General features: G+C 42.1%; 3 protein-coding genes across 3 annotated transcripts in view; 2 read left to right on the top strand and 1 right to left on the bottom strand.

The window, feature by feature from the left end:
* The window catches only part of LOC120030581, a 7,968-nt gene extending 7,671 nt beyond the window's left edge, over window positions 1–297 (top strand). Inside the window, exon 3 of the mRNA XM_038976004.1 lies at window positions 1–297. This exon is cut by the window's left edge and continues 805 nt beyond it. Coding sequence (XP_038831932.1) covers window positions 1–182 — 182 coding nt within the window. The 3' untranslated portion in view covers window positions 183–297.
* Window positions 298–38,635: 38,338 nt separating this feature from the next.
* On the top strand, window positions 38,636–43,988 carry LOC120030458. The gene is made up of 8 exons (XM_038975871.1): window positions 38,636–38,715; window positions 39,088–39,373; window positions 40,131–40,276; window positions 40,629–40,908; window positions 41,724–41,875; window positions 42,279–42,370; window positions 42,460–42,577; window positions 42,915–43,988. Exons 1-8 carry the CDS (start codon window positions 38,706–38,708, stop codon window positions 42,938–42,940), a joined length of 1,110 nt encoding a protein of 369 aa, XP_038831799.1. The 5' UTR covers window positions 38,636–38,705; the 3' UTR covers window positions 42,941–43,988.
* An 8,099-nt stretch (window positions 43,989–52,087) lies between these two features.
* LOC120030294 (fucolectin-like) lies at window positions 52,088–57,523 on the bottom strand. The gene is made up of 6 exons (XM_038975631.1): window positions 57,490–57,523; window positions 55,361–55,631; window positions 53,330–53,496; window positions 52,849–52,940; window positions 52,452–52,572; window positions 52,088–52,113 (listed from the first exon to the last, which is right to left on the bottom strand). The coding sequence occupies exons 1-6, from the start codon at window positions 57,521–57,523 to the stop codon at window positions 52,088–52,090; spliced, it is 711 nt and encodes a 236-aa protein (XP_038831559.1).
* Window positions 57,524–72,089: the final 14,566 nt, after the last annotated feature.

Raw genomic sequence — 72,089 nt, 5'->3', positions numbered from 1 at the left:
TTGTCTGTGTAGACGGGGAGCGTCCTAGAGAGCAGCAACCGCCAGATGTAGAACTCAATTCACCTATCCTCGATTCCTCTCATTCTGTCACCTCGCCTTCTAAAAACACATTGGAGGAGAAGGACCATGGAGAGGGACCTCCAATACGGGAGGATGCGAGGAATCAAGGAAAGGTACATTGAGATAAAGCTCAGTACTGAGGGCTAATAATCATATATATATATTTTTTTATTTAACTAAGCAAGTCAGTTAAGAACAAATTCTTATTTACAATGACGGCCTACACCGGCCAAACTCGGACGACGCTGGGCCAATTGTGCGCCGCCCTATGGGACTCCCAATCACAGCTGGTTGTGATACAGCCTGGAATCGAACCAGGGCGTCTGTAGTGATGCCTCTAGCACTGAGATGCAGTGTCTTAGACCGCTCCGGCTGTCTCGTTCTGACCTTAGTTCCTTTGTTATGTCTTGATTTTAGTTTGGTCAGGGCGTGAGTTGGGGTGGGCATTCTATGTTGTTTTTCTATGTTTTGTTCTAGTTGTTATATTTCTATGTGTTGGGCCTAGTATGGTTCTCAATCAGAGGCAGGTGTCAGTCGTTGTCTCTGATTGGGAGCCACATTTAGGTAGCCTGTTTTCCATTCTGTTTTGTGGGTGGTTGTTTCCTGTGTCTGTGTTTTCACCATACGGGACTGTTTCGATTTTTGTTTTGTAATTCACTTTGTTATTTTGTATTGTTTAGTGTTCAGTTTAAATAAATTAAATATGGATACTTACCACGCTGCGCATTGGTCCGACCTTTCATACTTCTCCTCAGACGAAGAGGACAAGAACCGTTACACCGGCACTTGGGAGCCCGAGTGAAGGAGCGGAGGCTGGTGGGAGGAGCTATAAGAGGACGGGCTCGTTGTAATGGCTGGAATGGAATGAATGGAACAGAGTCAAATAAGTGGTTTCCATAGGTTTGATGTGTTTGATACTGTTACATTAATTCCATTCCAGCCATTACAATGAGCTTGTTCTCCAGCCTCCACTGATAAGAAGTAGTAAAAACTTCTCACTCCAGTAGACAGCTAAAGAGTCATTTGTAGGGTGAATTTGGGAGGGATAAGGGGGAGAATTGGAAATGGATGGTAACTGTGTAAAATACGTAAAAAATAACCTGTTAATGCCACCAAAACATTGTTGGTGGCATTGGAGCCGTCAACATAACAATTGGTTTGTCCCAGAGCCCTGGCTGTGTAACTCATCCATTTTACCCAGATTTTTTTTTATCACCATGTCTACCTTACAACCCTGAATATCTTGATTTCGTTTCAACCCCCATCGAGATGACCCCTCCTGCCCGTTCTCGAACCTGTATCCCCAAGTGTGCTTAAACACCTGAGCCCAGGAACAATCAGCAGTAGGTCCGGAACAGAGATACAACCAGACACTGTAATCCTCAGTATTTTTATAACAGGAGCGGCCTCAACTACTAGAGAATTTAGCAATCGTTATTTTAAATCCTACATTTTGCCCTTCCCGAACTCCTATGTTGTAGGACACTTTTCGTTGACGGTCGGTGTGTTGTGTCGTTTGTCTTTTACTTCTTAACAGTGGCAGCGGCTTCGTAAAATTAGTACCGGAAGGTGGTGGATCTGGATGTATCAGAAAGATTACCAAGACTATGATGCAGCTCAGGGTCCCCAATATACCCAAAAACCGCCAACCCTCTCCCACCCTTAGTCGGTCTGCTAGGTACCACCCCATACTCACACCTTTACAAGCGCACACAGTGATGATAGGTCAGGGTAGGGAATCTTTGTTAGGGAGGTAATCCCCGGACCTTATTGGCACTCGGTTCTGCTCCCTAACTCTGTGTGTGTTCAACAGTGTTTGTATGTGGTCCTACCTTTTTGCAGTGGGTAACGTAGACCCAAGTGGCTCTCTCAGCTATTCTAACGGCAAAGGCGGTTACCAACAAAACCTGGTATGGGCCTTCCCAGCGGGACTGCTTCCAGTCTTTTCTCCTCAGGGATTGGATCCACACCCAGTCTCCTGGTTGGATTGGGTGAATCACCTTCTGTAATTCACCTGTGGGACACAAAGTTTTTGACATACGAGTGTGGTTAACAAACAATTTTGTCATGTGTTCTGCTAGCGTATGTTCTACTTCTATGTCGGCCTGCTCGGGTCCTCCCAATTCAGGCATTCTGTATGGTCTACCAAACACTTTCTCGAAGGGGACAGCCCATTTTTATGTGGAGTTACCCTAATAGTCATTAATACTATTGGTAAACATTGTACCCAATTTCTACCTGTGCTCATGTGTGTTTTCCTTAATTGTACTTTAATCGTATCACTCCTGTGTTCAAATAATCCTGCCGATTGTGGGTAATATGAACCGTATTTCTTTTCCTATTTAATGTCAATTTCTGGCCTATCCTATATTTTACCTGCTTAGCAAAACATGTAATCCATTGTCTAAAGAAATAGATTCTAGTAAACCAAATCTAGGGATAATATCTTGACCCAATGCTTTAGCTACCGTAATCGTGTCCGCCAAGTAAGTTGGGAACGCTTCTACCCATTTAATATATTTATCTATTATTGTTAAACACCACTTGTTTCCCTCACTTTGGGATAGTTCAATGAAGTCCATTTCCAATTGTTGGAATGGATATTCTACCTGGGGGGTATTCCCCCAGTGGTGCTCTTACTCTACCTTGATGATTATTCTGTGCACAGATAACACATCGTGAACAATTTTCTTTTTTAAATAGTTAGTTATTCCATAGGCCACAAAGTGTTTCCTAACCTGCTCTACCATCCCCCCTGTTGACACATGGCTCTGCCCACGTATCAATATTGCCGCATATCTAAACAGTGACTTAGGTAAAATAGGTACGTAAATTATCCTTATGCCAAACATTATTCTGTAGGACCGCCCCTTTTCTTTTCCACATGTCCAATTCCTTTTGGGTCGCCCTGTCTTGGCTATCCTGTAACAATTCTCTGTCAATTGTTCTGTCTTCTTTAAGATTTATCTGTGCTGCTGTGTATGGTTTCTGTTCCTGTTGTAATGCTAAATCTATGTTGGCCAATTCGAATACATCACAGTCTAGATCTAATAAGTCCTCACTCTCACTATCCTCCTCTTCTGAATCTAGTCATGCTTCCTCCTCTTCTTCAGTCTTCCTGTCTCCTATTCTTGTTCGGTCTTTTCTGTCTGTCTCGGTACTGTCTTTGTCTCTCATCCTTTGGAGGAGCTCTACACTCTCGGGCCAGATGTCCTGTTTTGTCACAATTAAAACACTTTCTATCATCTGATCCTGTCCATTTTTTCCCTTTAAGCCTCCTTTATGCTGGTCTACTATTTCCCCAAGAGTTACTATTAGATACTCTGCTCCTTTCTGTTCTTTCTTATTCTTCTTTTCTTTCTCATTGTGTTCATGGTGAATTGCATACCTCTTCACTCACGCCAAAGTGGCAGTTCCCCATCCTATCAGAATCTTTTTTTTATTGCCTGACAAGTTTCAGGTCTCATACCACTCAAAAATGCTATCTTCTACTGTTAATAATATTGCCCATCTTCTCCCGGTCCGGGATCTACCAATCCACTATTTGCATTAAATACCTCCCTCAATCTTACCAAATACTGACTGACTCTTTCACTGTCTCCCTGCTTACAGTCATAGATTTGAGAAAAATCAGACTATCTATCTTCGTAATCCCTAAGATTATTACATAGCGGATTCAGTTTTTCCTCGATACCCTCCTGAACCCTTCTATCCCTGTCTTTGGGAATACTATTTAAATAAAAATCTTCTAATAATTAAATAAAACTAAAACGAATGCTAAACATAGCAGATGTTTTATCTGTACAAATTAAATCTCTCCTTCGGGAGTCCACTGTATTTTATCTAACAATAACATGGGTTAATCATAAATCAGTCCCATCAATAATTTAATATATGTTGCATAGTGTGGGATCCATTATCTACAGTAATTTGCCATCCCTAAGAACTGCATCATATTTATTTTCATAATTCATTTTAACGCTTATAAAATCCCTGTTTTTCTATCTTCATCTATTTCCCTGCCCTGTTGGCTTAAGATATGTCCTAAATACTTAACCTAAGTCTACCATAATTAAAACTTATTCTTGCTAACTTTATAACCTTATTCAACTAAAAAAATATTATAATACTATAATATCAATTTCACAGCCTTGTTGTATTAAATTTCACACAAAAATATAATCTACATACAACAACATCTAACTACCTAAGGGAGAATAAAACTTGGATAGGTTACTAAACATTACTTAAGCAAAAATAGTGGGACTTTCAAAATAATCGTAACAATTTCTTATAAATCCACCTTCGCCCCAACAATATAAATCCAAACCACCCCTAACTATCTGGGTGAACAAAAATGAAGAAAAACTAATTTACCAAATCAATCACAGAGAAATATCTACTATCTAATTTTACCAAATTTAGGAGAGTACTAGAATCAGGGACGCAAGAAACTCTTAAAATAATACTTCTATTTACTCCTTAAAAGTCCAGCACCATTTTCTACCCTACTAAGGGTGGAGCCTTTCGGACTAAAAACATGGACAATTTGAATCTTCTCCTCCAATAATAACATTATTATCCATTATTTAATTAAACAGAGATATAATCCCTGTTATTACTTTTGGTTTCGATAAATACTGCCTTCAATGAGGTCAATAAGATAATGTAGGAGTAACAGTTAAAGGTAAAACTTCTTTTATAAATCCCATAACATCCCCGGTATCCCTGTGTCTAGCTTGAAACTTTCGTTCAGTCCTTCCATATCCCTCCTGAACCCTTCTACTCCAGTTTTTTGGATGGACAATTCCTTCCACTGCTAGACTTTCTGGGTTCAGGGGAAGGGGGGAGTCTAACATTTTTCTGTCTCATCTCCATATCTCTGTCTCTCTCTCTCTTTCTCTCTCTCTCTCGTTGTCTCTCTCTGTCTTGCTCTCTCTCCATCTTGCTCTCTCTCTGCTCTCGCTCTCTCTCTTGTTCTCTCTGTCTCTCTCTATCTTGCTCTCTCTCTGCTCTCGCTCTCTCTCTTGTTCTCTCTGTCTCTCTCTATCTTGCTCTCTCTCTGCTCTCGCTCTCTCTCTTGTTCTCTCTGTCTCTCTCTATCTTGCTCTCTCTCTGCTCTCGCTCTCTCTCTTGTTCTCTCTGTCTCTCTCCATCTTGCTCTCTCTCTGCTCTCGCTCTCTCTCTTGTTCTCTCTGTCTCTCTCTATCTTGCTCTCTCTCTGCTCTCGCTCTCGCTTGTTCTCTCTGTCTCTCTCCATCTTGCTCTCTCTCTGCTCTCGCTCTCTCTCTTGTTCTCTCTGTCTCTCTCCATCTTGCTCTCTCTCTGCTCTCGCTCTCTCTCTTGTTCTCTCTGTCTCTCTCCATCTTGCTCTCTCTCTGCTCTCGCTCTCTCTCTTGTTCTCTCTGTCTCTCTCTATCTTGCTCTCTCTCTGCTCTCGCTCTCTCTCTTGTTCTCTCTGTCTCTCTCCATCTTGCTCTCTCTCTGCTCTCGCTCTCTCTCTTGTTCTCTCTGTCTCTCTCTATCTTGCTCTCTCTCTGCTCTCGCTCTCGCTTGTTCTCTCTGTCTCTCTCCATCTTGCTCTCTCTCTGCTCTCGCTCTCTCTCTTGTTCTCTCTGTCTCTCTCCATCTTGCTCTCTCTCTGCTCTCGCTCTCTCTCTTGTTCTCTCTGTCTCTCTCTCTCTTTCTCTCTCTCTCTCGTTGTCTCTCTCTGTCTTGCTCTCTCTCTATCTTGCTCTCTCTCTGCTCTCGCTCTCTCTCTTGCTCTCTCTGTCTCTCTCCATCTTGCTCTCTCTCTGCTCTCGCTCTCTCTCTTGTTCTCTCTGTCTCTCTCTCTGTCTCTCTCTCTCTCGTTGTCTCTCTCTGTCTTGCTCTCTCTCTATCTTGCTCTCTCTCTGCTCTCGCTCTCTCTCTTGTTCTCTCTGTCTCTCTCCATCTTGCTCTCTCTCTGCTCTCGCTCTCTCTCTTGTTCTCTCTGTCTCTCTCTATCTTGCTCTCTCTCTGCTCTCGCTCTCTCTCTTGTTCTCTCTGTCTCTCTCCATCTTGCTCTCTCTCTGCTCTCGCTCTCTCTCTTGTTCTCTCTGTCTCTCTCCATCTTGCTCTCTCTCTGCTCTCGCTCTCTCTCTTGTTCTCTCTGTCTCTCTCCATCTTGCTCTCTCTGGTCTCGCTCTCTCTCTTGTTCTCTCTGTCTCTCTCCATCTTGCTCTCTCTCTGCTCTCGCTCTCTCTCTTGTTCTCTCTGTCTCTCTCTATCTTGCTCTCTCTCTGCTCTCTCTCTCTCTCTTGTTCTCTCTGTCTCTCTCCATCTTGCTCTCTCTCTGCTCTCGCTCTCTCTCTTGTTCTCTCTGTCTCTCTCCATCTTGCTCTCTCTCTGCTCTCGCTCTCTCTCTTGTTCTCTCTGTCTCTCCATCTTGCTCTCTCTCTGCTCTCGCTCTCTCTCTTGTTCTCTCTGTCTCTCTCCATCTTGCTCTCTCTCTGCTCTCGCTCTCTCTCTTGTTCTCTCTGTCTCTCTCCATCTTGCTCTCTCTCTGCTCTCGCTCTCTCTCTTGTTCTCTCTGTCTCTCTCCATCTTGCTCTCTCTCTGCTCTCTCTCTCTCTCTTGTTCTCTCTGTCTCTCTCTATCTTGCTTTCTCTCTGCTCTCGCTCTCTCTCTTGTTCTCTCTGTCTCTCTCCATCTTGCTCTCTCTCTGCTCTCGCTCTCTCTCTTGTTCTCTCTGTCTCTCTCCATCTTGCTCTCTCTCTGCTCTCGCTCTCTCTCTTGTTCTCTCTGTCTCTCTCCATCTTGCTCTCTCTCTGCTCTCGCTCTCTCTCTTGTTCTCTCTGTCTCTTTCCATCTTGCTCTCTCTCTGCTCTCGCTCTCTCTCTTGTTCTCTCTGTCTCTCCATCTTGCTCTCTCTCTGCTCTCGCTCTCTCTCTTGTTCTCTCTGTCTCTCTCCATCTTGCTCTCTCTCTGCTCTCGCTCTCTCTCTTGTTCTCTCTGTCTCTCTCCATCTTGCTCTCTCTCTGCTCTCGCTCTCTCTCTTGTTCTCTCTGTCTCTCTCCATCTTGATCTCTCTCTGCTCTCGCTCTCTCTCTTGTTCTCTCTGTCTCTCTCCATCTTGCTCTCTCTCTGCTCTCGCTCTCTCTCTTGTTCTCTCTGTCTCTCTCTATCTTGCTCTCTCTCTGCTCTCGCTCTCTCTCTTGTTCTCTCTGTCTCTCTCCATCTTGCTCTCTCTCTGCTCTCGCTCTCTCTCTTGTTCTCTCTGTCTCTCTCCATCTTGCTCTCTTTCTGCTCTCGCTCTCTCTCTTGTTCTCTCTGTCTCTCTCCATCTTGCTCTCTCTCTGCTCTCGCTCTCTCTCTTGTTCTCTCTGTCTCTCTCCATCTTGCTCTCTCTCTGGCCCCCCTCCTCCTCCTACTGTTCCCAAACTATCAAGGTAACCTTCGGGCTCAGCATAGGGCAGGGGAGCCCTTCTCCGTCTGACTACTACCACTTCATCGTCTGGGTTCTTGAAACTTTCTCTCTATCTGTTCCTTTATCACTTTCTTCTTCTTTCTTTACACTTGCCTTCTTTTCCGGGCTTCAGACAGCCACACCCTGGCTGTATCTAATCCTTCTGCCTGCTGTTCCCTTGATTATCTACACACGTCTTACGTATCTGCTTTATCATGGACTATGACATTGAATGCTTATAGGAATTTAATCCAGTCCATTACTAGTCAACCTTTTTGTAAGTTCAATTTTTCCCCAAACCTGCTGTTTCCCTTGATTATCTCTACAAGTTACATGTATCTGTTTTATCATAGACTCTAAATTGTCTACATCAAGACGCCCAACAAAACCATACTTCTTTCTCTATTTTGGACCATAAAATACGTTCCTCTTATCCTTAGATCCCATATACCTCTCGTCCCCGGTTAATTCCGGGACCTCCTTTGAGGATTTACTTCCCATTGCGTACTCTTGACAATCCTAGGCTCTCTCATACATTGAAGGGTGTACCTCCTATTGTGTACTCTTGAAAGTCCCAGACTATCTCATACAGTAATTTATATTGGTAATGGCCTTAACTACCACGAGTCATTACGGACCCGTCCCTTTATTTCAATGATCTGTTACCCAGTGCCGTCTAACACGAATGTAGATACTTTTGTAATTAAACTTTCTCTACATTAGATTATATAGGCGGTATACCCGATACAAATCAAACTGTTGAATAAAGACTACTGACCTTGATCCTTGCAGCTGGGAATAAATGTTGGTTGGATTTCATCACCGTTCCGGATGTTCCCAGGTTATTACTGGCCTGTATTGATCCCTTAATACAAAAAGGGCAGGTCTTTGTTATACGGATTCATAATCCGCCCGTGCACGGTTTCAGTGTTCCCTGGAACGACAGAAATGGATATTGAAATCCGGATCGAAGGACCAAGTTGTTATGAGAATTTCTATCTCAATGTTCTAACTGAACTATTTTAATATCTCTGTCTGTCTGAATCCTGAAGGTTGTAAATCTCCAGTTCAAAGAAACAGACAAAGTCTCAGCCTGCAATGGATCAGTACTTTATTCAGAGAGCGCTCTGTCTTCAAAATGAGAACACAGTCTTTTTATAACACACACACAAATTAACTCACATCAGTAGAAACTCCACCTTGCTTTAGGTGGACTGTATTTTTCCACAGTTCACATATATTGTTTATCACACTTCTGCAACATGTTTCATTATCTTCGGCAAGCCATTTCTAACAGTTGCTCTCCTCCCTAGGTTGGGGAGGCCTCTTTCCAGTTATTAGTTTCACCGTTATCACAAGTCGACAGTTCAGTTGTCCTTGAATGTCTCAACTATACCCTGCTCATATTGCGAAATAGTAACACAATGGCCTAGTCTTAAAAGGTCTAGTCACACACATTATTGGATTATGAGTCTAACACATTTCATAAAATTATATGGTTTCAGGGTGGAATACTTTAGTCATTATCTTAAACATACAAATTCTTCTATCAACTGTCATTTCTTCAAACAATCAATCTTTATTTGATATCGATGAATTATTGTAATAATGGAGCTGGTCAACGAACCACCCGTAGGTGATTCAATGAGAGCCCAATGATTCTGAGTTGGGGCTTGCCTTTATATAGCCTAACCTTGTAACATTTCCTTAATCCACCACAACTGTCTCAATGTGTCTAACCAACCGATATTTACTGGATTTATTCTGTCCTCTGTGTTCTCTTGCGAGTACTAAAAACTGTTTGTCTTAGAATAGAGGATAAGGAGAGACTTTGTTTGGAACAGAGATACCTTGTTACAAATATGCAAGTTTCAGAGTACAGAGGGTGGGGGTAAGAACATGAGTTGTGCACAGCTGTGGTGAATTAAGTACAGAGTTATGTGAAAACAGCAAATTACACAACCAGAGTAACAGGATTGTACACGCATATCATTTACATAAACCTTAAAGTAATGCTAATACACATTTTCCCTACACACTGGGCATCTGGGTTTTTACCTTTTTCTTTGTTTCTGTTCATTCCCTCCTCTTCCTTCTGGTGAACGATCTGTCCATCCAGACTCCTCCGGTGGAGTTGGAAATCAGACAACCCCTATTTCATCATCTCTTCTTGCAGCTATGAAAATAACAAGAATGGACTCTCTCTCTCTCTTTATCCATTACCTGTTCTAAGACCTGTTGATGGACGGTATGATATGTCATATCAGCACCACAGTGGATCTTCATCCTCACCATGGTTCTCTTTCTCCTGGGGGCTACAAGAAACATCAGATCAGGTTGACAAAACATTGTTCCTCTCATCACCACACAAGATAAAAAAGACTGTTCCTCTCGTCACCACACAAGATAAAACAGTCAGTGGAGCTCAGCAGACTAACTTATGATAAGCATCATGACTGTTATTGTTCTCATCTATGAGGGGTTCCCCAGGGCTCAACTCTGGGTCCACTGCAGTTGTAATATCAAATCAAATGTATTTATATTGCCCTTCTTACATCAGCTGATATCTCAAAGTGCTGTACAGAAACCCAGCCTAAAACCCCAAACAACCCCAAAAGAGTACATATTGGTTAGCCTGGTCCCAGATCTGTTTGTGTTCTTACCAACTCCATTGCTGTCACTGTCAAGCCAAATATGTTTGGGATGACCATGAGTGAAGAAGTTAACATGATGGCTCAACTCTTGGGTCTACTGCAGTTGTAATAATAACAACAGATTGGTGTGTTGTTTCTCACCACCATGGCAAACAAAAGGTTATTTCAAATGACACAATAGACCATTCCATTTCCTTGCAGAACACAGCATGGCTGCAACACAGTTTTCGTCCCTGTTGAGATTGTTGGGCTCTCCCTCTATCCAGTATCTGAATGAGGAGTCACTCTGGTCTGACCATTTCCAGGAGTCACTGAACAGGCTGATCCTCACGTTGCTTCCGTTAGCTTTTTCTGTATGCCTTGGTTCAGTTCTTCAGTCCTCACACTGGCCAGGTCTGTGTATCTGTCCCTGCAGTGGCTCTGAGCGTGTCAAGGCATGAGTTCTTATTAGGACATAACAACTGGTGTCATCTGCCTTTCCTGTAAAACATTATCGTTAAATGTAATTCATACAACTGCGGAGGACCCAGAGTTGAGTCCTGGGTACCCCACATAGATGAGAACAACAAACAGATGCTTATCATGGCCTGTTTTCAAAAAGCCTCTCAGAGTAGGAGTGCTGATCTAGAATCAGGTGCACCCTGTCCATGTAAATGTATTACTTATGAAATAAATGACACAACTGATCCTAGATAACTATTCATGAATACAGGCCCAGGAGTCGTGTTTAGAGAATTGCTAACTGTTTTCAGAGGAAGGTCTGTCATTTTAAGAAAATTAGAGAGAGAGAAAGTGAGTTAGAGAGAAAGAAAGTGAGTTAGTGAGGGAGAGAGAGATATATCACCTTCATAGCAGATGAAAGATTGTGTGACACCGCATGGGACATTATTCCATGTTCCATTCAAATCAGGATAGTTTGGTTCTCCATAGCCTCATCTCCTGAACCCAGCCTCTCCCTGTTCATAGGAATCTCTGTCTGGCAGAGACCACTGCCACACTATGGTGTATCCTCTCTCCAGCCCTATCCAGGCTGATCCATTATACCCACTGTCTACAGTGTTGATCAGTCTGTTCATATCCTCCATGTTGTCTATGGTGGCCAGGTCAGTGTACTTATTTCTGCAGTATCTCTGTGCTTCAGTCCTGGTCTTAGGATCGTTGATCAAATAAAATTGTATTTGTCACATGCACCCCGAATACAACAGGTGTAGACCTTACAGTGAAATGCTTACTTACAAGCCCTTAACCAACAATGCAGTTTCAGGGAAATACCAAAAAATAAGTAAGAGATAAGAAAAACAAATAATTAAGGGGCAGCAGTAAATAACAATAGTGGGGCTATATACAGGGGGTACCGGTTCAGAGGTAATTGAGGTAATTATGTACATGCAGGTAGGGTTATTAAAGTGGCTATGTATAGATAATAACAGAGGGTAACAGCAGCGTATTGGGGGGGGGGGGGGGGGGGGGGGGGCAAATAGTCTGGGTAGCCATTTGATTAGCTGTTCAAGAGTCTTATGGCTTGGGGGTAGAAGCTGTTTAGAAGCCTCTTGCGGTAGCAGAGAGAACAGTCTGTGACTAGGGTGGCTGGAGTCTTTGACAATTTTTAGGGCCTTCTTCTGACACCGCCTGGTATAGAGGTCCTGGATTTCAGGAAGCTTGGCCCCGGTGATGTACTGGGCCGTACGCACTGCCCTCTGTAGTGCCTTGCGGTCGGAGGCGGGTCGGAGGCAGAGCAGTTGCCATACCAGGCAGTGATGCAACCCAACAGGATGCTGTTGATGAAGTGATACTGACGAGACATACATGAGGTAGTTGTGCATTGCCCTGTGGTACGAAAACACAAAGAAAAATATATTTCAATTACACAATTCAACATCATCAAAATTATATTGTCATATTTACCCACAGGACGAACAGAGAATTGACCACTCTTTTTTGACCATTAAAGGTGGTCTTTGAAATTTGGTTTACCTTGGCTGACTTCTGTTGTTGTCACTAGAAGGAGACTGAGTCACACTCTGTAGTTCTGCAGAGAGTATATGGATAGACATTTATTAATTAATTAATATATATATATATATATACACACACACACACACATATTTCACTAATTTGATCATGACAATGCTACCATTGTGGATTAAAATATAGAATGGGTCATTTGGAATAGGTGAAAGAACTCTTGAACCAATTTTGTCGTTAAAGGTGGAGCATGAATTGTTTTCACAGTTGAAGGAGATGAAGTCACACTCTTGTACTGTGGATAGAATGTGAATAAAAATGAATTAATTACTATTATTGGTCATGTCAATACTACATTGTGGACATGTTTTTTGCATTAAAGATTGAGTCTGTAATTTAGTTTACCTTGGCTGACATCTGTTGGTGTTTTCACTGTATGAGGAGGCGGAGTCACACTGTAGTGCTGTGGAGACAATGAACCAAGATGAGGACAGACTTTAGACACAACATTTATTTTAATGGACAGTCTTTGAAGTAATGTCATCGTTTTTAACATGAAATAATTGTACATCATACAATTTAAATGACTAAAAACACATTTAGTCTGAAAATGTTTGGAGAAAAAAAATGTGGTTCTGCCAAGACGCACCCCTTTCATTTACAGACAAGTGCAAGGGAAATACTTTTGTAAGACAATTCAAGTTAGAGAATCCACCTTTTAGAGCTGGCTGAACTTTTATACTTACTGTCGCAGAGGAAGCTGAGTGTGGCTGGGAATCTCCAATCATTCCATTTCCTCTCTTGAATGTAAACACAGCGGTGATCATTATCATTAGTGGGTTGTGAAGGCCACCAGTATCTGAAGGAGGAGTGACTCCCGTCCAACCACTTCCAGGAGTCTCTGGACAGTTCAATCCACACTTTACTACCCTCAGACACCATCTTCTGTATCTCCTGGTTCTCAGTCTGGTTCCTCACACTGGCCAGGTCTGTGTGGTACTCTCTGCAGTAACTCTGAGCTTCAGACCAGTTCTCTCAATGAAAACATGGCTGTTATTCTTACCTGAAAATATAGAATGAATTTGTTAGTGGTGGCTACTGTTACTTTAAATATTTATGACCGCCTATGACTGATGTTATAATGTCTTATGTAGCTGTTATAAAGGCTTTATGAATGTATAAATAAGGGCTACAGGAAAGTCTTACCGTCATAGCAAACAAAGAACATTTAATCAGAACATGCTTCATCTCTCCATTCTCCATCATCGATGATGCAAACACAATGTTGGGTTCAAATGTTGTTGTTAGGTTGCTCTCCATAGAACTCTTCCAGAGACCACCTCCAGCTATTAACATCATCATAGAGTCCTATCCAGATAGTGTAAGATACCAAGGACCCTAACTATATGACCCTCTCCATATCCTCCATGTTGTCTATGGTGGACAGGTCAGTGTACCTCTCTTTGCAGTAGCTCTGTGCTTCAGTCCAGCTGGTTTTGTTAGTCAGAAGGATGTACTCTAAAAGACAGGAGGAGGAAGAACAGGGGCCTGCGGAGAACAAACCACATTAAATGAATACATGAATGAATACATTAATAAATGAACAAATTAATACATAAATGTAGAACAAGCAACATTAAATACAAATGAATGAATGAATAAATAAATAAATGAATGAATAAATAAACTGAATGGAGTACCTTCTGTCGAAGCCAGTGAAAGCTTAGCAGTGCCTAATCCTTCCACCTCACACAGAGTGAGAGTTTTTCCCTGTCCAGGGATGACCACAATGATGTAGCTACCCTCCATCTAATTACACTGGAAAGCGTGGGTCTCTCTTTTACATTGATTTTTTAACTAGACAATTCAGTTAAGAACCAATTCTTGTTTACAATGACGGCCTTCCGTCATTTGTCAGGATCCAGGAGATGATAGCACATCGGAAAGAGAGAGGGAGGGCAAGAGAGAAAGAGTGAAAGAGAAAGCAAAGCGAGAGAGAGAGCGTAAGATTGGGGGATAAAGAGAGATGGAGTCAGAGAGAGAGAGAGAGAGAAGGGTTGGGGATAAAGAGAGATGAGTCAGAGAGAGAAAGAGAGAAGGGTTGGAGGATAGAGAGAGATGGAGTCAGAGAGAGAAAGAGGGAAGGGTTGGGGGATAGAGAGAGATGGAGTCAGAGAGAGAAAGAGAGAAGGGTTGGGGGATAGAGAGAGATGGAGTCAGAGAGAAAGAGGGAAGGGTTGGGGGATAGAGAGCGATGGAGTCAGAGAGAAAGAGAGAAGGGTTGGGGAATAGAGAGAGATGGAGTCAGAGAGAGAAAGAGAGAAGGGTTGGGGGATAGAGAGAGATTGAGTCAGAGAGAGAAAGAGGGAAGGGTTGGGGGATAGAGAGAGATGGAGTCAGAGAGAAGGGTTGGGGGATAGAGAGAGATGGAGTCAGAGAGAGAAAGAGGGAAGGGTTGGGGGATAGAGAGAGATGGAGTCAGAGAGAGAAAGAGAGAAGGGTTGGGGGATAGAGAGAGATTGAGTCAGAGAGAGAAAGAGGGAAGGGTTGGGGGATAGAGAGAGATGGAGTCAGAGAGAAGGGTTGGGGGATAGAGAGAGATGGAGTCAGAGAGAGAAAGAGGGAAGGGTTGGGGGATAGAGAGCGATGGAGTCAGAGAGAAAGAGAGAAGGGTTGGGGAATAGAGAGAGATGGAGTCAGAGAGAGAAAGAGAGAAGGGTTGGGGGATAGAGAGAGATTGAGTCAGAGAGAGAAAGAGGGAAGGGTTGGGGGATAGAGAGAGATGGAGTCAGAGAGAAGGGTTGGGGGATAGAGAGAGATGGAGTCAGAGAGAGAAAGAGGGAAGGGTTGGGGGATAGAGAGAGATGGAGTCAGAGAGAAAGAGAGAAGGGTTGGGGGATAGAGAGAGATGGAGTCAGAGAGAGAAAGAGAGAAGGGTTGGGGGATAGAGAGAGATGGAGTCAGAGAGAAAAAGAGAAGGGTTGGGGGATAGAGAGATGGAGTCAGAGAGAGAAAGAGAGAAGGGTTGGGGGATAGAGAGAGATGGAGTCAGAGAGAGAAAGAGCGAAGGGTTGGGGGATAGAGAGATGGAGTCAGAGAGAGAAAGAGAGAAGGTTTGGGGGATAGAGAGAGATGGAGTCAGAGAGAGAAAGAGAGAAGGGTTGGGGGATAGAGAGCGATGGAGTCAGAGAGAGAAAGAGAGAAGGGTTGGGGGATAGAGAGAGATGGAGTCAGAGAGAGAAAGAGGGAAGGGTTGGGGGATAGAGAGAGATGGAGTCAGAGAGAGAAAGAGAGAAGCGTTGGGGGATAGAGAGAGATGGAGTCAGAGAGAGAAAGAGAGAAGGGTTGGGGGATAGAGAGAGATGGAGTCAGAGAGAGAAAGAGAGAAGGGTTGGGGGATAGAGAGAGATGGAGTCAGAGAGAGAAAGAGAGAAGGGTTGGGGAATAGAGAGAGATGGAGTCAGAGAGAGAAAGAGAGAAGGGTTGGGGGATAGAGAGAGATGGAGTCAGAGAGAGAAAGAGGGAAGGGTTGGGGGATAGAGAGAGATGGAGTCAGAGAGAAGGGTTGGGGGATAGAGAGAGATGGAGTCAGAGAGAGAAAGAGGGAAGTGTTGGGGGATAGAGAGAGATGGAGTCAGAGAGAAAGAGAGAATGGTTGGGGGATAGAGAGAGATGGAGTCAGAGAGAGAAAGAGAGAAGGGTTGGGGGATAGAGAGAGATGGAGTCAGAGAGAAAGAGAGAAGGGTTGGGGGATAGAGAGATGGAGTCAGAGAGAGAAAGAGAGAAGGGTTGGGGGATAGAGAGAGATGGAGTCAGAGAGAGAAAGAGCGAAGGGTTGGGGGATAGAGAGAGATGGAGTCAGAGAGAGAAAGAGCGAAGGGTTGGGGGATAGAGAGAGATGGAGTCAGAGAGAGAAAGAGAGAAGGGTTGGGGGATAGAGAGAGATGGAGTCAGAGAGAGAAAGAGGGAAGGGTTGGGGGATAGAGAGAGATGGAGTCAGAGAGAGAAAGAGAGAAGGGTTGGGGGATAGAGAGAGATGGAGTCAGAGAGAGAAAGAGAGAAGGGTTGGGGGATAGAGAGAGATGGAGTCAGAGAGAAAGAGAGAAGGGTTGGGGATAAAGTGAGATGGAGTCAGAGAGAGAAAGAGAGAAGGGTTGGGGGATAGAGAGAGATGGAGTCAGAGAGAGAAAGAGAGAAGGGTTGGGGGATAGAGAGAGATGGAGTCAGAGAGAAAGAGAGAAGGGTTGGGGATAAAGTGAGATGGAGTCAGAGAGAGAAAGTGTGTGCGCAAGATAAAGTGAGAGAGAGACATGGAAAGCAATATTATGTTACTGTTTTGGGTTGATTCCTCACAAAACCAGGACAGCACAAAAAACATGATTTGGGGGATTGTCATGACATTTAATAGGAAAAAAATGCACCTTTATTTTACCAGGTAGGCCAGTTAAGAACAAGTTCTAATTTACAATTGTGACCTGACCAAGATAAAGCAAAGCAGTGCGACAAAAACAACAACACAGAGTTACACATAAACAAACATACAGTCAATAACACAAAATAAAATAAAAATTGAAAAATCTATGTACAGTGTGTGCAAATGTAGGGAGGTACGCAATAGATAGGCCATAGAGGTGAAAATAATTCTAAATTACCATTAATACTGGAGTGATAGATGTGCAGATGATGATGTGTAATTATAATCCATAGAATGTCCCTGGGAGAAAGGATTGCTGACATACACTGAGTACATAAAACACCTGCTCTTTCCATGACATAGACTGACCAGGTGAATCCAGGTGAAAGCTATGATCCTTATTGATGTCACTTAAATCAGAGTAGATGAAGGGGAGGTGACAGGTTAAATAAGGATTTTTAAGACTTGAGACACACCATGGATTGTTGATGTGTGCCATCCAGAGATTGAATGGGCAAGACAAAACATGTAAGTGCCTTTGAACAGGGTATGGTAGTTGGTGCCAGGTGCACCGGTTTGTGTCACGCTCAACAGTTTTCTGCATGTACAAAGAATGGTCCTCCACCCAAAGGACATCCAGCCAACTTGACACAACTGTGGGAGGCATTGGAGTCAACTTGGGCCAGCATCCAAATGGACGTTTTCGACACCTTGCAGAGTCCATGCCCCAACGAATGGAGGCTCTTCTGAAGGTGTTCCTAATGTTTGGTATGCTCAGTGTATACTTGACCATTTTGAATACATTTATTACATTCACTTTGTTGGTAATACTTACAAATTGGATCATAACTCTAAAAGTAAGCGAGATCCCACTCTGGAACTTTGAGATCCCCGTAGAGTACATTATAAGACACATTAGTAGAAATCCCATGCAGCCGTGTTACAGCCGTGTTACACCCTGGCATGTGTGATGTAATCTACACCTCGATTAGGCTGATATAAATCCTAATTTCTTTGTTTAGAGAACACTTCCAGAAGAATTTGCCGCCCCTACTTCGATCATTCTAGTCCTAGAGCAGAAATGCTCGTTTAGGTTCCACCTCCGAATAATGACGCAGACTACTGATGCATATTCACAAATTGTGGGTGGGAAGGAACGTCATGGTGATTTCCTCGTGGAGTGGAGAAACATCAACAAATAGGGCACTGACAGCTGTCAGTGTAGCTAGCTAGCATGCTAACCTTATCAAGCTAGCTAGCATGCTAAACTTACCTAGCTAGCTAGCATGCTAACCTTATCTAGCTAGCTAATGTTATAAAAAAAAAAATACTACACCATATTCAAAAGATGGCTAGCTGGCTAGGCTAGTCAATCCACCATTGAAATAGTTAGAAAGAATAAGATGAAGCTCATCTTATAATATAGATAACTATCGAAAGGTATGGGATAGAGATGTGTTTTTCAAAATTTTAATGGACACAGGGCAGACTTTGGTATGTAAGCTGCTGGCAGGCTTCAGCTGCGGTACAGCAAAGCCAAGTCAGCCCGTGCTCATGGTTCTCATAGGGGAAGTGAAATGATAGGCTACAAAGACTTTGCTCATGATGCACACCGCAAATGACATGTAACAACACCCTGAGCGCATCGGACACGAAACACCAATAGATCTGTAAAAACAACATAGATAAACAAGTTCCTTGAATTTTCTTTCGCGGGTGCCTTTTCGTTCATTATAGGATAGACACTTGTCGAGCGTGTAGTGTGTGGAGTGAAGCAAAACTTTAGTGGCTGTATCATGTATGAAATACAGAGGGTAAAGTAAACATTGGACATTTGTATATTAACAGTAAAGTTGTCAGACTCCCTTATTCACCCACGCATTTACGTGGTGTCAGAAGAAGATTATGGCACAGGGATTGCGCTGCATCAACCACCTGGTTTTCAATGAAAACATTGTTGACAGCTGGAAAAAGTTTGAGAAGGAATGGCGGATATACTGGCAAAGAAATGTGACTTTGGTCCACTAACTGACAAACTGGTTAGAGACTGTATTGTGTGGTATACAAAGTGACACTGTGCTCAAGCAACCTCAACGTAAAAAAATAAATAATCAGCTGTTAATCTGTGCATGCAAAATGAGCAGTAAGAAAGGGGTACAAAGGAACTGAGGAGGGAGGCAGAGGTTTTTGTCGTTCAAGGTCAACGCTGTACAAACTGTAATGATGCACACCCCCCTGATAGAAACAAATGGTGCAATAACGGTGGCAGGATGAATCATTTTGTGCTGTAGGTCAAGGCAACAATGAGCACAACAGCAACCATCCGACAGCTATGCTAACAGTAACAGATACCAACAGCAACCATCCGACAGCTATGCTAACAGTAACAGATACCAACAGCAACCATCCGACAGCTATGCTAACAGTAACAGATACCAACAGAAACCATCCGACAGCTATGCTAACAGTAACAGATACCAACAGCAACCATCCGACAGCTATGCTAACAGTAACAGATACCAACAGCAACCATCCGACAGCTATGCTAACAGTAACAGATACCAACAGAAACCATCCGACAGCTATGCTAACAGTAACAGATACCAACAGCAACCATCCGACAGCTATGCTAACAGTAACAGATACCAACAGCAACCATCCGACAGCTATGCTAACAGTAACAGATACCAACAGCAACCATCCGACAGCTATGCTAACAGTAACAGATACCAACAGAAACCATCCGACAGCTATGCTAACAGTAACAGATACCAACAGCAACCATCCGACAGCTATGCTAACAGTAACAGATACCAACAGCAACCATCCGGCAGATATGCTAACAGTAACAGATACCAACAGCAACCATCCAACAGCTATGCTAACAGTAACAGATACCAACAGCAACCAACCGGCAGATATGCTAACAGTAACAGATACCATGCTAATGCATACCAGCCTGGGTCATATCAGCCTAGAGCACAGCACTTCAGCAGAGCGACTGGACTGTAAACCTGAATATGAAGCTGAGGATACATTCTACTGTGAAAGTGTTGATCTGATTACCAAAAAGGGGGAGATTTTCACTACTCTGACAGTAAACCACACTTCAGCCAAGCTCAAAGTGAAAGTGGATACTGGTGCAAAGTGCAATGTGTTATTTAAACAGATTCTGAAGAACATTGAATCTACTGTGTCTGTTAATACTGCTGAAAAAGTTTACCTGGTGGCCTATGGGGGGCATGTAATCCGTACATAGGGCACAGCCACCCTCCATTGCACTCAAGGGAACTTTACCTTTCATGTAGTTGACCAGGAAGTGAAACCACTACTAGGGTTGCCAGACAGCATAGCATTGGGGTTGACACAGCTAGGTCCTGATGTGCACATGTTGAACCAACAGGCCCCAGAGCTCCAGGAGTATAGTGACCTGTTTAACACTGAAGAGACAGGAAAACTACCAGTGGTATACCACATGAAACTGAACGAGTCAATAATGCCCACAGTCTGTGCACCCAGAAAGGTGCCAGTGGCAAATGATTTGGAAAGGCACACACCTGTCTATAAAAGGTCCCACAGTTGACAGTGCATGTCAGAACGAAAACCAAGCCACGAGGTCGAAGGAATTGTCCGTAGAGCTCCAAAACAGGATTGTGTCGAGGCACAGATCTGGGGAAGGGTACCAAAACATTTCTGCAGCATTGAAGGTTCCCAAGAACACAGTGGCTTCCATCATTCTTAAATAGAAGAAGTTTGGAACCACCAGGACTCTTCCTAGAGCTAGCCGCCTGGCCAAACTGAGCAATCGGGGTAGAAGGGCCTTGGTCAGGGAGGTGACCAAGAACCCGATGGTCACTCTGGCAGAGCTTCAGAGTTCCTCTGTGGAGATGAGAGAACCTTCCAGAAGGACAACCATCTCTACAGCACTCCACCAATCAGGTCTTTATGGTAGTGGCCAGACAGAAGCCACTCCTCAGTAAAAGGCAGCCCACTTGGAGTTTGAAAAAAGGCTCCCAAAGGACTCTCAGACCATGAGAAACAAGAGACTCTGGTCTGATGAAACCAAGATTGAACCCTTTGGCCTGAATGCCAAGCGTCACGTCTGGAGAAAACTTTGCACCATCCCTACGGTGAAGCACGGAGGTGGCAGCATCATTCTGTGGGGATGTTTTTCAGCAGCAGGTACAGGGAGACTAGTTAGGATTGAGGGAAAGACGAACAGAGCAAAGTACAGAGAGATCCTTGATGAAAACCTGCTCCAGAGCGCTCAGGCCCTCAGACTGGGGTGAAGGTTCACCTTCCAACAGGACAACGACCCTAAGCACACAGCCAAGAAAACGCAGGAGTGGCTTCAGGACAAGTCTCTGAGTGTCCTTGAGTGGCCCATCCATAGCCTGGACTTGAACCCGATCGAACATCTCTGGAAAGACCAGAAAATAGCTGTGCAGCTACGCTTCCCATCCAACCTGACAGAGCTTGAGAGGATCTGCATAGAATGGGGGAAATTCCCCAAATACAGCTGGGCCAAGCTTGTAGCGTCATACCCAAGAAGACTCAAGGCTGTAATCACTGCCAACGGTGCTTTAACAAAGTGCTGAGTAAAGGGTTTGAATACTTACGGAAATGTGATATTTCAGTAGTTTTTTTATTTATTGTTGAAAAGCATGTTTTAATGGATGTATATGTTGATATGACAAGCTCTCCCCCCCCCCCGTTCCCTGGGTTAAGGCAGCCCCCAGCACCGCTCTGATTCAGAGGTGTTAAGTTAAATGCTGAAGACACATTTCAATTGAATACATTCAGTTGTACAACTGACTAGGTATCCCCCTTTACGTTTTCCTTTCACTCCCCAGATAGCTTACGTGTTCATATCCTATGTCAAAAGTAAGTAAGATGGCACCGACATACATTTGCAAAAATGTATAAACATGTTTTTTCTTTGTCATTATGGGGTACTGTGTGTAGATTGAAAAGAATCAAAAAATATATAAATCCATTTTAGAATAAGGCTGTAACGTTACAAAATTTGGAACATTTGGAAGGGGTCTGAATATTTTCGAATGCACTGTATTTAAGGTGCCTTCGGGAAGTATTCAGACCCTTTGACTTTTTCCACATTTTGTTACTTTATATTTTTTCTGTATTATATATTTATTGTTGAAAAGCATGTTTTAATGGATGTATATGTTGATATGACAAGCTATATTCTTACATGACTGAAGAGAAAGAAAAAGGCAAAAAGTCCCTGCAAATAAAATGTTGTACTTTCATTTATATTAGTGATATTTTAGTTGAAGTTGCATTAGTAATGGAGGTCGTACTGGTAGTTGTGTTCAACATGGTGATAACCAGATCAATTCAAAGTCTGTTGATAATTACTATTTGTGATTCAGACGATTTACTGAATTATACATTGTGATCCAATATTCACATGCAAATCCTCATTTACACATTGTCATTCAGCAGACGCTCTTATTCAGAGCAACATGCAGGGACCAATGACAGATTTTTCAACTAGTTGGCTCTGGGATTCAAACCACCGACGCTCTTAACCACTAGGGTACTTGCCACCCTGTCATATCGTTGATAATAAAGAGATGTATAATAATGTTCACCACAGAAAAGTAGGGCTTTCCAGCTCAACTCCTTGGTTCTACAAAAAAGTGAGGTATGATGATGATTATGATGACTCATCCGTCTTTTACAGTTACACTGAAGAGACTCTTATCTTAAGTGACTCAAAGATCATTTTAGAATTCTATCTAGCCCAAGTGGGAAACTCAAACTAGATCATAAACTCTGTAAAAATGTATTTTCTAAAATTCTCCTATCTACACTGTAAGGCAACTTTAAATCAAATGTATTAGTCACATACACAGTTTACAGCAGGTAAAAAAGGTGCAGCAAAATGCCTACTATCAATAATTACAGCAAAAAATATAACCATACCTGGATGCAGGGGGATGCTCCTCCTCTCTGTCTGTGTCTCTCCCCTTTGTCTCTCCTGAGGATGTCAAGTCTTTGTGGGCGCGTTCCAGGCCGACTACATTGCAGATGTTGCACTGACTGCATCAACCAATGGCGCAGTCAGGCATCTATCCAGGCGTTGTGAGATCTGAGATCTGGTATTGTCTGCAATGTAGTCAGTCTGAAACGTGGCCAAGTCTTAGGTATCTCCTCCTCAGCATGCTAAATGTGTTCCTACACCTGTTTACCCCCAATATGAGTCCCAAATGGCACCCTATTTTGTATAGTGCACTACTTTGACCAGGGCCTTGTGGGCCGTGTGGTCCCTGGGCAAAGGTAGTGCACTAAATATGGAAAAGCGTGTAGAATAGCAGGGGATTTGCTTTAAAAAGGGAAAATTCTCTCAGCCTCATTACAAAAGGTGTAGAATCGAAGGCGATTGGCTTTAAAAAGGGAAATTCTCTCAGCCTCATTACAAAATGTGTAGAGTAGCATGAGCTTAGCTATAAAACTGCAAATGTTTATCTCTGCCCCATGGCAGTTTGTGTGGAATTTCAGGAAATGAGGTAGTGCACTAAATAGGGGGTAGGGTGCCACTTTGGTATGCAGTCCGAGGCTAGCATCAGCCAGGTGGTGTTTTTGGCTACTAATGGTCCATAACACAGGTGTGTGTGTATTTTCTCTCTCTGCGTGTGTGTGTGTGTGTATGTGTGTATGTGTGAGTGTGTATTTGGTAATGTTCCACAAAGTCCCCCCATGTATTATGAACTGGTCATTTGGTTACATGAGGTCAGACCAAACACACACACAGGCTGAAATCATCTCGATTAAACAAGTTGGAAATGCAACAAGTACTGATACTGTATCATATAATAGCACTCAGCTTTGCAAAAAAAAATATTTTAGACATTTATGGTCTGCTTACATATATTTTAAAGGTTATTTATACAGAAAATTTGTATAAAACCTGTATAAACTTTATTTATGATTATATGACAATATTTTAGGTTGACAATAATTATATTACACAATTTCTGATAAATCACATGCTTTTGTTTTATTTTCCTGTAAGTAAAATCAGGATTATGCCTCTACTGCCTCAACTGTCACCTCTCCCCCCCCCCCGTTCCCTGGGTTAAGGCAGCCCCCAGCACCGCTCTGATTCAGAGGGGTTAAGTTAAATGCTGAAGACACATTTCAGTTGAATACATTCAGTTGTACAACTGACTAGGTATCCCCCTTTACCTTTTCCTTTCACTCCCCAGATAGCTTACGTGTTCATATCCTATGTCAAAAGTAAGTAAGATGGCACCGACATAGATGCTCGCCTTGCTTCGAGTTCTTAGGAAACGATGCAGTATTTCATTTTTTTAATGTATTTTTTCTTACATTGTTACCCCAGGATATCTTAAGTCTTATTACATCCAGCCGGGAAGAACTATTGGATATAAGAGCAACGTCAACATTACTGTTACGTTCCCCAGTTTCTGTGTTGTTGTGGATGTGTGTGTATTTCAGGAAATGGCTTCCTGGATTCCTAAAGCAGCTGATTGGTCGGCCCCATCGCTGATTGGAGCTCGGACCCCTCCCTCTCGTCAGGGGATACAGCTGTGTCTTCAATTACCAACTCCTTCTCCAGCTTGATAAAAGACAGTGTTCCTTCATCAGAGGGGAGAGTTTCTTTTTATGTCCTGTGTTGGTTGTTGTGGCGGTCAGGGAATGTTAAAAAAATATATTGTTATGTAGCTGCTCCTTCAGAGGTATGTGTATGACAATAGGACTTCGTGTTTGTGGTTATTGAACATTTTCACTTAAAGTATTGGTCAATTATTCTGTTTCATAACCTGTAGTATTTAATCTGTCTCTGCACACTAGGTAAGACCTGGGCGTACCACCCCCTGTATTTTGGTTAGCGATCCAGGTGGTGCTAAAGGTTAAGTTTAGAAGTGGGAAGGCAGGTAAAGTAGGAGAGGGGATTCCTTAACTTTTACTTACTTTGTTTTGGTTCCATTCAGCCCCTTTTCCCCACATTACTGTGTTTAGGATGAATTAATTCACTGTAAATGGTGTTTTTCTATGCCTCTGTCTTCCTTCCCCTCACCTACGATCACATGCTTTTTTCACTCCACGGTGAGTTGAGATGTAGCAGGGTGTTGCGTTCCCTCCAAGAGGCGTACGTAACAATTACGACTTTCCTGAAGTGGATCCTCTGTTCGGACCACCACCCAGGGAAATGGATCTAATTCCAGTAGTCGACCCAAATCAACGGCACCGCAGAAGGGGCAGATGAAGCGGCCACCTGTTCAATCTATTCTGAAACACATCAATCAGACAATCAACCACTCAAAGCTCTGTCTTTATACAGTGCTCAGGGTATACCAGTGGTGTTTTAATTTCCTGCTACACAAAGCAATGTAAAATAAAGTGCTAACAATGATCTGTAATGATAACAACGATCTCCATGAGATGAGTCACAAATCCTCCCAGCGTCACGGTTTTCCTTGTGTAGATTGGTGGGTTTGGACGTCTCTTGTTTTTGCGAGGATTAAGTTTTGGTAAACTTTGTTCTCATCTTTCTTTTTTCCCCCAACCATTTTGTTATTTGGCGCAAGTGAGATTCATCATCGTCCTTATCAAGATAGGAAAGAAGCCCAGGGAAAGTAATGGGCATTTCCTCTTTGAGCTTCTGGAGGGGTACATCTATTGCAGACTCTGAGTGTATAGGTGTGCATGTCCCCATGTATTTGCAGTAGCAGTTCTTGACACCACTCAAAGTAATGTGGGTTACCTTTTTCTGTTTCTGTCTTTGAGTAAGTCAGTTAATGGTAAAAAACCTCCTCTACCTCATCCCTGAGGCTGAGTGACTGTTTGTCTGATTGATGAAAAAGGAGTCAAGGACCTTTTGCCAGTTTTTGTCAAGAGAGACAAATGAGTCAAAAACAATGTTGTCAACCTGTATATAACAGTTAAAGATGTGAGACTTTGGTCATACCATCTTGCATATCTACTTCCTGCTCATTTTCAGCAGCCCTTTGATCGTCTTTGAAAACCTCAAAGGCCGTTTCTGCCAGTTCTGAAATGTCTTGTGCAGAGATGGAAAGAACTTGGACCCAGCTTTTCAAATGGTTCTTGTATACTTGCCCCAGTGTATCAGCAACAAATTAACTCTATTTTTTCTATTTTTTCTCCGCTTCAACATAATCCCTCCATCTCAATGTAAAAAAAGGGGGGAAAAACGGGTTTTGCATTAACTTCTCTGACGCTAATCGTAAAACAGATACACAATTTCATTTGGATCCTTTGGATTCAATAACTTGAATCAACCTGGAAAACGTGTCTTTCCTCTCTTCTCCCGTTTCCCTTTTGGTTAACATGTCTCCTCCAAAAACTAGTTTACATTCTGCATTCTGACGATCATCCACAGTGATTTCCCTCTTAGCGTATCTTTGATGACGGACAACAAATATTGCTGCACCTCTTCTCCATAAGTTTTGTCAGGAAGGTCCTTGCAGTATCACACCTGCCATAGCCAATAACTCAACACACTGCTATGCAATCAGTGGGTGAGCAATGCTGACTGCAGCAGACATTGAGACTGCAGGAGGTGGGAGCCAGGGACGTAGGCATTCACCAGTAATAAGAAAGCAAGAAGTTAGGAATTTTTTGGTCTTCTATTTTTCCTGACATCTCCTGAAATGGTACACATTTTTTGAACATAATCTCCACTAAAATGTTCTCTCATTATGTTAAAGTCATGAAACCAGCAGTAGGAGCACAGTGTTCGGGTGGCCTTTTTCTGCCTGCAGCGAAAAGCTGAATCACCTGCTTGGTCATAGCTGTGATGTCTGAGGTAGGGCCTGTTAGAACAGCACATCTCAGTGTTTTCCTCATATCCCAGAGCACCTGCTTGACCAGAGTGATTCCCCCGCTGCCTGGCTGATGCAGCAGATTGATGGTAGAAGGCAGGTCACCCTCATCATAACCATCTCTTTTGATAAAGGGTGTTGCTTTATAAGTTGACATTGCCCTTTCAGCCCAGTAGAGGTTAAGCCTTTGAGGTGGGGCTCCTCGGTCTTCTTAGCTACTGCTGAGTCTATGTCCTCTTCTTCAAATGCATTTGAGTACAAAACATCCAGAAGTGAAATGGAATCCCTGATTTCACTTCCATCATAAATTTCACAACTGCGGGCATTGGACAGAGATGACACCTTGTTGTGTGCCATCTTTACTGTTTTCTGCCTTAAGCGTAAACCAGAAATGAACAGTTTTCTGAATATTAGTTGTACTTCAGGTGATGGTGTGGTCTCTGAAAAAGGAGACAGTAATGTTTCAGTAAGAATGTCGAAGGGCATTAACAGTTATACTGTAATCACTTTTGTTTATATCTTTGACTTTGTTGGGACTTCCATTGATCTAGCTAATTGATTGACAATGGATGCCTCTGAAAATTACAGACTGTGTGTGCTTTTCTTCTTGTTGCTACCCTCTAATCTACAGTGCAGTCGGAAAGTATTCAGACCCATTGACTTTTTCCACATTTTGTTATGATACAACCTTATTCTAAAATGTATTAAATAGTGTTTTCCCCCTCATCAATCTACACACAATACCCCATAATGACAAAGCGAAAACAGGTTTGTAGAAATGTTTACTAATTTATTAAAAAGAACAACTGAAACATCACATTTACATAAGTATTCAGACCCTTCACTCAGTACTTTGTTGAAGCACCTTTGGCAGCAATTACAGAATCGAGTCTTCTTGGGTATGACGCTACAAGCTTGAGGTAAATGATTGGCATCTTACATTCAAACAATGAATCCTGATCTAGGATAACTTTTAAAACATGAAATTATTTGGCTTGCTCTAAACGGATTTGGCTAAAAGCAAATCTACCTGCTAACTGGGCAGAAAAATAATGTTGCGGTATGATTGTTTTGTAAAGCATAAACGGAATTTCAATCTTACCTACTTCTACCTGTATTTGGGGAGTTTCCCCCATTCTTCAACACAGGAGCGTAGCTGCACAGCTATTTTCACGTCTCTCCAGAGATGTTCGATCGGGTTCAAGTCCAGGCTCTGGCTGGGCCACTCAAGGACATTCAGATACTTGTCCTGAAGCATTTTACATTTTACATTTAAGTCATTTAGCAGACGCTCTTATCCAGAGCGACTTACAAATTGGTGCATTCACCTTATGATATCCAGTGGAACAACCACTTTACAATAGTGCATCTAACTCTTTTAAGGGGGGGGGGGTTAGAAGGATTACTTTATCCTATCCTAGGTATTCCTTAAAGAGGTGGGGTTTCAGGTGTCTCCGGAAGGTGGTGATTGACTCCGCTGACCTGGCGTCGTGAGGGAGTTTGTTCCACCATTGGGGTGCCAGAGCAGCAAACAGTTTTGACTGGGCTGAGCGGGAACTGTACTTCCTCAGAGGTAGGGAGGCGAGCAGGCCAGAGGTGGATGAACGCAGTGCCCTTGTTTGGGTGTAGGGCCTGATCAGAGCCTGAAGGTACCGTTCCCCTCACAGGTCCGTAGGCAAGCACCATGGTCTTGTAGCGGATGCGAGCTTCAACTGGAAGCCAGTGGAGAGAGCGGAGGAGCGGGGTGACGTGAGAGAACTTGGGAAGGTTGAACACCAGACGGGCTGCGGCGTTCTGGATGAGTTGTAGGGGTTTAATGGCACAGGCAGGGAGCCCAGCCAACAGCGAGTTGCAGTAATCCAGACGGGAGATGACAAGTGCCTGGATTAGGACCTGCGCCGCTTCCTGTGTGAGGCAGGGTCGTACTCTGCGAATGTTGTAGAGCATGAACCTACAGGAACGGGTCACCGCCTTGATGTTGGTTGAGAACGACAGGGTGTTGTCCAGGATCACGCCAAGGTTCTTAGCACTCTGGGAGGAGGACACAATGGAGTTGTCAACCGTGATGGCGAGATCATGGAACGGGCAGTCCTTCCCCGGGAGGAAGAGCAGCTCCGTCTTGCCGAGGTTCAGCTTGAGGTGGTGATCCGTCATCCACACTGATATGTCTGCCAGACATGCAGAGATGCGATTCGCCACCTGGTTATCAGAGGGGGGAAAGGAGAAGATTAATTGTGTGTCGTCTGCATAGCAATGATAGGAGAGACCATGTGAGGATATGACAGAGCCAAGTGACTTGGTGTATAGCGAGAATAGGAGAGGGCCTAGAACAGAGCCCTGGGGGACACCAGTGGTGAGAGCACGTGGTGCGGAGACAGATTCTCGCCACGCCACCTGGTAGGAGCGACCTGTCAGGTAGGACGCAATCCAAGCGTGGGCCGCGCCGGAGATGCCCAGCTCGGAGAGGGTGGAGAGAAGGATCTGATGGTTCACAGTATCAAAGGCAGCCGATAGGTCTAGAAGGATGAGAGCAGAGGAGAGAGAGTTAGCTTTAGCAGTGCGGAGCGCCTCCGTGGCACAGAGAAGAGCAGTCTCAGTTGAATGACTAGTCTTGAAACCTGACTGATTTGGATCAAGAAGGTCATTCTGAGAGAGATAGCAGGAGAGCTGGCCAAGGACGGCACGTTCAAGAGTTTTGGAGAGAAAAGAAAGAAGGGATACTGGTCTGTAGTTGTTGACATCGGAGGGATCGAGTGTAGGTTTTTTCAGAAGGGGTGCAACTCTCGCTCTCTTGAAGACGGAAGGGACGTAGCCAGCGGTCAAGGATGAGTTGATGAGCGAGGTGAGGTAAGGGAGAAGGTCTCCGGAAATGGTCTGGAGAAGAGAGGAGGGGATAGGGTCAAGCGGGCAGGTTGTTGGGCGGCCGGACGTCACAAGACGCGAGATTTCATCTGGAGAGAGAGGGGAGAAAGAGGTCAAAGCACAGGGTAGGGCAGTGTGAACAGAACCAGCGGTGTCGTTTGACTTAGCAAACGAGGATCGGATGTCGTCGACCTTCTTTTCAAAATGGTTGACGAAGTCATCCGCAGAGAGGGAGGAGGGGGGAGGAGGGGGAGGAGGATTCAGGAGGGAGGAGAAGGTGGCAAAGAGCTTCCTAGGGTTAGAGGCAGATGCTTGGAATTTAGAGTGGTAGAAAGTGGCTTTAGCAGCAGAGACAGAAGAGGAGAATGTAGAGAGGAGGGAGTGAAAGGATGCCAGGTCCGCAGGGAGGCGAGTTTTCCTCCATTTCCGCTCGGCTGCCCGGAGCCCTGTTCTGTGAGCTCGCAATGAGTCGTCGAGCCACGGAGCAGGAGGGGAGGACCGAGCCGGCCTGGAGGATAGGGGACATAGAGAGTCAAAGGATGCAGAAAGGGAGGAGAGGAGGGTTGAGGAGGCAGAATCAGGAGATAGGTTGGAGAAGGTTTGAGCAGAGGGAAGAGATGATAGGATGGAAGAGGAGAGAGTAGCGGGGGAGAGAGAGCGAAGGTTGGGACGGCGCGATACCATCCGAGTAGGGGCAGTGTGGGAAGTGTTGGATGAGAGCGAGAGGGAAAAGGATACAAGGTAGTGGTCGGAGACTTGGAGGGGAGTTGCAATGAGATTAGTGGAAGAACAGCATCTAGTAAAGATGAGATCAAGCGTATTGCCTGCCTTGTGAGTAGGGGGGGAAGGTGAGAGGGTGAGGTCAAAAGAGGAGAGGAGTGGAAAGAAGGAGGCAGAGAGGAATGAGTCAAAGGTAGACGTGGGGAGGTTAAAGTCACCCAGAACTGTGAGAGGTGAGCCATCCTCAGGAAAGGAACTTATCAGGGCGTCAAGCTCATTGATGAACTCTCCAAGGGAACCTGGAGGGCGATAAATGATAAGGATGTTAAGCTTGAAAGGGCTGGTAACTGTGACAGCATGGAATTCAAAGGAGGCGATAGACAGATGGGTCAGGGGAGAAAGAGAGAATGTCCACTTGGGAGAGATGAGGATCCCAGTGCCACCACCCCGCTGACCAGAAGCTCTCGGGGTGTGCGAGAACACGTGGGCAGACGAGGAGAGAGCAGTAGGAGTAGCAGTGTTATCAGTGGTAATCCATGTTTCCGTCAGTGCCAAGAAGTCGAGGGACTGGAGGGAAGCATAGGCTGAGATGAACTCTGCCTTGTTGGCCGCAGATCGGCAGTTCCAGAGGCTGCCGGAGACCTGGAACTCCACGTGGGTCGTGCGCGCTGGGACCACCAAATTAGAGTAGCAGCGGCCACGCGGTGTGAAGCGTTTGTATGGTCTGTGCAGAGAGGAGAGAAGAGGGATAGACAGACACATAGTTGACAGGCTACAGAAGAGGCTACGCTAATGCAAAGGAGATTGGAATGACAAGTGGACTACACGTCTCGAATGTTCAGAAAGTTAAGCTTACGTTGCAAAAAATCTTATTGACTAAAATGATATAGTACTGCTGGCTGGTGAAATAGGCTAGCTAGCAGTGGCTGCGTTGTTGACTTTGTTTGAAAGTGTAGCTGGCTAGGTAACCTCTAACTGGCTAGGTAACCTCGACAATTACTCTAGACTACACAATTATCTTGGATACAAAGACAGCAAAGACAACTATGTAGCTAGCTAACACTACGCTAATCAAGTCGTTCCGTTGTAATGTAATAGTTTCTACAGTGCTACTATTCGGTAGGAGTTGGCTAGCTAGCAGTGTTAGCTAGCAGTGTTGACTAGGTAGGAGAACGGCAGCGCGGCGGACGAAAATAGCTGGCTAGCTAACCGATAATTACTCTAAACTACACAATTATCTTAGATACAAAGACAGCAAAGACAACTATGTAGCTAGCTAACACCACACTAATCAAGTCGTTCCGTTGTAATGTAATAGTAATAGTTTATACAGTGCTGCTATTCGGTGGCTAGCTGGCTAGCTGGCTAGCTAGCTAGCAGTGTTGACTACGTTACGTTAGAAGGACGAAAATAGCTGACTAGCGAACCTCAATAATTGCTCTAAACTACACAATTATCTTTGATACAAAGACGGCTATGTAGCTAGCTAAGATCAAACAAATCAAACCGTTGTACTGTAATGAAATGAAATGAAATGTAATACTACCTGTGGAGCGAAGCGAAGCGGAAGCCACTCCTGTGTTGTCTTGGCTGTGTGCTTAGGGTCATTGTCCTGTTGGAAGGTGAACCTTCACCCCAGTCTGAGGTCCTGAGTGCTCTGGAGCAGGTTTTCATTAAGGATCTCTCTGTACTTTTCTCCGTTCATCTTTCCCTCGATCCTGACTAGTCTCCCAGTCCCTGCTGCTGAAAAACATCCCCACAGCATGATGCTGCCACCATCATGCTCCACCGTAGGGATGGTGCAAGGTTTCCTCCAGATGTGACGTTTGGCATTCAGGCCAAAGAGTTCCATCTTGTTTCTCATGGTCTGAGAGTCTTAAGTTGCCTTTTGGCAAACTCCAAGCGGGCATATGCCTTTAACTGAGGAGTGGCTTCCGTATGGTCATTATACCATAAAGACCTGATTGGTGGAGTGCTGCAGAGATGGTTGTCCTTCTGGAAGGTTCTCCCATCTCCACAGAGGAACTCTGGAGCTCCAGGGTGACCATTGGGTTCTTGGTCACCTCCCTGACTAAGGCCCTTCTCTGCAGATAGCTCAGTTTGGCCAGGTGGCCAGCTCTAGAAAGAGTCTTGGTGGTTCCAAACTTCTTCTACTCAAGAATGATGGAGGCCACTGTGTTCTTAGGGACCTTCAATGCTACAGATATTTTTGGGTACCTTTCTCCAGATCTGTGCCTCGACACAATCTTGTCTCGGAGGTCTACGGACAATTCCTTCGATTTCATGGCTTGGTTTTGCTCTGACATGCACTGTCAACTGTGGGACGTTATACAGACAGGTGTGTGTGTGCCTTTCTAAATCATGTCCAATCAATTAAATTGACCACAGGTGGACTTCAATCAAGTTGTAGAAACATCTCAAGGATGATCAATGGAAACAGGATGCACCAGAGCTCAATTTCGAGACTTATAGCAAAGTGTCTGAATACTTATGTACTTTGACTTTCTGGGGTATTACAGTATGTATATTTTGATGAGCAATTTCTTTTATTTAATCCATTTTAGAATAAGGCTGTAACAAAATATGGAAAAAGTCAAGGGGTCTGAATACTTTCCGAATGCACTGTAACTAACCATGGGAAATACTGGGTTATTCACCATCACTTCAACCATCCACTTTATATGCATAGTTCTGCACCCATATTTACAAGGTATCCAAGTCTGAGTGCTGATCTAGGGCCACTTTTGCTTTTCAGATCATGAAAAAGAAGTCTAAGGGGGACCATATCATGCGTCTCAAAGTAGGAATTATATCGGATGCCTTTAAAAAAAAAAATAACAGTGATCTTTTACACAATGTTTTATATTTTACAGTCAGTCTAAATTCTGCATTTGAACGGATTTAGAAATTTGGATGAAATAAAGACATCCCTTTTTTAATACTAGAGAATATCTGATCCTCAATTTCACTGTTATTTTTTTCTTCATAATAAAGTTAAAAAATAATTATTGTACATTGAATATTAGATTGATTGTAGAATTACAAAGTAAGATGTATTCTGAGGAGAAGCGCTGGTATTAAATAAACTACTGTTTACTTATTTCACCTCAGGGAGGGGTTAAGGTTGTCTGGATGACTGATAATCAAATACACCCAGGAAGCAACACCACACACACACAGGGTGGTGGGCTACGGACCATTGCTAAACAAATACACCTCACCTTACCTTCCCCATGTTTGGCTAATAGAGGGTTGTGTTCACAAGGCACCAACTGGACGAAAACAGATTGAAACAGGGAGTGAGGGACTACCTGATCTTATCCAATAACAAACACTATTTTTGTTTCCCATTGAAAAAGGTTGCAACATTTTTTTCTGTTGCATGCCCTAATGAACATGACCCAGGTTTGCATGTTGTCCAGACAGAGAGAATAATAAGAGAATGAGAAGAAGTAGATCCATCAACATGATGTTTTTTTAACATGTACAATGAAGTATTTCATTTCCAGCAGATTCACACAGTTTCCAAAAGATGCACACAGTTTCCAACAGATTTGAAGTTTCCCACCGATTCACACAGTTTCCAACAGGGTCGTTCTTGAATTAATGTGGCAATTGGCCATTGGCATTTGGATTTGTTGTAAACTTTTTGTCTCCCCATTCTAAATCAACTAATATCATAGCTTAAAGACATGAAATATGTTTTACCATTATGATAACATTCTGCCATAGTAACACAAATGATGGTAACACCAATGAGACATTTTAGGTAAAAGGTAGATTTTCTGAAATGCTGGACACAAATGCTGAAATCTAAGGTCATCAATCATGAAAAAGTTGTTTATTAAAGTGATATGATTAATAATTTTACTCACAGTATTATTTCCCTTCAATTAATTTGACAAACACTAAATGACAGTTTGGATTTAGGCACACCAAATGATCAATGGTATCCACAATTAATGAAGTATGAAAGGGGTTTGATTAGCTAATAATTGTCTTGAATCTAGACCCCTCCACCGATAATATTTTGCCACTGGAGAGAAAGGTCCTTGTATATATTTGGAATCAGTGATTTTTAACCTTTCACGAGTATCAACCCCGTATCCGGGATCACCCCCCACCCCCCCCACACTGATTAGCATCGCTAGCATAGCTTCACAAGTAAATAGTAGCATCTAAATATCATTAAATCACAAGTCCAAGACACCAGATGAAAGATACAGATCTTGTGAATAAACCCATCATTTCTGTTTTTTAAAATGTTTTACAGGGAAGACACAATATGTAAATCTATTAGCTAACCACGTTAGCAAAATACACCATCTTTCTTTGTCCACCATTTTCTCTCTCCACCACTAGCTATCACCAATTCGGCTAAACTAAGATATTGATAGCAACAAACCAAGAAAAAAACTCATCAGATGACAGTCTGATAACATATTTATGGTATAGGATAGGTGTTGTTAGAAAAAAGTGCATATTTCAGGTAGAAATCACAGTTTACAATTGCACCGACCATCACAAATCGACTAGAATTACTAGATAGAGCAACGTGTATGACCAATTTACTCATCATAAAACATTTCATAAAAATAGACAAAGCATAGCAATGGAAAGACACAGTTCTTGTGATTTCAGACCATATTTCAGATTTTCTAAGCGTTTTTCAGCGAAAACACAATAAATCGATAAGTTAGCATACCACATGTACAAACGTTAGTAGAGCATGAATTCAAGGCAAAGGGAGCTATAACGTTATCATCGCCAAAATATATTAATTTTTTCACTAACCTTCTCAGAATTCTTCCGATGACACTCCTGTAACATCATTTTACAACATACATATACAGTTTGTTCGAAAAGGTGCATATTTAGCCATACAAAACCGTGGTTACACAATAAAAATACTAGGAAATCAAGCCTCAATATGTCTGACGTCATCTATCAGAGTGATCTAGTTTAATTGAAAGCTAATCATATACTTGACTAAAAAATACAGGGTTGACAGGAATCGAAAGACAAATTAGTTCTTAATGCAACCGCTGACTTACATTTTTAAAATTATCCTTACTTTTCAATACAGGGTTCGCCAAGTGACGCGATACCAAACAAAATGGCGAAATATGCGTTTAAAATATTTCGACAGAACAACGATTTATCATATTAAATATTGCTTACTTTGAGCTGTTCTTCCATCAGATTCTTGGGCAATGTATTCTTTCTTGGGTTTAATCTTCTTTTGGTCGAAAGATGTCCTTTGTCCGTCTAAATGCCCGCTAACGTTCGACCGGGACCCCGAAATGTGCCCGGTGCTTCACATAGAAATGCATCAAAATCGCACTAAACGGATATAAATTGCTATAAAACGGTTTAAATTAACTACCTTATGATGTTTCTAAGTCCTATATCGAATTAAATTACAGACGGATACATTTTACGTTGATAACCGAGCCTTTGAAAATGGCATCCGGAGGTGTCTTCCTGCGTAAAGGCGAGCGTCGAAAGGGGGGCTACCCTCACTCCTTGGTCCTTTATAACCTCTGAGAGCTACGCAGAAGGCCCATTCCACTTCTCATTGGTTACTGACATCCAGGGGAAGGCCGGTGCAGTTCGTGTCGTTCCATAGGATAGACACAGACTTTTAAAACTGATCTGAAATCAGAGCTTCGCTCTCAGACCTTTCACTGTCTGTCATGGATTTCGCTGTAGAAAGAGTTCTGGGTCACCCACAGACATCATTCCAACTTTGTATGAAACTAGAAAGTGTTTTCTATCCAATAGAATTAATAATATGCATATTGTACGAGCAAGAATTGAGTACTAGGCAGTTTAATTTGGAGACGACAAAATGCTAATTCGGAACAGCACCCCCTGTAGTCGCAAGAAGTTTTAAAGCAGTAACACCAATGAAATAAAACTGAGGTAAAAGGTATTTTAATAGCCTTCTATGTTTTTATTGATCTATACAATATAATAAGTTTGTTCACTTTCTAGCATTCAAAATAATAGATATCTCTAAATCTCAGAAACAAGTCACTACACCTCTATACATCACTAGTGGATCAAGCCGATTTGCTAGTCCCCAGTAGTTTCTAGTTCATAAAAATATATGTTTTGCAGTATAATGGACACATATGTTTTAATATTAAATAACAGTTAAATGGGAAATGTATTATTTTTCATGCTTTTGTCATTTTAAATGTTTTTTTAGTTTTTTTTTACATGGTGCCAATGTCAAGGGACAGCATTTACTGACACAATTGAATAATGACTCAACAGATTCAAACAATTTCCAAAAGGTTGACACAGTCAGTGATGATGAGACAGACAGGGACAGAAAAGGTTGAAGTTGTGTAACTATTGACACGTCAGGGAGAGGATGAGGTTCTATGGATGACTGCTAAACAAATCCCCCTGGAAAACAACACACACACACATGCAAACACAAACAAACACACATGTGGCGGAAGAATCAGAATTAGTTAGGTAACATAGATAATTAAGATGACTTATCTGCATAATATGCTTATGATATGCTTGTTATTAAAATGTATCCCTTCGGACTCTGTTGTTGGCAGTTGCACTTCTTCCCTCAGCTGGGGCTCAGTCACCTGGGGCCCAGAGAGGGGAGAGGTCAGGCTCGTCTTTCACATGTCCCTGGTGCTATGCAGAATATCAGAAAGAGAAGAGGACAGGAAGGAACATTGTCTTCATATGTGAATGTGTCTTTACCTATTCTAAACCATGTGAATGTGTCTTTACCTATTCTAAACCATGTGAATGTGTCTTTACCTATTCTAAACCATGTGTCTTTACCTATTCTAAACCATGTGTCTTTACCTATTCTAAACCATGTGAATGTGTCTTTACCTATTCTAAACCATGTGTCTTTACCTATTCTAAACCATGTGTCTTTACCTATTCTAAACCATGTGAATGGATGGTGTGATTAATGGAGAACCAATTACTTGTCTCCACAATGTCTGTGTGCTTGTCACTCCCTCCTTTGGCCTTGGGGGAGATAAGGTCTGAGAAAAAATGTGTGTGGTAGTGTCTGGAACCACTGTATGTCATCTCTGACGTGGCACCTATCCTGGAATAGTGTATGACCTAGAGTCTCACTCCCCTCTGTGAGCTTGTCCAGGCGTGTGGTCAAGAAGGGGTTTTACTTGAGATGGGAGTATCTGAAGTTGACAATTGATTTATGCCATAGAATGAATTGGTGTTTCTGTGCTATGAAGTACCAGGAACGAGATTGGAGCCACGCCTTAGGGGCCAAACTGAACAATGAGAACAGTCTTCATAGCAAATGCTATCTGGCTACGGGAGACTCCTGTCTCATATATCAAGTCTCACCTTGTGACCCATTCCACACATCTGTTGATTGTCATGTAGACTGAGGGGTGGATCTTTGCTATAAAATAGTTTTGTAGCCTTTGTGTCAGGGCTCTCAACGAATCATCTGAGGGTGGTTCGGCGACCAGCCATCGCTACTGCAGAGCTCTCACTAATAAAGATTCAGTTCAAGTATAACTCTGACTTGTGTTTCTCTTCATGTGAATAATACAGAAATTAACCACCACATATGCAAACACATATACACACACACACACACACACACACACACACACACACAAATGCAAACACACACGGGGTGGTGGGCTACAGCTCACTGCTAACCAAATACACCTCACCTAAACCTCTCCATGTTTGGCTAATAGAGGGTTGTGTTCATAAGGCACCAAACAGAAGAAAACAGATTGAAACAGGGAGTGAGGGATTATCTGATCTTATCCAATCACAAACCCACATTTTTGTTTTCCATTGCAAAAAGTTGCAATTTGTTTTGTTGTTGCTGTGTGCCCTAATGAACATGACCCAGGTTTGCATGTTTGCCAGACAGAGAGAGAGAAAAGAGAGTAAGAAGAATCCATCACGCACACTGAGACAGAGGAGAGGAGCGAGGGATTCAGCAAAGGACAAGATAGTCTTGTCAATTCCGGTTATGTTAATCTTATGTTTGAATATACTGTTTTATTGTTCAAAACCTTGGCTAATACTATAAAAAGAATGATGATATAAGTAAAGAAATGGGTTATTATCACATTAATAAATGGTTATTGTTGTTGTGGTATGTGTGGCAATGTCTAATGCTGAAAAGGACAAGAACAGTACATCCACATCCTATACATGGCAGGTGTTGATGTCCAGAAATAGATCATATTAACTGATAATTAAAAGGGGGAAATGTTTAATGTTATTAATTCATATTGACTGATGAATATGTTGCTACACCCCAGATCCATGGAGTGGAGTAGGAGAGCTGTCCCTGTCTCTGGTGAGAACTAAATCCCTACAAGGTTTAGGGTCTATTCTATTTCAGTTCCTGTCAAATCAGACAGTAAACCACATTCCAATTAACCTGTTAAACTCTAAGAGATTCTTATGACATTGCCAGGAATAAGATTTGAGTTGCATTTCCAAAAAGGCCTGTAGCTTTCAAAGAACCAATCAGAATTGAAAAGATCATTTGAATTTCAGTGTACTTCCTGAATTTACAGAAATTGAATTGACCCCAACCCTTCCATCTAAAAGTCAGAGATCTCTAATGATCAGCATTACCCTATAACACGTTACACAACTTGTCATATAATGTTATTGAAGTCTATTCACAATATTATTCACTATGACAAATTCATAATATTATTCACTCATAATATTATTGTTGTTTTACAGGGATCTTCCTACTCTTTTTGAGGATCACCATGCAGATAGGTAAATGCATTTTTAATAAAGCAGACAGACAGACAAAAACAAACAAAACAAATTAACTAATCAATGAATTAAGTATCAGTATTGGCCACTGTGACAGAAGCTAGGCCTAATAATACATTTAGTTCAGTTAACGTCCCAATTAACGGTTACTATTTACATTTGATAAAAGTTGTTGCAGGTGTGTGTGTGTGCAGGGGGTATTTCGATATATCTGAGGTGTATTCACTAGGAACCAAACGGAACAAAATGGCCAACACAGGGAGGGACTAATCTGAACTAACCTGTAAAACGTTGTCAGTTGCAAAATGTATGGTTAAGGTGTGCACTAATGAATAAACCTGTGTATTATATCTGTCTCTGTCACTCAAACAGACAACGTGGCATTGAGAGGAGTGGCTGCTCAGTCTTCCCTTTTTACTTGGGCCTATAGTCCAAGCAATGTCATCGATGGAAACCGCAACTCTAACTATAACTATGGTGGATCCTGCAGCAGCACTGAGTTTAACACCAACCCCTGGTGGAGAGTGGACCTGCTGGATGTGTACAGAGTGACAGCTGTCAGCATCACCAACAGAGGAGACTGCTGTCCTGAGAGGCTTGATGGTGCTGAGATCCGCATCGGTAACTCACTGGAGAACAACGGCATCAACAACCCCAGGTGAAACATACTGTAGACATTTGTACATATTTATTTATTCTCTTGTAGGTGTTCAGATATGGTCTTCATTCTTCTGGAGCTGTTCTGTGTCTGTATAACACCGGCATCAACAACTCCAGGTGACAAATAGACATCTTGTCACGATCGTCGTAATGAGTAGACCAAGGTGCAGCGTGCGTAGAGTTCCACATATTTCTTATAAATCGAAACTCAAACAAAAACAATAAATCACAAACGAAACGTGACGCTACTGGTGTGCACACAGGCAACTAACTGTAGACAAGATCCCACAAACACAATGGGGAAATGGCTACCTAAATATGATCCCCAATCAGAGACAACGATAAACAGCTGCCTCTGATTGGGAACCATATCAGGCCACCATAGAAATACAATTCACCTAGATGACCCACCCTGGTCACTATCACGCCCCAACCAACATAGAGAATAAACAGCTTTCCATGGTCAGGGCGTGACACATCTGTACATTTTTATGTCCTGTCTTGAAGGTGTTTGGATACATTGGTCTTCATCCATACTTCTGTAGCTATTATGTGGCTATATATTTAACACAATGACTGTATTCTCTATGGTACATTGTAGACAGTCCTCATGCCCCCTCTATCTCTCTTTTTCTCCTTCTCCCCTCTCTCTCTCTCTCTCTCCTCTCTCTCCTTCTCCCCTCTCTCTCTCTCTCTCTCTCTCTCTCTCTCTCTCTCTCTCTCTCTCTCTCTCTCTCTCCCCCTTTCCATTTCAGATGTGTTGTCATATCCCACATCCCAGCAGGAGCGACCAACAGCTTCCAGTGTAATGAGATGGAGGGTCGCTATGTTGTTGTGGTCATCCCTGGACAGAACAAGATTCTCACTCTGTGTGAGGTGGAAGTATACGGCACTCCAGCAGGTAATCATCTGTCACTGTCTTCACTCTTCACATTCATCATCAAGTCAAGCTTACATTACTTTAATATAGTAGAACATCAATGTTCTGGAAGTATAATTAGTGTGCTTGCTGACAGGAACATCACTCTAGATTTCTGTCATATTCTTATTAGTGTGACTTGCTTCTGCAGTCACACTTTTAATGTTGTATTTATGTCTTGTATAGAGATTGTAATAATAACTGTGAATTCTTGAACTCTTATTTCAGACCCATCCACCCCTTTTCCCTCCCCCTCCTACCACTACTACCCCCCCATCTTCTAAACATGTCAAATGTAATTTCTGTATTAAACCATTTTTCTCTGTCCCTGTAGTAAATGTCGCTTTGAAAGGAGTGGCCAGCCAGTCGTCACTTAATGGCTATGGCAATACTCACAATGCCATTGATGGGAACAAAGAATCAAACTATCCCCTAGGATCCTGCACCCACACTACACAGCAGACCAACCCCTGGTGGAGAGTGGACCTGCTGGATGTGTACAGAGTGACAGCTGTCAGCATCACCAACAGAGGAGATGTTAGTCCTGAGAGGCTGAATGATGCTGAGATCTGCATCGGTAACTCACTGGAGATCAACGGCATCAACAACCCCAGGTGAGTAGTGAAATAGAATAAACAACATTGTACTGTAATTCTGTACTGTAATACAATAATCATGTCTCTCGCTCTCTTCCCCACCCCCTTCTCTCTCCCCAACCCCCTCTCTCTCCATCTCTCACCCCCTCTCTTTGTCCCCCCACCCAATCTCTGTAAATAATAATGTCCTCTGCTCTCTCCACCATCCCCTTCTCTCTCTCCCCCTCACCCCCCTCTCTCTCCCCCACCCCATCTCTCTTTCTCCCCCTCTTACCCCCCGTTCTCTCTAACCCCACCCCCTTCTCTCTCTGTTCACCCATCCCCCTTGCTCTCCCCATCTATCTCCCCCTTATCTCACCCCCTTCTCTCTCTCTCTCTCTCTCTCTCTCTCTCTCTCTCTCTCTCTCTCTCTCTCTCTCTCTCTCTCTCACCCCCTTATATCCACCCATCCCCCTCAACTCTCTATGTCCCCCCACTCCCCCTCTTACTGTCCAACCACCCCCACTCTCTCTCTCAATCCCACACTCCCTCACGCTCTCTCCCGCACCCCCTCTCTCTCTGTTCCCCCACTCCCTCCCTCAATTAAATTCTCTCTCTCCCCCTCTCAATTTACATTTACATTTACATTTAAGTCATTTAGCAGACGCTCTTATCCAGAGCGACTTACAAATTGGAAAGTTCATACATATTCATCCTGGTCCCCCCGTGGGGAATGAACCCACAACACTGGCGCCATGCTCTACCAACTCACCCCTCTCTCTTTCTGTGTCTCCCATCCCCCCTTCTCTCTCTCCTCCCACCCCTCTCTCTATCCCCCTCTCTCTTTCTTTCAGTTGTGCTGCCATCCACCAAATACCAGCAGGAGCGACCAACAGCTTCCAGTGTAATGAGATGGAGGGTCGCTATGTTGTTGTGGTGATCCCTGGACAGAACAAGATTCTCACTCTGTGTGAGGTGGAAGTATTTGCCACTGTCAAACCTCCAGGTACTTCTTTACCAGTACATGTATTTATTCTGTCAGTGAAGGTATGCCGAATAATAACTTTAACGACCAGAATTTCTTTCCTGTCGGACATCATTTAGTGGAGATGATAATTGTTTTCCAATGCATGTTTTTTATATTGAATGGGTTTTTTTGTGACTCGGTGGGAGACAATGCAAATTAGTAGAAATCTGTGTAAAATATACCGTAAAACTCATTATAATCTGGCAGTGTGACTTTTTTTTTTCTTCAACAATGTGCGTTATAAAAATAACTCTGTTTATGCATCGCTCAGCTTACTAAACTCTAGTAAAACAATCACCTTTTGAGTTTTGTGGTATTTACGGTATTTTGCACAGATTTGAACTATTTTGCACCATGAAAAATATCAGCAAATGTATTTCAGCCCCCAAGTCAAAGAGAACGGTGGTGAGGATGAAGATCCAATCAGATGCTGATCTGACAGACCAGGTGGTCAGTGACCAGCTCCTACAGCAGGTGAGAGAGAGGGGGAGGAAGAGGGAAAGAGATAAATAGAATGTGTCTGTGTATATGAACATTTTCTAACCGCTGGTACTTTCATCTAGCTGCATGTAGAGTTTCTAAAGCAGGGGGTGTCTGACGTTCAGCTGCGCTGGAGGACTCAACCAGATGGACAGATTTTCCACCGTGAGGAAGAAGAGGAGGGTGGATCCACACAGACAGGTAACAACAAGGAGCATATTATATAGACTGTTGTCCTTATTGCAACAGACAGGCATTGAAGACATTGTGCTTTTATCAGAGTTGGGGTCAATTCCATTTCAGGAAATAAATTGATATTTTAATTCCAATTCCAATTTTCCTCATTGTGTTTCAATTATGACAATATTGAAGTGGAATTTCAGTTTACTTTCTGAATTGACTGAATTGAAATGGAATCAACCCTAACTCTGAGTTTTATTATCTTATTGCCAAGTTGTTATTGTAAGAATAGAACGTGTTAGCGAGTCATAACTCAATTAATACCTGAAAGAGTTTCTGTATGTCATTTCTCTTCCAGGTGTCTGTGGAACTGAAGGGGTCTAGCCTGATGAGAGACTCCAAGGAGACAAAATTGATTTAGGATTGGACTGCCTTGACGACATAATCTATCTACCATAAAACTTAAATAAAATGCAAAATCTCAAATTGCCGCCTGTCCCTTTTAATAGCCAAGGCAACGACACTCATTTCAGCAAATAATTATTATTAATAATTATGGCAATCTTCCGTTTTTATCGTCAGTAAGAAAGTACAAGCCACTGGCTGCGAACAGCTGAGAACTGCTAGATATGAACTGGCAAGCACAAAAACATCAACAACTTTGGGAGTACAGACCCCCAGAAATTGGCACCCCCAGTAAGAACTGACAAAAACACAGTAAAAGATGTGAATAATTTTTCTTAATAGAGGCATGCTGAGACAAAAGACATGTGACACAGTGTGTAAATGATAACACATTAGTGCAGGAAATTGATTAAAATGCTGGAATTAAACAATGAACTATGCAAATGTGTAAAAACCTGTGTGCATTAAGGAAATAGATGCCTGGCTGAAATAGAAGCATGTATCTGATAAGTGCCTGTTGTGTTCAGTGATTTAAGCAAATAATCTCTGGGGTGATTCATTGAAGTTTTACAGTATTTAAATGTATGTAGAAACAATATTATTCCTTTCAACATGTATCAGTTAATATGCAGTTTGTTTCCTGTTCATTTCAAGTAATGAACATGGTTTTGTCAAGTATATTATTGCAAGGCTGCATTCTATTGACTTACAAAAGCAGCACCAAAGAGTTAGCCAAACAACTTTGATAAACAACCAAAATAAAGACGCATTTTCAGGTACATTATGTTTTTGGTTTAGACCAAGACCATTTAAAGCTTATCTTTCTAAAATATACAGTTATTTTAGAATATTTAGGCAAGTTTGTGGCTGACGCATTGATTCTGCTTTGCAGTATATCCAGTCTGGTCTTTTCTAAATAGAAGCTTAGCTTTAGGTGTTTTAATTTAATTGTGCAGAAACCATACAAATGTGTGACAGAAATTCTCTACAAATTGATGTACTCACCTGTTAAAACATTGAGACAGAGTTGGGAAATAATGTAAGTTAATGTATGAACATTTTATTGAATATGAATAAATGAAATGGCCTGAGAAATATCTCGGTGTATTTATTGTCTGCTCTTGGAATGTACCTGCTGTATTACAATGGATATTCACTCATTCATTACTGTATTTCAACTGATATTCACTCATTCATAAGGGCCAGGATAGACCATAACTACTGTGATACGGCATTGTTCTTTCTCACACCATGTCCATGTCACGATCGTCGTTACGTGAGAGAGGAGGACCAAGGCGCAGCGTGATAGCAATACATCTTTACTTTAATAAAGACGAAAAAACGAAGAACACTATACAAACAAAATCAAAACAATAAACCGACGAACGTGAAGCTATACAAACAATGTGCTAACATGCAACATAGACATAGACAATCACCCACAAACTACCTAATGACTATGGTTGCCTAAATATGGCTCCCAATCAGAGACAACGATAGACAGCTGTCTCTAATTGAGAACCAATCTAGGCAACCATAGACATACATACACCTAGACTAAACACTGCCCCATAAACATACAAAAACCCCTAGACAATACAAAACGCATACTTCCCCCATGTCACACCCTGACCTAACTAAAATAATTAAAAAAACAAAGATAACTAAGGCCAGGGCGTGACAGTACCCCCCCCCCCCCCCAAAGGTGCGGACTCCGGCCGCAAAACCTGACATAGAAGGGGAGGGTCCGGGTGGGCCTTCTTACAGTGGCGGCTCGGGTGCGGGACGTGGCCCCCACTCCACCATAGTCAATACCCGTTTTGGTGGCGCCTCTGGAGCAAGGACCCTTACAGCGAGTCCCGGACTGAAGACCATCCTAGAGGGCGCCACTGGAAGGAGGGGCAGCTCCGGACTGAGGGGAAGCTCTGGACTGAGGGGCAGCTCCGGACTGAGGGGCAGCTCCGGACTGAGGGGCAGCCCCGGACTGAAGGGCAGCTCCGGACTGGAGGGCAGCTCCGGACTGAAGGGCAGCTCATGACTGGAGGGCAGCTCATGACTGGAGGGCAGCTCATGACTGAAGGGCAGCTCATGACTGGAAGGCAGCTCATGACTGTCGGGCGGCTCATGACTGGCGGGCGGCTCTGGCAGCTCCTGACTGGATGGCGACTCTGGCAGCTCCTGGCTGACTGGCGACTCTGGCAGGTCCTGGCTGACTGGCGACTCTGGCAGGTCCTGGCTGACTGGCGACTCTGGCAGGTCCTGGCTGACTGGCGACTCTGGCAGGTCCTGGCGACTCTGGCAGGTCCTGGCGACTCTGGCAGGTCCTGGCTGACTCTGGCAGGTCCTGGCTGACTGGCGACTCTGGCAGGTCCTGGCGACTCTGGCAGGTCCTGGCTGACTCTGGCAGGTCCTGGCTGACTCTGGCAGGTCCTGGCTGACTGCCGGCTCTGGCAGCTCCTGGCTGACTGGCGGCTCTGGCAGCTCCTGGCTGACTGGCGGCTCTGGCTGACTGGCGGCTCTGGCAGCCTGGCGCCTCTGGCAGCTCCTGGCTGACTGGCGGCTCTGGCAGCTCCTGGCTGACTGGCGGCTCTGGCAGGTCCCGACTGGCGGGCGGCACTGGCAACTCCTGACTGGCGGGCGGCTCTGGCGGCTCCTGACTGACGGACGGCTCTAGCGGCTCCTGACTGACGTTCGGCTCTAGTGGCTCAGGACAGACGGGCGGCTTTGATGGCTCAGGACAGACAGGCGGCGCTGGGCAGACGGACAGCTCAGATGGCGCTTGGCAGACGGGCAGCGCAGGCGGCGCTGGGCAGACGGGTAGCTCAGACGGCGCTGGGCAGGCAAACAGCGCAGACGGCGCTGGGCAGACGGCAAACTCTGGCCGGCTGATGCGCACAGTAGGCCTGGTGCGTGGTGCCGGAACTGGTGGTACCGGGCTGGGGACACGCACCTCAATGCTAGTGCGGGGAGCAGGAACAGGGCGCACAGGGCTCTGGAGACGCACAGGAGGCTTGGTGCGTGGTGCCGGAACTGGAGGACTGGTACGAGGGGCTGCCACAGGAGAGCTAGTACGTTGGGCTGCTACAGGAGGTGCAGGACTAGGGAGGCGCACAGGAGGCCTGGTTCGTGGGACTGGCACTGTCATTCCCAGACGGTTAGCACGCACCTCAGGACGAGTATGGAGAGCTGACTCAGGTAACATCACATCCCGCACACGCTCTGTCGGGTGGATGTTGTGCCTCAAGCACCAACACAGCAGCTCTCTCATTTCACTCTCCTCCAAACTCCCCATTAAATCCTTTACAGTCTCTGTATCATTCCCATTGCTCACCTCCAATATCAGCCCGACTGGCTCTGGTTCCTTCTTCGGCTCCTCACGGTAAGCACGGGAAGTTGACGCAGGTCTCCTATCTGAACTCGCCACACTCCCCATGTACCCCTCCCCAAGAAACTTTTGGCGTTTCCTCGAGGGCTTCCTACCGCGCCGTCGTGCTCCTTTCTCCAACTCCATTATCCTGTAACCCTCCTCGCACTGCTCCAGCGAATCCCAGGCGGGCTCCGGCACTTTCTCTGGATCAATCGCCCACCTGTCTATCTCTTCCCAGGTTGTTCTCCACTCATCCTTTTCCCGGGTCCATTCCTCCACAAAGCGCTGTTCCCTCCTTTCACGCTGCTTGGTCCAATTTTGGTGGGTGATTCTGTCACGATCGTCGTTACATGAAAGAGAGGAGGACCAAGGCGCAGCGTGATAGCAATACATCTTTACTTTAATAAAGACGAAAAAACGAAGAACACTATACAAACAAAATCAAAACAATAAACCGACGAACGTGAAGCTATACAAACTAAGTGCTAACATGCAACATAGACATAGACAATCACCCACAAACTACCTAATGACTGTGGTTGCCTAAATATGGCTCCCAATCAGAGACAACGATAGACAGCTGTCTCTAATTGAGAACCAATCTAGGCAACCATAGACATACATACACCTAGACTAAACACTCACCCATAAACATACACACACCCCTAGACAATACAAAACACATACTTCCCCCATGTCACACCCTGACCTAACTAAAATAATAAAGAAAACAAAGATAACTAAGGCCAGGGCGTGACAGTCTAAGAAAACTAAAATGTACATCTGCCCCCAAATAATAACTTGAACTAAATAATCTCACCCCTAGCGTGGTAACCCGACTCAATCAATTAGCCAGCTAACTTTGACAAAGCACCAGATATAACTATTAATTTTCTGGTTCATTAAGAAATCTAAAATTAGATATGTGTTTAAGGTTGTTGAGTTAATTACACCATGCCCATTTTGAGCTTTCTCTTTCAAAAAATTAATTAAGTTATTTTCAAAATATTTTAGCAAGCTATCCATTTCTTACTATTGTTGTCAACATAGTAGAGGAGTTTGTTTATTTGAATCTATTTAAGTCCCCAATAGGGCAAAATCTTCCAAGAGTCCATGAAAAACATAGAAAATATCCTATTATAAGAAAATTGATTAGAGGACCATATTTTGTCCCCTTGACATGGCTGGGGAGGAGGCATAACCTCTTCGTTATGGCTAGCCTAAATAAGTTCACGAGTAAAATTGTGCTTAATGAAGCAGAAAATCAATAGTTATTTCTGGTGTTTTATCAAAGTTAGCTGGCTAACTGATTGAGTCAGGATAAAAACACTAGGGAAGAGATTATTTAGTTACTCATTATTTAGTGGCAGATGTACATTTTAGTTTTCCAGGAAATGGTGTGACAGAAAGAACACTGCACTATTACAAAAGTTATGGCCTAACCTGGCCCTTATCAATGAGTGAATATCCATCGTAATACAGTAAGTCTCCCCTGGCCCGTATGAATGAGTGAATATCAGTTGTAATACAGTAGTTATGGTCTACCCTGGCCCTTATGAGTGAGTTAATATCCATTGTAGTAGGAGGTGCATTCAAAGAGCAGTCGAAAAACTGATGTTTCTAAGGTTATTGCGTTTATTCATATTCTATAAACGGTTAATACATTAACTTACATTATTTCCCAACTCTGTCTCAATGTTTTAACAGGTGAGTACATCAATTTGTAGAGAATTTCTGTCACACATTTGTATGGTTTCTGCTCAATTAAATTAAAACACCTAAAGCTAAGCTTCTATTTAGAAAAGACCAGATTGGGTATACTGCAAAGCAGAGTTAGCCACTGACATGCCTAAATATTCAGAAATCACTATTTATTTTTTGAAAGATAAGCTTGAAATGGGTTTTGTCTAATTGACTCATCAACCCAAAACACATATTGATGTTTAGCTTTCTTAGTGTACCTGAAAATCAATCTTTATTTAGTTTTTTTTATCAAAGTTGGCAGGCTAACTCATTGGTGATGCTTTGTAGTATACCCCTTACACCTTGCCCAAACCGGCTGCGCGCGTGCGCCATCGTGCGCTATCGTGCATAAATGTATTTTGTCCCCCCACACCAAACGCCATCACGACACGCAGGTTAAAATATCAAAACAAACTCTGAACCAATGACATTAATTTGGGGACAGGTCGAAAAGCATTAAACATGTATGGTATTTTAGCTAGTTAGCTTGCAAATGCTAGCTAACGTTAATTTGTCCTATTTAGCTAGCTTGCTGTTGCTACTCCGACAATTAATCCACATATAAAACGGCCAACCGAATCGTTTCTAGTCATCTCTCCTCCTTCCAGGCTTTTTCATCGTTTCAATTATATGGTGATCGCATCTAAACTTTCATTGTATTACCACGACTACCGGCAAAACAGTTTTCGTCTATCACCCATGTGGGTATAACCAATGAGGAGATGGCACGTGGGTACCTGCTTCTATAAACCAATGAGGAGATGGGAGAGGCAGGACTTGCAGCGCGATCTGCGTCAGAAATAGGAACGACATCTATTTTAGCCCTTGGTGTCGCAGACGCTCGTTGGCGCGCGCCAGCAGTGTGGGTGCAATAATTGAATAACATGGGTTTCTATGTGTCCGGTCTGGTCAGCATGTTAGGTGCCTTTTGATAAGTCAAAAGATTGCAGGCTTGCAATAATATACTTGACAAAACCATGTTCATTACTTGAAACAAATAGGAACCAAACTGCATATTAACTCATACATGTTGAAAGGAATAATGTTGTTTATACAGACATTTAAATTAGATGGGCGATATGGCCAAAATATTATATCACAGGACAGTATGACGGTATTTGACGGTATTTTTGGTTTTTGAATAATAAAAGTTGTACATTTGCTTTATGAGTAGTGTGATCCCAGGGTGGCAACACATACATTCCAAGTGATTTCAATTAGTCTTTCTCCATTCTGATTGTTTTATACTGTTCAATTCAACTTCAACCAAAACACATTTCAGCACTTTTATGATTTCTGCATTTCCTGCACTCAATTGCAGTGGTGGAAAAAGTACCCAATTGTCATACTTGAGTAAAAGTAAAGATAGGTTAGAAAATGACTCAAGTAAAAGTGAAAGACACCCAGTAAAATACTACTTGAGTAAAAGTCTAAAGGTATTTGGTTTTAATTATACTTTGTCAAAAGTAAATGTAATTGATCAAATGTACTTTAGCATCAAAAGTAAAAGTATAAATCATTTCAAATTCCTTATATTAAGCAAACCAGATAGCACCTTTTTTTTTTTTTTTTTTTTACAGATAGCCAGGGGCACACTCCAACACTCAGACATAATTTACAAACAAAGCATTTGTGTTTAGTGAGTCCTCCAGATCAGAGGCAGTAGATAACCAGGGATGTTAAATATAATGACTATTCTAATTCTATAGTTAGAATATAATAGTGGGCACTTTGAATACAGTGTTGTTTGAGATGACAACGAACTAAAATGCCAGGGAGGAGTTATTGTGACAGGGTAACAACTAAAGTGTTGATAAGTGTTTCCTAGGGGACCCTATAAGCTTTGGCTACATTGCATGTTTTCTCTTAGCTACTTCATGTAGCTAACATATTCTTGCTTTGCATATTCCTCTTTGATGTAGAAGATACTGTTGCACAAACAACATGTTGATTTAGGTTTACACCATCACTGGTATTATCAGGCTGTATTAGCTAGCTATGTTTGCTCTTACTCAGTACATTTATTAGCTAGCTAGCTATTATCATTAGCGGCTAACAATTAGCGTCTCACAAGATTTAGGGCAACTTGCTAATAAAAGACAAACTAGCCGTTTGCTGATGTAAGAAACACAAACTAATAGTGTCATTATAGAACGCTAGTGGATTTATATTAAGAAGCAAAGTGAAAACAGCATTGTTGCATGTGCTGCATTGACCATGCAGACTGAACGCAAGTGTCTCGTGGTTGAGGAACATCAAATGTGAGTGACAGGGGGTGTGGCTAGGTCTGTGTGGAAAGTGGCACGGAGAGAAAGTGCCGGAGAGTGATGACTCAAGTAGAGAAGTAAACTATACAAATTTACATTACACATGGCGTATCACATTTAACAAACCAAACATTCAAATATTGGTATAGAAGGTAAAGTAAAAACACAAACCGGTCCCTGCATCAATACCGGTATATAATAAAATACGGTATACAGCCCAGCCCTAATTTAAATACAGTAAAACTTAAATTAATAGCCCCAGGGTTCATGTGCTTAAATCACTGAACAGAACAGTTGCATATTAGATACAGGCTTCTATTTCTTTAATGCACACAGCTTTTACTAATTAGCATAGTTAGTTGTTTAATTCCAGCATTCACTTCCAGCATTTAACCTTTTTATCTGCACTAATGTTTTATCATTTACACATTGTGTTACGTGTCTGTCTTAGAATGCCCCCATAAAAAAAATCCTTAACAGAATAATGAAATCAAACTTTATTTCCCACATGTGCCGAATACAACAAGTGTAGACTTTACCGTGAAATGCTTACTTACAAGCCCTTAACCAACAGTGCAGTTCAAGAAGAAGAAAATATTTACCAAGTAGACTAAAATAAAAAGTAGTAATAAAAAGTAACACAATAACGAGGTTATATACAGGGGGCACTGGTACCGAGTCAGTGTGCGGGAGTACAGGCTAGTTGAGGTAATCTGTACATGTAGGTGGGGCTGCTAGGTATAAACTGGCAAGCCCAAAGTGACTATGCATAGGTAACAAACAAACAGCGAGTACATGTGTTCGTCAGTTCTTGCCCATTTCTTAGGGTTTGTACTCCCGAAGTTGTTGAGTGTTTTTGGGCTTGCCAGTTTATACCTAGCAGTTCTCAATTGTTAGCAACCAATGGCTAGCAGTTTCTTACTGGCAATAAAAACAGAAGATTAACAATATTTTAGAGTCATTACTGAATGATTTAATGTGACAAATCAAACATTAAACCTGGTAAACAATTCATGGTAACCTGGTAAACAATTCATTAATCACTAGTCACTTTATACAATGCACTCTAAATAATGCCACTTTAATAATGTTTACATATCTTACATTACTCATATTATGCAGCAGGAAGCCTAGTGGTTAGAGCGTTGGACAAGTAACCGAAAGGTTGCAAGATCGAATCCCCGAGCTGACAAGGTAAAAATCTGTCGTTCTGCCCCTGAACGAGGCAGTTAACCCACTGTTCCTAGGCCGTCATTGAAAATAAGAATTTGTTCTTAACTGACTTTCCTAGTAAAATAAAAAAACATCACATGTACATACTGTATTTTATACCATGTATTGCATCTTGTCTATGCCGCTCGGCCATCGCTCATCCATATACTTACATGTACTGTACATATTCTCATTCACCCCTTTAGATTTGTGTGTATTAGGTAGTTGTTGGGGATTGTTAGATTACTCGTTGGTTATTACTGCACTGTCGGAACTAGAAACACAAACATTTCGCTACACTCGCATTAACATCTGCTAATCATGTGTAGGTGACAAATAACATTAGATTTGATTTGATTTAGACCCTGAGTTTATTTGAAACAGGCGTTTAGTTGCTGAAATGTGCTGTTGCCTAGCTATTAAAAAGGACAGGCAGCTATTTGGGACTGGGTTTAATTAAAGTTTTACGGTTGGTAGATTGTCATCAATACAGTCCAATCTTAAGACTATTGTGTCTCATTGGAGTCTCTCACCAGGCTAGCCCCCTTCAGTTCCACAGACACCTGGAAGAGAAATGACATACAGGAAACTCTTTCATGTACTAATTTAGTTATCACTCGCTAACACGTTCTCTTCTTACAAAAACAACTTGGCAATAAGATAATAAAACTCAGAGTTAGGGTTGATTACATTTCAATTCAGTCAAATCATGAAGTAAACTGAAATTCCACTTCCACATTTTCATAATTGAAACACATTAAGGTATATTGAAATTAGAATAAATAAAATAAAGTTTATTTCCTGAAATGGAATAGACCCCAACTCTGATAAAAGCACAATGCCTTCATTGCCTGTCTGTTGCAATAAGGAAAACAGTCTGTAATATGCTCCTTGTTGTTACCTGTCTGTGAGGGTCCACACTCCTTCTCTTCTTCCTCACGGTGGAAAATCTGTCCATCTGGCTGAGTCCTCCAGCGCAGTTGAAAGTTAGACACCCCCTGCTTCACGAGCTCTACATGCAGCTAGATTAAAGCACAAGCTTTTAGGTTAAATTGTTAGATAATTTTCTCTCTCGCTCACTCTCTCTTTCTGGCTCTCTATCTCTGTCTCTCTTTCTGTCTCTCTCTCTTTTTCTCTCTCTTTCTGTCTCTCTCTCTCTGTGTGTCTGTCTCTGTGTGTCTCTGTGTCTGTCTCTCTGTGTCTCTCTGTCTCTCTTTCTGTCTCTCTGTCTCTCTCTCTCTGTCTTTCTCTCTCTGTCTTTCTCTCTCCCTCCCCCTTTCCCTCTCCCTCTATCTCACCTGCTGTAGTAGCTGGTCACCGACTGCCTGGTTTGTCAGATCAGCATCTGATTGGATCTTCATCCTCACCACCGTTCTCTTTGACTTGGGGGCTGAAATACATTTGCTGATATTTTTTATGGTGCACAATAGTTCAAATCTGTATAATATACCGGGAATACCACAACTCATTAGGACTTGACAGTATGATTTTATTTAATATATTTCTTTAACAATGCGCTGTACAAAAAGGTGATTGTTTTACTAAAGTTTAGTAAGCTGAGCAATGCGTAAATTACACTGATTTGTACTAATTAGCATTGTGAAAATGTCTCCCACATAGTCACAAAATAACATTCAATATAACAAAACATGAATTGTGGGGAAAAAAGTTTAATCTCCACTAAACCGAAGTCCGATACGAAAATAAGTATGTTCATTAAAGTTATTATTCGGAATACCTTCTCTGACAGAATAAATAAATGTACCAGGAAAGAAGTACCTTCTGTGGAAGACTCTGGAGTTTTGACAGTGGCGAATACTTCCACCTCACACAGAGTGAGCCATTCTGACCTGACAGGGATGACCACAGCAACATAGCGACCCTCCATCTTATTACACTGGAAGGTGTAGGTCTCTCTTGCTGGGATGTGGGATATGACAACACATCTGAAAGAGAGAGAGAGAGAGGAGAGGGAGAGAGAGAGAGGGTGGGGGAGAGAGAGAGAGGAGAGGGAGAGAGAGAGAGGGTGGGGAGAGAGAAAGATACAGTATATGATTATTGTACAGTGCTGTAGTTCAAATGCTTCTTCACAAAAGTATTACTGAAAATAGCAACACATTTAATGAATAACTGTTATTTTTACTGAATCCCATAAACTTTACAATCAATCAGAACTACCGGCTCTGACGTTCGTCGAATGTGGCGGTGCGTGCAAACTATTACGGAATACAAAGTGTAACCCAGCTGCGAGCTGCCCATTGACGCGAGCCTACCAGATGAGCTAAATGCCTTTCATGCTCGCTTCGAGGCAAGCAACACTGAAGCATGCATGAGAGCACCAGCTGTTCTGGAAGACTGTGTGATCACGCTCTCCATAGCCAATGTAAGCAAGAACTTTAAAAAGGTCAACATTCACAAGGACGCTGGACCAGATGGATTACCCATCACCCTGGAAATACCATCACCCTGGAAACACAAGACCCACTGCAATTCGCATACCGCCCCAACAGATCCACAGATTATGCAATCTCAATCGAAAATCATACTGCCCTTTCCCACCTGGACAAAAGGAATACCTATGTGAGAATGCTATTCATTGACAACAGGTCAGTGTTCAACACCATTGTGTCAACAAAGCTCATCACTAAGCTAAGGACCCTGGGACTAAACACCTCCCTCTACAACTAGATCCTGGACTTCCTGACAGGCCGCCCTCGGGTAGTAAGGGTAGGCAACAACACATGTGCCATGCTGATCCTCAACACCAGTTCCCCTCCGGGGTGTGTACTTAGTCTCCTGTACTCCCCGTTCACCCACGACTGCGTGGCCAAGCACAACTCCAATACCATCAGTAAGTTTGCTGATGACACAACAGTGGTAGGCCTGATCACCGACAACGATGAGACAGCCTTTAGGGAGGAGGTCAAAGACCTGTCAGTGTGGTGCCAGGCCAACAACCTCTCCCTCAATGTAAGCAAGACAAAGGAGATGATCGTGGACTACAGGAAAAGGAGGGCCAAACAGGCCTCCATTTAATTCGACGGGGCTGAATTGGAGCGGGTCAAGAGTTTCAAGTTCCTTGGTGTCCACATCACCAACAAACTATCATGGTCGAAACACGCCAAGACAGTTGTGAAGGGCTACGACAACACCTTTTCCCCTCAGGAGACTGAAACTATTTAGATTGGGCCTCCAAATCGTAAAAAAGTTATACAGCCCAATATATCACTGGAGCCAAGCTTCCTGCCATCCAAGACCTATATACCAGGTGGTGTCAGGGGAAGGAAGGCCCCAAAAAATTGTCAGACTTCAGTTACCCAAGTCATAGACTGTTCTCTCTGCTACCGTACGGCAAGCAGTACTGGAGCGCCAAGTCTAGGTTCAAAAGGCTCCTCAAAAGCTTCTACCCCAAGCTAATAGACCGCTGAACAATTAATCAAATGGACACCCCGACTATTTACATTGACCCCCTGCTGTTACTCGCTGTTTATCATCTTATCATCTATGCATAGTCACTTTACCCTTACCTACATGAATAAATTACCTCGACTAACCTGTGCCCCTTGAGTAACCTTGAGTAACCCTGTATATATAACATCGTTATTTTTATGTATTTCTACTGTGTTACTTTTTATTTTAGACTTTTTTTATTTAGTTAAACATTTTCATAACTATTTCTGGAACTGCACTGTTTGTTAAGGGCTTGTAAGTAAGCATTTCTCTGTCAGGTCTACACATGTTGTATTTGTCGCATGTGACTAAAAACAATTTGATTTGAGTACAATGTTGTTTTTCGGCTTCACTACTCACCTGGGGTTGTTGATGCCGTTGTTCTCCAGTGAGTTACCGATACGGATCTCAGCACCATCAAGCCTCTCAGGAACTTCATCTCTGTTGGTGATGGTGACAGCTGTCACTTTGTACACATCCAGCAGGTCCACTCTCCACCAGGGGTTGGTCTGCTGTGTAGTGTGGGTGCAGGATCCATAGTTTGTGTTTCTGTACCCATCGATTGCATAGTGAGCATCGCGATCGGAAAACTGTGATGACTGAGCAGCCACTCCTCTCAATGCCACGTTGTCTGTTTGAGTGACAGAGACAGATATAATACACAGGTTTATGCATTAGTGCACACCGTAGCAATACGTTTTGCAACTGAAAACGTTTTGCAGGTTAGTTCAGTTTAGTCAATCTCCATTTTGTTCATTTTGGTTCGTAGTGAATACACCTCAGATATACACATCCCCATCCCCCTGTAAACACACACCTGCACCAACTTGTATTAAATTTAAATAGTTACCTTTAATTGGACACTTTGTATTTGTATTTATTATGAATCCCCATTAGCTGCTGCCAAGGCAGCAGCTACTCTTCCTGGGGTCCAGGAAAATTAAGGCAGTTTATACAATTTTAAAACATTACAATACATTCACATATTTCACAACACACTGTGTGCCCTCAGGCCCCTACTCCACCACTACCACATATCTACAGTACTAAATCCATGTGTATGTATAGTGCGTATGTTATCGTTCATGTGTGTGTGTGTATGCATGTGTCTGTGCCAATGTTAATGTGGCTTCACAGTCCCCGCGGTTCCATAATCTGTTTTTTAAACCTAATTTTACTGCTTGTGTCAGTTACTTGATGTGGAATAGAGTTCCATATAGTCATGGCTCTATGTAGTACTGTGTGCCTCCCATAGTCTGTTCTGGACTTGCGGTATGCATGGTTGTCCATGCTGTGTGCCAGTAGTTTAGACAGACAGCTCGGTGCATTGAACATGTCAATACCGCTCATAAATAAAAGTAGTGATGAAGTCAATCTCTCCTCCACTTTGAGCCAGGAGAGATTGACATGTATATTATTAATATTAGCTCTCTGTGTACATCCAAGGACCAGCCGTGCTGCCCTGTTCTGAACCAATTGCAATTTTCCTAACTCCCTCTTTGTGGCACCTGACCAAACTACTAAACAGTTGTCTGGGTGTGACAAAACTAGAGCCTGTAGGACCTGCCTTGTTGATAGCGCGGTTAAGAAGGCTGAGCAGCGCTTTATTATTGACAGACTTCTTCGCATTTTAGCTACTTTTGTATCAATATGTTTGGACCATGACAGTTTACAATCTAGTGTTACTCCAAGCAGCGTAGTCATCTCAACTTGCTCAATTTCCACAATATTTATTACAATACTTAGTTGAGGTTTAGGGTTAAGTGACTTTAACGAATTAAAGTTATTACTAAGCCTAGCTTTTGTCACAGCGGCCAATACTTGTATTTCATGCATTGATTAGTTGATTTATGTACTTATTCATTCATGTTTTTATTATTTTTTTTTTTATGTATTGCTTCTGTCACTGTGGCCAATACTGATACTTCAATCATTGATTTATTGATTTAGATTGTTTGTTTTGTCTGTCTTTTTTGTGTGATTGTTTTTGTGTCTGTCTGTCTGTCTGCTTTATTAAAAATGCATTTACCTATTTGCACGGTGACCCTCAGAAAGAGTAGGAAAATCCCTGTAAAGCCACAATAAGCATATGAAGGATTAGTCATAATTAATCATATTCATGTGAATGCAGTATATGACAAGTTGTGTAACGTGTTATAGGGTAATGCTGATCATTAGAGATCTCTGACTTTTAGATGGAAGGGTTGGGGTCAATTCAATTTCTGTAAATTCAGGAAGTACACTGAAATTCAAATTAATTGTTAAACTCTGAGTGGTAGTTTTGGTCCCTGTACATGAAAATAGAAAGTGACACATCATTTGAAACCTACAGGCCTTGTCTTTTTGGAAATGGAACTAAAATCTTACTGCTGACAATGTCATAAGAATCTCTCAGAGTTTAACAGGTTAATTGGAATGTGGTTTACATTCTGATTTGACAGGAACTGAAATAGAATTGACCCTAAACCTTGTAGGTATTTAGTTCTCACCAGAGACAGGGACAGCTCTCCTACTCCACTCCATGGATCTGGGATGTAGCAACATATTCATCAGTCAATATGAATTAATAACATTAAACATTTCCCCCTTTTAATTATCAGTTAATATGATCTATTTCTGGACATCAACACCTGCCATGTATAGGATGTGGATATACTGTTCTTTTCCATTTCAGCATTTCCATGTCACACAACAATAACCTTTCATTAATGTGATAATATCCCATTTTCTTTACTTGTATATAATCATCATTCTTTATTGTAGTATTAGCCAAGGTTTTGAATAATAAAACAGTATATCCGAACATAAAATTAACACACCTGTATTGACAGGGCTATCCTGTCCTTTGCTGAATCCCTCGCTCCTCTCCTCTGTCTCAGTGTGCGTGATGGATTCTTCTTACTCTCTTTTCTCTCTCTCTGTCTGGCAAACATGCAAACCTGGGTCATGTTCATTAGGGAACACAACATAAAAGATGTAGCAACTTTTTGCAACTGAAAACAAAAATGTGTGTTTGTGATTGTATAAGATCAGGTAGTCCCTCACTCCCTGTTTCAATCTGTTTTCTTCCGTTTGGTGCCTTATGAACACAACCCTCTATTAGCCAAAGATGGGGAGGTTAAGGTGAGGTGTATTTGGTTAGCAGTGAGCTGTAGCCCACCACCCCGTGTGTGTGTGTGTGTGTGTGTGTGTGTGTGTGTTGTTTCCCGGGGGATTTGTTTAGCAGTCATCCAGATAACCTCATCCTCTCCCTGAGGTGTCAATAGTTACACAACTTCAGCCTTTTCCGTCCCTGATGGAAACTGCTTAAATCTGATGGAAACAGTGGATGCTCCTCAGAGGAGGAAGGGGAGGACCATCCTCCTTGGTGAATTTCATAGAAATTTAAATGGTGAAACATTTTAAAAGTTATCTTTTTTAGATACAACTAGTATATTAAATATAAATCACGTCACTAAATAATAGATTAAAACACTAGTTTGCAAAGAAGGTCTACATTAGCCTCAACAGCACTCTGGAGGGTTGCACCTTTGTGTAGCTCGAGGACAGCTAGCTTCCGTCCTCCTCTGGGTACATTGACTTCAATACAAAACCTAGGAGGCTCATGGTTCTCACCCCCTTTCCATAGACTTACACAGTAATTATGACAACATCTGGAGGACGTCCTCCAACCTATCAGAGCTCTTGTAGCATGAACGGACATGTTGTCCACCCAATCTAAGGATCAGAGAATTAATCTAGTACTGAATGCATACGATACAGCTAGCTAGCACTGCACTGCATAAAATGTGGTGAGTAGTTGACTCAAAGAGAGAGAAAGACAATAGTTGAACAGTTTTGAACAAATTCATGTATTACAAAATGAAGGAGAAGCAAGAGAGAAATAGACATTTTTTTCACATTCAGATTCTTAGCTGAAAAAGTTTAGCCTACTGAAATACTGTGCTCAAACAGAGGGATGCTATGTTAGCTAGCTGGCTATGACTATCAACACTGTTACGGAGTCTAGTTGATAGGTAATCGACTAGCCGGACTGTTCCCCGGACTCCGCGTGTCGGGATTTGTACAATGCTTCAACAAGGCTATTGAACTTGACATTGGTGTCTGTCTTTATTCCTTTATCCAACATATCATACTGAAACATGGTATCAGAGTGGCTTGAAAACCACACGTTTGTTATTTCTGTAGCTAAGTACAGTATAGGTGCAGTTACGTTCCATATGCGAACACACGCCGTTTCCTACTCACAACACTGATCAACTCGTTGTTAGCTGGCTAGCTAGCATCACTACCTACCTCCATGACTGAAGGGAAAGACATCTCCTATTCCATTGCTATGGCAGCGAACATTCTGCCACCAAATCACATGGTTCTCACAGGGGACTGGAATACTAATTGGGACAACTTCAGGGATGAATTCGAGGACTATGCGCTGGCGACCGGTCTACATGAGAAACCCAACGAGGTACAAGCGGCAACTCTGAGGAGTTTAATGGGCAGCGAATGCAGGCATATCTACCGGCACAATCTCACCCTCACAGCACGTCAACAGTGTGATGCAAAGGCAATATTGGATGCATTTGAGAATTACTTCAAACCCGCCAGAAACGTCATTTACGAGCCGTTCGTTTTCGGAAGCTGCAAACAGGAAGAGGGTGAGTCCGTACACAACTTTGTAACCCGTTTGAGAGAAAAATCCGCTACTTGTGAATACGGGGGATTGAAAGATGAATTGATTTGCTAGCTCAAGCTCCCATTTGGTGTCTCAGTGGCCCCTGAGGTATACCAACGCAAGCAGCACGAGATACTGGCTGGGCTCAAGGGCATTGAACCCATCGCCGATGATGTCCTGATCGTAGGCTGTGGTGATACAGACAAAGAAGCAGAACGCGACCACGATGTGAAGCTCCTGGCACTGATGGAGCGCTGCCGATCAGTTAACTTCTTTGATATAGGGGGCAGCATTTTCACTTTTGGATGAAATGCGTGCCCATAGTGAGCTGCCTCCTACTCTGTCCCAGATGCTAATATATGCATATTATTATTACTATTGGATAGAAAACACTCTGAAGTTTCTAAAACTGTTTGAATGATGTCTGTGAGTATAACAGAACTCATATGGCAGGCAAAAACCAGAGAAAAAATCCAAACAGGAAGTGAGAATTCTGAGACTGGTCGATGTTAAAGTCATCGCCTATTCAATTCCCTGTAATATATGGATATGTTTGCACTTCCTACGCCTTCCACTAGATGTCAGCAGTCTGTAGAATGCTGAATGAAGCCTATACTGTGATGTGGGACCGGATCGGAGGTGTTCGAGTCAGTGGTCTGGCAGATTGCCAGTTCTTGGTCATCCGCATTCCTCATGATATCGCCATGCGTTCCAAAACTTCTACAGACATGAAGGAATGCTCCGGTTGGAACGTTATTGGATATATATGATAACAACATCCTGAAGATTGATTCTCTACTAAGTTTGACCAGTTTATTCGACTTGTAATATAACTTTTAGAAGTTTTCGTCCGACGTTTGCCTGCATCTGCGCGAGCGTTTGGACACGTGTACTACACATGCTAGCAAAAGTAGCTAATTGGACATAAATAATGGACATTATCAACAAAACAACAATTTATTGTGGAACTAGGATTCCTGGCAGTGCATTCTGATGAAGATAATCAAAGGTAAGGGAATATTTATGATGTAATTTCGTATTTCTGTTGACTCCAACATGGCGGAGAAATGTTGTTAAATCTGAGCGCCGTCTCAGATTATTGCATGGTGTGCTTTTTATGTAGTTTTTTTAAAATCTGACACATCGGTTGCATTAAGAACAAGTGTATCTTTAATTCTGTGTAAAACAGGTATCTTTCATCAAAGTTTATGATGAGTATTTCTGTTATTTGACGTGGCTCTCTGCAATTACTCTGGATATTTTGGAGGCATTTCTGAACATGGCGCCAATGTAAACCGAGATTTGTGGATATAAATATGCACATTATCGAACAAAACATAAATGTATTGTGTAACATGATGTCCTATGAGTGTCATCTGATGAAGATCATCAAAGGTTAGTGATTCATTTTATCTCTATTTCTGCTTTTTGTGACTATCTTTTGCTGGGAAAATGACTGTGTTTTTCTGTGGCTATGTACTGAGCTAAGATAATTGTTTGCTGTGCTTTCCCCGTAAATCCTTTTTGAAATCAGACATGTTGGCTGGATTCACAACATGTGTAGCTTTAATTTGGTGTCTTTCATGTGTGATTTCATGAAAGATTGATTTTTATAGTAATATATTTTAATTTGGTGCGCTACATTTTTTCTGGATTTTGGCCAAGTGGGACGTTAGCGTCCCACATATCCTAGAGAGGTTAAGCTTCGTCTTGGCCTGAAGAAGCTGCAGTTCAAGGTGAAAGACATCCCCTTCCATGTCCACATTCTCTCGGCAAAAGGCCTGAAGCCGGAACCAGACAAGATCAGAGCGATCCTCGACATGTCAAACCCGTCTGATGCAAAAGGAGTACAGCGTCTCATCGGCTTTGCAAACTATCTTGCAAAGTTCATGCCACACCTATCAGCAGTCTGTGAGCCTCTGCGCCGGTTGCTGGACAAAGACACACCATGGCACTGGCTACCCAAATACGAGGCCGCAGTGCAGGAGATGAAATCTCTGGCTTCATCCATGCCAGTGTTGCGCTACTATGACGTCACAAAGCCTGTCACAATCCAGAGTGACTCCAGCCAACTGGGACTTGGATGCTGCCTTATGCAGGAAGGGAGGTCAGAAGGTCATAATTCCCAAATCACTACGTCCAGAGATGCTTACCCGCATACACTCCAGTCACGTTGGAGGTGACGCATGCTACCTCCAGGCTCGTGAAACATTATACTGGCCAAACATGCAAGCAGAAATTAAAGATTTTGTCAGCAGCTGTGCCACATGCAACGAGTACGCTCAAGAACAGCAAAAGGAAACCATGATGTCACACGAACTGCCCACAAGGGCCTGGAAAATCATCAGCATGGACTTAGTCCTTTTGTCTGTGGCTGAATATCTTCTCATTGTTGATCACTACTCTGACTTTTGGGAAATTGAACTGCTCCCTGACTTGTCTGCAGAGACGGTCATAAAGAGCTGCAAGGCGCAGTTTGCAAGGCAAGGTCAGCCTGACAAGGTAATCACAGACAATGGCCCACAATTCACTGCACAGTTCAAGCGTTTCGCCTCAGAATGGGAGTTTGACCATGTGACCTCCTCTCCAAGACACCCAAAAAGCAAATGGCAAGGCAGAGTCAGCTGTCAGAGCTGGACTCCGCGTGTAGGGGTTTGTACACAGCATGAACAAGGCTATTTAACTTGGCATTGGTGTCTGTCTTTATTCCTTTATCCAACATATCATACTGAAACAAACACTGGAACTCTTCCAAGTTTTTATTTATTTATTTTAACCTTTATTTAACTAGGCAAGTCAGTTAAGATCAAATTCTTATTTACAATACAGCTTACCGGGGAACAGTGGGTTAAATGCCTTGTTCAGGGGCAGAACGACCTTGTCAGCTCGGGGATTCAATCCAGCAACCTTTCGGTTACTGGCCCAGCGCTCTAACCACTAGGCTACCTGCCGCCCCAAGTCAAGGTAAGCTTTCGGTATTTCTAATGTATTGCCACCTGGGCCCACCGGAGAAACTGCTTACTGACTGTACACTAATGTTACTGCATGATTGTAGCGGGTTTACTAACACGGTAGTTCTGTTAGCTATGCTGACTATGACATTACTTTAGCCAATATGGTGACAACGATGTAGGCTGTGTGTAGCAGTTTGGCTTGGAAAGATGTTTTCGTCTGGTCACATACAGCTGATGTGTTGTGCGTTGTCCACAAGCGAACGGACAAGGTGAGAGGAGGAGAGCGCATTGAAGGAATAAATTGTGGCTGCTATAAAAGTGAACTGTGTTTACGCATGATCAGGGGTGTATTCATTCCACCGATTCTGTTGAAAAACGTTTCTTAAACGGAAGCAAACGGAACAAAATGGGGATAAACATACATGAATTTGTCCAATAGCAACTCTCGTTTGCAAATGTTGGACTAATGATTACACCCTATATCAGCTAGATGCAAGCAAGATTGTGCAAGACGGTATTGAATGTCACTGTCTGTCCATGTGTCACTGTCTGACGCCTCAAATTTGCCTCTCGACCTTTGTGCACCTGCGTTGTAAACTTTCATTCATAGGTTAAGTTGTAGCAACTTCGTTATGGGTATAGGGGAAATTTGAGTATTATGTAGTAGCCTAAATCTATCGTTGTTACATTGAACTGGATTAATGGAATATGAATGACAGTCATCCAATATGCTGTAATAGAAATAAGGCCATGTTCATGAGAAAAAAAATTGTCCTCCCTCATCTTACACGGCATTGACCGCAGCTAGATAGAATCAGTGTGATTCTGATGGAAACTGTTTGAATCTGATGGAAACTTTGAATCTGATGGTAACTGTATGAATCTGATTGAAACTGTGTAAATCTGATGGAAACTGTTTGAATCTGATGGAAACTGTGTGAATCTGATGGAAACTGTGTGAATCTGATGGAAACTGTGAATATGTTGGATACGGTTTGAATCTATTGGGTCATTCTTGAGTTGTGGTGTTAAAATCTGTCCCTTGACTTTGGCACCATGTAAAAAAAACGTTCAAATGACAAAAACATTTCCTGTTAAATTTTAATTTATTTAATTACATTTTTTACCTGCGTTTTGTGTCACTTGTGTAATTGGTGTAATGCATTAAAAAAAACGAATTACAAATATATACAAGGACGTTGAGCATTCTCTCCAGTGGCAAACTGTTGTCGGGGGAGGGGTCTAGATTCAAGACAATTATTAGCTAATTACGCTCTTAGTATTTCATACATTTGAGGATTCCATTGATCATTTGTTGTCTAAATCCAGTGTCATTTGTTGTTACTGTAACTAATTGAAGGGAAATAAGATTTTGAGCATAATATTAATCATGTCACTTTAGTAAATAATTGTTTTATGATTGATTTCAGAAAACCCTTCTTTACCTGAAATGTATCATTGGTGTTACTACTCTTACTGGTGGCACAATGTTATCATAATGGTAAAAAATATTTCATGTCATTAAGCTATGATTTTAGTTGATTTAGAATGGGGGGAAAAAGTTACATTTTCTAAATGCCTAATTGCCACCGTAACTCAAAAATAACCCTTTTGGAAACATGTGAGTCTGATGGAAACTGTGTGAATCTGTTGGAAATTAAATATGTCATTGTAAATATTCAAATACCATGAATAAAGCCAAAAGCTGAAATGAGTTGTTTCCACTTTAACAATAACGCAGCTTTTTTATTTGTTTCCATTCCCCTCCAAGTTGCTGAATCTGCTCTCTACTTCAGTTTCCTCCTTACCTCCTAATTGTTTTAACTTATATATCATCATCATTCTTTATTACAGTATTAGCCAAGGTTTTGAGTAATAAAACAGTATATCCAAACATAAGATTAACATACCTGTATTGACAGGGCTATCTTGTCCTTTGCTGAATCCCTCGCTCCTCTCCTCCGTCTCAGTGTGCGTGATGGATCTTCTTACTCTCTTTTCTCTCTCTCTGTCTGGCAAACATGCAAATCTGGGTCATGTTCATTAGGGCACACAAAAGAAAAGAAAAAAATCAACTTTTTCCAACTGGAAACAAAAATGATTATTTGTTATTGGATAAGATTAAGTAGTCCCTCACTCACTGTTTCAATCTGTTTTCTTTCCATTGTTGCCTTATGAATACAACCCTGTATTATCCATTCAATGGGAAGGTAAGGTGAGGTTTCTTTGGTTAGCAGTGGTCCGTAGCCCACCATCCCGTGTGTGTGTGTGTGTGTGTGTGTGCGTGCGGGTGTGCGTGTGTGTGGTGTTTCCCGGGGGGATTTGGTTAGCAGTCATCCATAGAACCTAATTTTCTACCTGAGGTGAAATACGTAAACTGTGGTTCATTTAACAGTGCTTTTACTCAGAATACATCTCACTTTAAAGAATTACAAATTAATATATTATTCAAATGTACAAATAATGTATATTAAACTTTGAAGTTGTATTTTTATTAAACCTCTACTATCAAACCTGAACTGTACCTTAGAGGTGACATACACTTAAAGACAAAACCATACAGAAAAATCCATGATAATTAAGTTATACATGTTTTCTCCCAGTAAGAAAGAATAACATATGTAGACAGAAATTCCAAATAGATGCAAAGAACTATTTGTATAATAAATTCAGTTTAAACGAAAACTATTTTGTCTCCCTGGAGGGTCTTAGCGCTGGGGTCTCACATGTCCATAACCCACAACCTCAGAAGTGTGTATTTTTATTTAACTTCTTGAGGGCAGGGGGCAGCATTTTCACTTTTGGGAAAAATAGCATGCCAAAATTCAACTGCTTGCTACTCATCCCCAGAATATAAGATATGCATATTATTAGTAGATTTAGATAGAAAACACTCTGAAGTTTCTAAAACTGTTTGAATCATGTCTGTGAGAATAACAGAACTTATGTAGCAGGCAAAACCCTGAGGACAAACCCTTCAGAATTTGTATTTTTTTGATGTCACTGTCTTTCAATTAGTTTTTTTTAGAGACACCAGATTTCTAATGGACTTGCTTGCAGTTCCTACCGCTTCCACTGGATGTCACCAGTCCTTGGAAATCGGTTGAGGTTATTCCTTTGTGTAGTGAAGAAGTAGGGCTATCGTAAATGAGGGTCACATGAAGTACATTTTTTGAGAGAGTCAGGTTACGAAAAAAGTTGCGTCAGTTTGTTTTCTTTTTGTATTGAACACAAATCATCCCGTCTTCAAATTGATCGATTATTAACGTTTAAAAATACCTAACGTTGTATTACCAAAGTAGTTTGAAATGTTTTGGTAAAGTTTACATGTAACTTTTGATATATTTTGTAGTGACTTGGTGAAAGTTGGAAGCTGTGTTTTTCTGGATGAAACGGTCCAAATAAATTGACATTTTGGATATATATCGACGGAATTAATCAAACAAAAGGACCATTTGTGATGTTCATGGGACATATTGGAGTGCCAACAAAAGAATTTCGTCAAAGGTAAGGCATGATTTATATTTTATTTCTGCGTTTTGTGTCGTGCTTGCAGTGTTGAATTATGCTACTCTCTTTGTTTAATGTTGTGCTATCATCAGATAATAGCATCTTATGCTTTCGCCGAAAAGCTTTTTTGAAATCTGACATGTTGGCTGGATTCACAACGAGTGTAGCTTTAATTTGGTATCTTACATGTGTGATTTAATGAAAGTTAGATTTTTATATCATGTTATTTGAATATGGCGCCCTGTATTTTCCCTGGCTATTGGCCGGTGGGACGTTTGCGGCGTGGCACATAACACGTTAGCATGCGCCAGGCTAACAAGTTAGCCAACTCCAGTCAGGTGCTAACGTTTGCTGATAAACATAGCTTTAGGTGGCTGGTTGTAACGTTGTAGCTTGCTGTTTAGTAGCTAGCCATATCTATGATTAAAGATAAGTGTAACATGTAAGGCATCAATACACAATATGGGTTTCAGTAGATAAACTAAAGTTAGCTAGCTGGCTTGCAGGAAAATACATGACGTAGCTAGGCACCGTATTTGCCATCGGCCCTCTTGGTGCTGGCATCGGCTGTAGCTGAACTTCTAACGTTAGCTAAAGCCAACTCTTTGTTTTGAATCCTCTTCTCTATTACATATGGTTGAATGTCACCATGTAGTTAATAGATGCTCCATCATTGAATTTGTGTTGATGAGAGGAATCACTGGAAGCCATTGCATCTGGTCAGTTTTTAGTGATGTTCCTGTTCAAAAAAGCCCGCATTGGGGGAGGGACGGGGGCCAGAGCACGAAACACTGCCCAACACAAATTGTAGTCTTTCAGCGACTTGAAAATGTGTCTGCTTTAATATTTAGCAATGACTCCGCCAATAGGAACATAGCTGAAAGATGTCCAATGGCTCTATCGGACAAGCACAACCATACCATACATACACCCACAAAAATGTATAGTGTGATCAGTATAACATAGAGCCTTCCAGAAATGCCACAACAAATGCCACCTTCCTGAAATGACCCCCCCCCCCCCCCCCCCCCCACCCCCCCATCTTGCTTCCTCCTGGGCAATTATCTGTGAAACACATCTCACTGTCCTAGAAATGCCTCAGACATGATGAAAACAAGCCCAGATTCCCCTGGTTTGAAATTCCCCTTCAAGTCAAAACTGTAACTAGGCCACTCAGGAACATTCAATGTTGAAGAATTAGTAAGCAACTCCAGTAAATTTTTGGTCTTGTGTTTTAGGTTATCATCCTGCTGAAAGGTGAATCTGTCTCCTAGTATCTGTTGGAAAGCAGACTGAACCAGGTTTTCCGCTACGATTTTGCATCTGCTTAGCTCTATTTTCTCCAATCACAGCCATTCAACACTGTTACTGTTTTATTGTCACCATTGGCCTCATGATAAAATCCCTGAGTGGTTTCCTTCCTCTCCGGCATCTGAGTTCATTAGGAAGGATGCCTGCATCTTTGTAGTGATTGGATGTATTGATAACCATCAAGTGTAATTAATAACCATACTCTAAGGGATATTCAAAACAATGTTAACCCATTTTTGCAATGCATTGGACAAACTCCCTGGTCTTTGTGGTTGAATCTGTTAAAACCTCTCTGGACTCCCCATCCCGGATCCGGGATAATTGTCATCAGAAACGCTGACTAGCATAGCCTAGCCTAGCGCGACAGGTATATAATAAAATATAATTTCATGAAATCACAAGTGCAATATTGCAAAACACAGCTTAGCCTTTTGTTAATCCATCTGTCGTCTCACATTTTGAAATGATGCTTTACAGCGAAAGCAATACAAGCGTTTGTGTAAGTTTATCGATCGCTCAACAAAACAATAAGTACACCTAGCATCAGGTAACTTGGTCACGAAAATCAGAAAAGCAATCAAATTAATCGTTTACCTTTGATGATCTTCGGATGTTTTCACTCACGAGACTCCCAGTTAGACAGCAAATGTTCCTTTTGTTCCATAAAGATATTTTTTATATCCAAATACCTCCGTTAGTTTGATGCGTTATGCCCAGGAATCCACCGGAAAGAGCGGTCGCAACAACGCCAACAAAAATTCCAAATTATATCCATAATGTCCACAGAAATATGTCAAACGTTTTTTATAATCCATCCTCAGGGTGTTTTTCAAATATCTATTCGATAATATATCAACCGGGACAGTTGGCTTTTCACTAGGACCGAGAGTAACAATGGCTGCCTTTCTCTTTTGCGCACAAGTCACTCTGAGAGCCCCCACCTATCCACTTACGCAATGTGGTCGTTCACGCTCATTCTTCAAAATAAAAGCCTGAAACTATGTCTAAAGGCTGTTGACACCTTAGGGAAGCCATAGAAAAAGAAGTCTGGTTGATATCCCTTGATATGGGCAATAGGGATGCATAGGAACAGAGAGGTCTCAAGAACAGGAGCACTTCCTGGTTGGATTTTCCTCAGGTTTTAGCCTGCAATATCAGTTATGTTTAACTCACAGACATTTTTACAGTTTTGGAAACTTCAGAGTGTTTTCTATCCTAATCTGACTATTATATGCATATTCTAGTTTCGGGGGCTGAGAAATAGGCAGTTTCAAATGGGTATGCCTTTTTAGCCAAAAGCAAAAATATCGCCCCCTAGTCTTAAGAGCCTCTACATTATCGGTGGGTCCCCCACGGGACGGTTGAGTTAAAGTAGGCTAATGCGATTAGCATGAGGTTGTAAGTAACAAGAACATTTCCCAGGACATAGACATATCTGATATTGGCAGAAAGCTTAAATTCTTGTTAATCTAACTGCACTGTCCAATTTCCAGTAGCTATTACAGTGAAAGAATACCATGATATTGTTTGAGGAGAGTGCACAGTTATGAACTTAAAGTTATTAATAAACCAATTAGGCACATTTGGACAGTCTTGAGACAACATTTTGAACAACAATGCAATGGTTCATTGGATCAGTCTAGAACGTTGCACATACACCGCTGCCATCGAGTGGCCAAAATCTAAATTGTGTCTGGGCTGGAATAATGCATTATGGCCTTTCTCTTGCATTTAAAAGATGATGGTACAAAAGAAAAAAAAACACATGGTTTTTTCTTTGTATTATCTTTTACCAGATCTAATGTGTTATATTCTCCTACATTCCTTTCACATTTCCACAAACTTCAAAGTGATTCCTTTCAAATGGTATCAAGAATATGTATATCCTTGCTTCAGGTCCTGAGCTACAGGCAGTTAGATTTGGCGATGTCATTTTAGGCAAACATTGAAAAAAAGGGGCAGATCCTTAATTAAGAAATCTCAAATAAAATGGCCTTTTCTTCGTTTTTTCGTGAGTTAATTACACCATGCCTATTGCAAGCTTATCTTTCAAAAAATAAATACAGTTATTTAAAAAATATTTAGGCAAGTTATCCAACTCTGACTATTATTGTCAACATTGCAGAGGAGTTTGATTGTTTCTATATTTGACTCTCTTTTAGTCCCCAATGGGGAATAAACTTCCAAGAGTCCATGACATAGAAAATATAGTATTATAAGAAATTGATCAGGGGACCATCTTTTGTCTTTCTTCTGAAACTCGTCAGTCTATTCTTGTTCTGAGAAATGAAGGCTATTTCATGCGAGAACATGGGCTTCTAACAGCTTACTACACAACATACACTTAGTATTACTTTTTTAGCTACAGTATGCATATCTCCCTGGAATATTATTTATGCAGCAGCATATAAGACATTTTTGAACTCACCTTGTTGTGATGTGTTCACTTGAACAGCAAGATGGCGCGGCGGTTCTTCGTGGGGAAATGTTGTCATCAAAGATAGAGAACGATTTACAATTCCAAGTTGGATGAACATTCAAAACGTATTTTCCCAGGCTGAGTGCGTTTATTCCCGACTTCCCAGTTGCAATGCTTGCGGTTAGCCACAATCACAGATTACTTCCAAACAACTCATTGTTGAATTTGCAATTTCCAACTTGTTGTGTAATATTTATGTCCAAAGGCGATGAGTCCGATACGTTTTATCTATAATTTATCGACATTATTTATCTTTATATGACAAGGATTAAAAAGGATTTGCCAGTAGATTGTCTACTTAATTCATGATGATGACTGTTAACTAAGATTGTAAAAGTATGATGTTGACATAATCAGTCCAATCAAAGCTACTGTAGATATAATGCAAGATTTTAAGCAAATTATTTACTTAAAAATTATACAATGTGATTTTCTGGATTTTTGTTTTAGAATCCGTCTCTCACAGTTGAAGTGTACCTATGATAAAAATTACAGACCTCTACATGCTTTGTAAGTAGGAAAACCTGCAAAATCGGCAGTGTATCAAATACTTGTTCTCCCCACTGTATATCACCTCTAAGGTACAGTGCATGTTTGAAAGTAGAGGTTTAATACAAATAAATACACTTCAAAGTTTAATATGCATTATTTGTACATTTGAATAATAGATTGATTGATTGTAATGATTTAAAGTGAGATGTATTCTGAGTAAAAGCAATGTTGTTAAATAAACCACAGTTTACATATTTCATCTCAGGTAGTAGATGAGGTTCTATGGATGACTGCTAACCAAATCCCCCTGGGAAACACCACACACATACATACACATACACATACACACACACACACACACACACACACACACACACACACACACACACACACACACACACACACACACACACACACACACACACACACACACACACACACACACGGGATGGTGGGCTACGGACCACTGCTAACCAAATAAACCTCACCTTCCCTTCCCATTGAATGGATAATACAGGGTTGTATTCACAAGGCACCAAATGAAAGAAAACAGATTGAAACAGTGACGACCTGATTTTATCCAATAACAAACACTTTTTTTTTTTAAATCCCCTTGCAAAAAGTTGCTACATTTTATCTGCTGTGTACCCTAATGAACATGACCCAGGTTTGCATGCTGTCCGGACAGAGAGAATAATAAGAGAATGAGAAGAAGATCCATCACACACACTGTGTCACGACTTCCGCCGATGTCGGCTCCTCTCCTTGTTCGGGCGGCTTTCGGCGATCGATGTCACTGGCTTTCTAGCCATCCCGCTCCATTTTTCATATATCCATTTGTCTTATTTCCATACACACCTGGTTTTCATTTCCCCAATCAATCTACTTGTATTTAACCCTCTGTTTCCCATCATGTTTTGTGTGTAATTGTTTCATGTTATGTGGTATTAGTTTACGCGCTTTACTTTTATGGTCCGTTTTTTGAGCGCGTTTGATTTCTGTAGTGCTCTCGTTTTTGGAACTATAATAAAAGTGTGCCTGTTCATTATACTCTGCTCTTCTGCACCTGACTTTGCCTCCAATACACCATTGACACACTGAGAGGAGCGAAGAAGTCACCGGAGGACAATATATATTATTTTATTGTTCATAACCTTGGCTAATAATATAAAAATAATGATGATATAAGTAAAGAAATTGGTTATTATCACATGAATTAAAGATTGTGTTTGTGGTATGTGTGGTAATGTCTAATGTTGAAAAGGACAAGAATAGTACATCTACATGCTAAAGCACATGGCAGGTGTTGGATATCCAGAAATAGATCATATTAACTGATAATTAAAAGGGGGAAATGTTTAATGTTATTAATTCATATTGACTGATGAATATGTTGCCACATCCCAGATCCATGGAGTGGAGTAGGAGAGCTGTCCCTGTCTCTGGTGAGAACTAAATACCTACAAGGGTTAGGGTCAATTCTATTTCAGTTCCTGTCAAATCAGAATGTAAACCACATTCCAATTAAGTTAAACTCTAAGAGATTCTTATGACATTGCCAGCAGTAAGATTTTAGTTCCATTTGAAAAAAGACAAGTCCTGTAGCTTTCAAATGATGTGTCACTTTCTATTTTCTGATTAACTCACCGGGCTCTGTACAGGGACCAAAAC

The sequence above is a fragment of the Salvelinus namaycush genome, chromosome 36 (assembly GCF_016432855.1).
Source record: "Salvelinus namaycush isolate Seneca chromosome 36, SaNama_1.0, whole genome shotgun sequence".
NCBI classification, from domain to species: Eukaryota; Metazoa; Chordata; class Actinopteri; order Salmoniformes; family Salmonidae; genus Salvelinus; species Salvelinus namaycush.
The sequence above is the reverse complement of the archived record's forward strand: the minus strand, read 5'-3'. Positions and strand labels throughout refer to the sequence as shown.

Coding starts and splice junctions, on each gene's coding strand:
- LOC120030294 (XM_038975631.1), bottom strand. CDS start 57,523: ATGGAGTGGAGTAGGAGAGCTGTCCCTGTCTCTG. Junction 52,941..53,329: donor TCCAGAGTCTTCCACAGAAG/GTACTTCTTTCC, acceptor AATGTATTTCAG/CCCCCAAGTCAAAGAGAACG. Junction 52,573..52,848: donor GTGACCAGCTACTACAGCAG/GTGAGATAGAGG, acceptor GCTTTAATCTAG/CTGCATGTAGAGCTCGTGAA.
- LOC120030458 (XM_038975871.1), top strand. Junction 40,909..41,723: donor AACGGCATCAACAACCCCAG/GTGAGTAGTGAA, acceptor TCTTTCTTTCAG/TTGTGCTGCCATCCACCAAA. Junction 42,371..42,459: donor GTGACCAGCTCCTACAGCAG/GTGAGAGAGAGG, acceptor ACTTTCATCTAG/CTGCATGTAGAGTTTCTAAA.